Here is a 66,958-nt window from a genome sequence, read left to right on the forward strand (position 1 = left end):
GGAGGCAGATTCCTCTCTTCATTATCAGCCAAGAAAGAAGAAGGAGAAGGAGAAGAGTAATAATGAGGAGGAGGAGGAGGGGAAGGGGAGGAGGGGAAGGGGGAGAAGGAGATGGAGGAGGAGGAAGAGGAAGAAGGAGAAGGAGGAGGAAGAGGGAGAAGGAGAAGGAGAAGGAGAAGGAGAAGGAGAAGGAGATGGAGAAGGAGAAGGAGAAGGAGAAGGAGAAGGAGAAGGAGGAGAAGAGTAATAATGAGGAGGAGGAGGAGGGGAAGGGGAGGAGGGGAAGGGGGAGAAGGAGATGGAGGAGGAGGAAGAGGAAGAAGGAGAAGGAGGAGGAGAAGGAGAAGGAGAAGGAGAAGAAGGAGAAGGAGACTTGTGTCAAGGGGGCAGAGAGGATCAGTTCACACAACAGGGGAAACCCTAAGCCCCAACTAACAAAACGTCTTTCCTACGTTCATGCTTCTTGCCGGGTCAGAACCAAGAAAATACAGGCCAGCTTGATGGGATGAACTGGATTATGCGACATGCAGTGACAGTGCTTATGTTCTCACAACACACTAAATCACAAACTAGCCAGCTCCCCTTTTAGCCTAGTCTGATGAGTTCTGCTTCCCTTGTTCATGGCTTAGCATAATGTGTGAATATTGCCACTGTCGTTTCAATGGCGTATGGTTTTACTGTTGTGCAAACCCAGCCAATAGGGATTAGTCACAAAACCATGGTTTATTGTGGCTTCTGTGGTTTATGGTTTAGCATGTTGTGTGAACAGAGCCAGTGGGTCCATGGGAAGAAGCATGAAGTCAAGTTGGATTCAAGTAGCCCCTACATTTCATGACGTGGCCAAGCACATGAATTCAGAACACATCTTCTGATACTTTGAAATGACGAACATCAGTGTTTATTTGGCTGGGCTATACGATCTCTCGCATTAATTGGATCTTAATTTTTTTCCCCTAAGAAGAACAATTGCAGCATTGACCCTCCACACCATTCCTCAAATCCCAGCTGAGATTTTGCTATCTTTATTTTTGAAAGAGAGGGTTCAGTTCTGTTGGCATTTCAAATGTTCTCCAGAGATCATCCCCATTTTCCATAGTAAATCAAACTCGACCTTCACAGATTGATCAATGCAAGCTTATTCCCTTTTTTTTTTATCCCATTCCACATACTTTCAGAGTTGCAGAGATGGGGGAAGAGAGAGAGAGAGAGATGGAAGAAAAAGTACTTCATAAAACATCATACCACTTGGGCAGGTTTCTATCTGGTGATATTCCAATGGCACAATGCCCAGATATTTTTTCTGATATATCATTCTTGGCTGACTTTTTCCAGACTGTATGCAGGTTGTCCCCTGGCCTTTAGACAGTTGTTCAACAAATTTTATTTAAAAGAAAAAGAATTATGTTACAGAGGGAGATCTGCTATTAAATCATGAGGGCGGGGGGAAGTATGACCCACCAAGTCTGCAATCGAGTAATCCTGTTTAACGTACATTTGGAGCAAAATGTACCATTACTTCTGAGCTTTTGAAAAAATGGGCCAAAACTTTCAAGCACTCTGCTTTTGCTTTCTCTGTCTTTCACGCACACGTGCACACACACACACACACACACTATTATGGGTCTGGTTGGCAAGTCAATTGCACTAAATATTTCTGCAAGATTGGAGAGGCATAAGAAGTTGCCCCCAAAATGTCATGCCCTCTTCTATAGACCTCTCCTCCCCAGCTCCTCTTCCTCTCCACCAGATTTTGCCTTCAAGGGGCTCCCCAGAATATGAATGATTCTAGCTGCATAAAAGAGATGTCTTGACTGGATCCAGGTTCAGGCATCCAGAATTGATCAGCTTTGGGTGAGACGGGGTGGGCAACCAGTGGTTCTCCTACCAGCTCCAGCCAAGGATGGTCAACAAGTATGGGAGCTGAAGTGCAGAAACATTTGGAAAGCTAACAGAGAGTGGGGATCTCTACCTCCATGTTCCAATGAAAAGCTTGCCTGTGAGCAAATGTGCCCACCACAAAAGTTGGAGCCTGAAAAATCATACACAACTTAAGTTCTAACCCAGCCACATTACACTTGAAAGAAGCATGTTTGCCTGAAGCTTTTGCTCTGAATGCCAAGAGAAGATTGTATTGCAAGCTACGTCCAATCACTTGTGCAGTTGTCACTCTGGAGCAGGATTACTCCTTGATGAAGAAAAGTACATAATGTAATGTGTTGATCCTCTGAAGATAGCTAGTTTATCCACCTGAAGGACACAAGGTTGGAAAAGGCTATCATAAGACCATAAGATGAACCCTGCTGGATGAGGTCATTGGCTTGTTTATTTTATCATTCAGTATCCTAGCCAGCTGGAATTTGGGGAGCTCCTAAACCTAGATTGGAAGGCAAGAGTCCTCCTTCAGTATCCCATCTCAGCAACCAGTATTAAGAACATTCTGCCCATGATTCTACCCATGAAAGAAGCAGGATAGGAAGAGTATTGATGCCTTTGAATGTTGGTGTTGGAGAAGACGCCTGAGAATACCGTGGACAGCCAAGAAAACAAACCAATGGATCATCAAACAAATCAACCCGGAGTTCTTACTCAAGGCACAAATGATTAGGCTCAAATTATCCTACTCTGGAAGCATTATGTGAAGACCCAGCTCTCTGGAGAAGGTTCTGATGCTGGGAAAGGTAGAAGGAAAGAGGAAGAAGACAACCAAAAGCAAAGTGGATGGACTCAATTACAGCAGAGATTAGCACACTATTGGAAGATGTGAAAGACCGGGTTGGGGACAGATCGTCATCATCCACATATATCTATGTAGTTGCTAGTTGACACCAACCTAATGGCACATCCTTAATCAATCAGCCAATCAGTCAATGCAAAGACCTATCTCCCTTGACAAGTCCATAACGCTAGGAAAGGTGGAAGGAAAGAGAAAAGGATGACCAGCAGCAAGGTGGATGGACTCAGTTACAGTGGTGATGATGCACTGCTGGAAGACCTGAAAGACCAGGTTAGGGACCGGTCATCATGGAGAAAATCTATCTATGTGGTAGCTATGAGTTGACACCAGCTTGATGGCACAAAATCAATTGATCAATTAAGGTGGGCTGAAACAAACTTCCCAAATAATGCCAATAATGAACTGTTTACAGGCCATAATAGCAACTGTACAAAAGGGATGCTTCAAAGAATTGTAGTGCCGTGTCTGATATCTCCATCTTCCAAGAGGACCCTCATATTAAGCTGTGGTGATTCACCAGGATATTTGCAATTTCACATGTTAACCAAGGACTGCTTGATGGCATATAATCAATCAATCAATCAATCAATCAATCAATCAATCAATCACCCATGATTCAGGAGGTAGGAAACAGTCATCCATTTTTTTATTTATTGCCTCCATGAACTTCCCTGTCCTCTTTCAACACCATCCAAACTGGTTGCCATCACTGCCATCTGAACTGGCAGCAAATTCCACATTCTTATGACAGGGAAGGAAAGCATCCTTGGTGGGAAATGTAATAAGTAGCCCGGCACACAGACTTCTGAAGCCCCAAGCACCTAAAGCACCCTGACTCCTTCTAAATAGGGGGGGGGGGGGAATTGCAGGTCCCAGAATCCTTCCCCCCCCCCCCCCCATTAGTCATGTTAGCTGGCACAGGGATCAAAGTCCAACTCATCGCCCGATTGCCTACACCATGTTACAGCTTTAGGGCATTTTCATCTCTGATGTATGGGGATAGGGTTATAGTCTGGACTTCTTCCTTCCTTCCTTCCTGTTTAAGCCTCCCCTGAACTGCCATCAGTAATCTTGTTTGCTGTGTGAAATGTCAGAGGATTAACTTTTCCCCAGCTAATATCGGGGGCCCACTAAGTGGGTAGAAGTTCCCACCACCAGCCCCTGGCGCTGAGCCTTGATGCTGCAGCCTTGCAATGGGGACCCTCAGCTCTCCGTTCCCCCTCCCGCAAAGCCAAAACAGCGATGCCCTTTGTGAGGACATACACGGCCCCCCACACTTTGATTGAATTCCATTAGCAAACATTCCCTCAACCCCAAACCTTCAAGTGTATTGATGGTTGCACTTTCTCGCATTTGTCCCGTGGATTAGTTACCAAACTGCCCGCGTTCTCATATAGTCAAGGATTTTAATGCATGGGGAAGGGGATTTCTGGATTATTATGATGCTTTTACCCCCTTTCGTTGGGGCCTCCAGATCTTGTTCTTAAATCCCCTTTTTTCATTAGGAAAAGCAACAGGCCTTTGGAAGGGAAAATATCAGGAAAGAAAGGACGAATAGAAGGAGGAAGGGAGGGCAGTGTTGGGGGGAACCAAGTTATTAAGGGTTTGTAATGCTGCATTAGACAGCATAATCCCACATTCCACAGCATGCTTTTTTTAAAAAATTGAAGTAATATAGATAAGGGCAAAGATCACCCTTTGTGCAGAAGGTACACACAGCGAAGGGGAATTAAATCCAAGGATTTGGAGGTGGTGGGCTCGGAAGAAAAGGCTTTCAGAAATGTACTTCCCCTTCCCACCCAGGTCTCTCCAAAAGAGGAAAAGAGAGATGGGTTGGATGTCATTGTAGGACGTGTAAGCTTGGGAAGTTAATGGTGGGCCCAGAAAACACTGCAGGAATGTTTTTGTGAAATATCTGCCCCCTAAAAGATTTATTTCAGGGCTCTGACTCCATTGCAGCTCCGTAATAAAGTGCAAAGGATTGACATTTATTCAAGCCATGTTTCATTATAGCATGTTTCCTTTGAATTTTGGGAATCATTCGACCTGGGTTTGCAAGCCCCCCGCCTTGCCGGACAAAGGGGGTGATCGCCCTCCTCCCGCTCCCAAAGATTGAAACAAAGGAAGTTCATAGCTCCAAACTTCATCACTTGTGAGAGAGGAGAGAAAAACATTTTTGCATGAACTTCCCAAGAGGATAACCCAGAATTTTCTATTATTTTTTTAAAATTTATTATGAAATAAATGTCCTGCTTAATTGTGCACATTAGAGAGCTTATGGCAGTGTTGTCCAAACTTGGCCACTTTAAGATGAGTGGACTTCAACCCATGCTGGCTGGGGAATTCTGGGAGTTGAAGTCCACTCATCTTAAAGTGGCCAAGTTTGGACAACACTGGCTTATGGCAATGGAGCAAGGTGCACAGCTGCCAGATGGATCACAATTATACTCAATATCATACCCTGAAAATCAGTTAGCAGTTAAAACCTTGGGGAAAGAGATTTTTTTCCCCCATTTTCTTAAATTCTGGGAAAGAAGGGGTCAAATGCATTCCCTGGGGAGAACTTTCTATAGCTCAGGAACCTTTCCCAGGTACCGTCTTAGCTTAGCTTTCGGCTCCGGGGCATTTTCAGATAGACCCTTCCTGCCCTAGGCTGCTTAGGGTTTTTGTCAGCCTTTCAAGGTAGGTCAGGAGAGGAAACAGACAAAGCAGGGATTTGAGAAATGCAGTTTTATTTGTTGTAGGGCAGTGGGGAATGCTGGCTGGGGAATTTTAGGAGTTGAAGTCCACCCATCTCCAAGTCTCCAAGGTTGAAAAACACTGTTGCAGGGTATAAGAACAGAATCTCGAAAGCCTGCCAGAGTTTCTCTCTGCCCCCTCTTATACCAAACTGAATCACGGTGGGGTTATTTTGAGTTTCTGTCTCACCATTTCTCCTTTCCTGTGATTGAGTTGATGAGATGAGACCAGCCCTTGAATTGTGCCTAGTCGACAATGAACAGCAATGAGCAACCCAGGCATCATCAAGGGATCTTCATACCATCCATCACTGAGCAATTTGGCCTTCACAATTTCCAGACCTTTTCCAAGGGTTGTTCCTGGTACAACTCCTTGCAGTGGTAAAGTTGAGCCAAGACTAAGGCATGGATAACTGTCACCAAGTCCGGATTGGCTCAAGAAAGGTTGCCGTTGGCATGCTGGTGGCAATGCCAATGAATTCCTTGCCACAGTCACCACAGGCAGATCCAGGGAGAGCTGGGGATCAAGAAGCAGTCCTGAGCTTTGAGTTTCTTCTTTCTAAGAGAGGGTGTTCCCTCTAAAACAGGCTTCATTTCATGCCTCATTTTCTCCTTATCAAGAGCACTTCTATCTTGTCTGGAGTTAATGTCAGCTTGATTGCTAACCAAGCTCCATTGAGATGGATTAAGCAGCACTAATAGGGGGAAGAGAGAAACTAAGGTCCAGGTGATCTCTGCAAACAGTTTTATGTAGATGTTGAATAGCACAGGAGATAAGGTAGATTCCTGTAGATACCATAGGACAGTAACCTTGGGGTCAAACAGTAGTCTTCCAGCCCCACCTTTTGAACATGTCCAACAGGAAGAGCCAGAACCATTGCAAAACACTCTCTCCAATACCCAGATCTTCCAGACAGCCCAGAAGGATATCATGGCTGGTGGTATCAAAAGCCACCAAGAGATTCAGAAGAACTGTCATGATCACATACTCCTCACATTCAGTTTCTGGATAGGTCATCCACCAACTCAACCACTCCTCAGTACCATAGTTCAGAAGAACTCTCAACTGAAATGGGTCCAAATAATCAGTATCATCCAAATGTTTCTGGAGTTATGAGGCCACCACATTTTGAGTCATGAATAGTTACCAAGAATAGAATTTAAGAGTGCCCTATCAATACAGAGATCTTCTGGGTCAAGGGAGAGCTTTATAACTGCTTCTCTTGTTAGCTGAGAATGCAATCAACCTTCAAGATGGAGTTGAACATCTCCTTTTCCCAGGGGCCAGTTCCCAACCTGGCTGATTTAATTAATAAGGGGGTGGGGGGCAATGGTCAAGCAAAGAGGTGACAACCCTCATGTTTCCACATATCTTGTGGAAAGATAATGTAAAGAATCCAGTTGAAGAGATCAAGCAATTTCCATGGTTGGTCCCCTGGAGGCCAGTTCAAGGGAATCCAATCAACTTTGTCTGCAAAGAGCAATGAATATGTTTCACAACAAACCTTTCTGGCTCCCTCCAGCATCTTGATGGAAGAGACACCACAAAGTATGGAAAAACTCAAAAACCTGTTCTATGCAAATACAATAGAGGCAGAGAAATCAGCGCTCTTGGCTACATCTTCTGCCATGGAACAGGATTTCATACATACTGTACATACATACATCATATACATATACATATACATATTATGTATGTATGATCTATGTGTGTGTGTGTGTTTTGAAACACACATGTATATGTTTTAAAGAAAAGATAAAAACTAACAAACAATAATACAGAATAAAGAAAACAAAGAGAGAAAAAGAAAAAGAAAAAAGTGCAGAAAAAAGATAAAAAGAAATAGAAAGAAGAAGCTTCCAATTTCTTCTGCAGCAAATGCAAGTATAATTACAAAATTATCTCTTACTCTATGGTTACAAACAAAGCTCACTTTTTCCTATTATCTGAAAGAGTAACAGGTAGCAAGCAAGACAAAATGCCAAGTAGAGTTCAGATCATGGGAAGTATTGTCCTGGTCAGACCCCAACGCTCAACTTTAGGTTGTTCCCTCTGGTCAGTCAAATGGAAGTCCTACAGCCACAGAATCTCCCTGCCAGATGTAGGTCAACTCAACAAATTACAAAGCTAGAGGTACGACTGAGTTCTCACAAGTCCTCCTCCGAATTGTTGTTGTTCAGTCGTTAAGTCGTGTCCGACTCTTTGTGACCCCATGACCCATATTGCGCCAGGCCTTCCTGTCCTTCACTGCCTCCCTGAGTTGGCTCAGTTCCATGCTCATTGCTTCAGTGATGCTATCCAACCATCTCATCCTCTGCCGCCCCCTTCTCCTTTTGCCTTCAATCTTTCCCAGCATCAGGGTCTTCTCCAAAGAGTCCTCTCTTCGCCTTAGGTGACCAAAGTATCTGAGCTTGAGCTTCATTATCGATCCTTCCAATGAGCAATCAGGGTTGATTTCCTTTAAGATTGACTGGTTTGACCTCCTAGCAGTCCAGGGGACTCTCAAGAGTCTTCTCCAGCACCACAGTTCAAAGGCATCAATTCTTCGGCGCTCGGCCTTTTTTATGATCCAGCTCTCACAGCCATACATTACTACTGGGAAAACCATAGCTTTGACTATGCGGATCTTTGTCGGCAAGGTGACGTCTCTGCTTTTTAATATGCTGTCTAGGCTTGCCATAGCTTTCCTCCCAAGGATACCTCCAAATACCACTTCCCAAGTCTCAGGGTGCCTCAGACCCCCTTCTCCAAAAGGCAACCATTTGTTGCAACCTTCTCTACCCATCCAGTGGTAAGGAGGTGCTCATTCAGTTAAAGAGTCCTCAGAAGGACTCTGAGGCCTAGAAGATCAGACTATGGAATAGATTCTTCCAGGCACCCACCAGTTCCCAACCCTTTCTGAATCCCTCCGTTCTTAACAGACAAATTACAAATCCGCTCCAAGGAAGTCTACGGTTCACAAGAGCATGGGGGAACCACCAACCTTTGACCCACCGTCACTGTATGAAACAGCAAGCGAGGGAGAAGCCCAGCTGATTGAACCAGATTCCAAAAGTGTGCAAGAGTCAATAAAGCTGTTTCCTCTGTGCTAACCACCAGTCAAGAACGTGGAAGGTTTTACAGCTAAAAACAACAGGCCTTATCTTGACCCAAAAATATTATTCCAAAATCTCCCTGGATTGTTTTGCTCATTCTTCTCCCCACCCAAAAAAACAGAAAGAAAAGACGATCAAATGGTGTGCGATCCTTCTTCGGCTGCCAATATTTTTAATAAGCAACTTAGTCAATGTTAGCACAGCTGCTTCTTCGGATCAGCTCTTCGCATGACTCATTTTTGGATGTCGCCGTTTCCCAAGCATTATCTGCTCTTTTGACACGTTGTCGACCGGGTGGGGGTGGGCGGACAGATTGTCTCTCCATGCCCCAGGAGAAAGCAAGGCGCTACTGAATCCAAAGCACGCAGACTGTGGCGCATGGGAATAGGAGGGCCAAAGGAGGAGAAGTTGCGTAATTCCAGCTACATAGAGATTGCATGGCGGCCGCGTGACCTTCACTCACGGGAAGCTGAATCACATGGCATCCCCTTGGAGCTGATATTTCCAAAGATGATCTTGCCTTCCTAAAGATGCACCAAGAAGAATCTCAAAGGCAACAGAAAGGGGGTCTTTAGGTGGGGTAAAAGGAGAGGCCGAGAGGTTCAGAGGAACCGTCTGGCTTTTGGGATGGTCCTTGCTTAACCTTGAGAGGTGGGTCAAGCCGAAAAGAAGGAGACAGCAACCATGCTAGAAAAATGGGTGAATCCAGAGGTGACCCACATGGAAAGAACACACATCGGTGGTTACGAGGCTGCAGAATGGGGCCGGAGTCCCTTCAGCCCTTGATGGAAACCAGGGCTTCAGACCGGCCCCATCAGCAGGCAGAAGGTTGCAGCTGTCCAAGATGGCAGAGGCTGGAGAAGCAGCATAAAAACACCTTTTGCTTCTTTCAGTGACATCCCCTCCTCACATCTCCCTGGCCCCTTCCCCTCTGTTGGAAGAGACCACAACATTGGGAAGAAGGTTTTCCTTATCTCCCAAGGTAATGTGTGCCTTTCAAAGCTGGGGCAGGTGAGGTCCTGCAGACATTGTTGCAGTAGACTTCAGGTGAGCCAGATTTGGTAGGAGAAGGGCTCTCTATGGCTGGCAGCCAGATTTATTGATTGATTTATCCTTTTCCTTTATTAGACTGCCCCAACTCAGAAGTAATGCTGGGCAGCACTCAATTTACTCCCAGTACAACACGTAAGAACAGCAAAATAGCAGAAAGAATGTCCTGCAAGAAGGGAAAACAGATATATCTCAACCCAAACCAACAGTATATATATTCAATGGTACACCACCGGTTTATCCCCAAGGTTGGGGGGAAAACCAGGTTTTTAAAGAACTTCTAAAGCAGTGTTTCTCAACCTTGGCAGCTTGAAGATGTGTGGACTTCAACTCCCAGAATTGAGCTGGCTGGGGAATTCTGGGAGTTGAAGTCCACACATCTTCAAGCTGCCAAGGTTGAGAAACACTGATCTAAAGGCTCATAGGGTTGGGCAATCTGAACCCCCAGGCAGATGCTAGGTGATGTAACAGAGAAGACACACTTCCTAGGTCCCATCAGATGACATTGTTTAAGGGATGGGACACGAGTCTTATGGGTCGGGCAGAAATAAGGGAAGAGAGGCCATCCCTGTTGCACAACAGGCTCCAAAGCGCACTGATGATGTTACCTAGTCGGGTCATGAAACAACCAAGCTCAGAGAGCACCCCGAGCTCCAGAACGTCTCTTCTCCTGGAGTCTTCAGAGCCTGGAATCCGAGTTCCCAACCGCTCTTCAAAATAGGTTGCCTTCCAGACGCTCTGCAGACTACCATTTCCTGCACCAAAAGCGGAGTGGTTGGCTTAATGCATCGGCTGCTTAATACTAATTAAGAGATCTCCTCTACGGAAGAGCAGGGCATGGGTGGGCTCCCCGCTTGCTGATTGCCAATGAAAATAAAATACAGGCGCGAGTTGCTGCTGGAATTCAACCGGGTTAATTAAGAAGCATTTATTATGTGGGCAGAAGAACCTGTTGCTGCTTAAACTGCTTCAGTGACCTGCAAGGGAGCCCATGGTGGATTTTTCCACCCCATGGAAGAACCCAAGCCACTGCAGTACCAGACGGGGGTTGGGGGTTGGGGGGAGGGCAAGGAGCGTACGTTATACTTTCCAGAACTTTGCCAAAGGACAGGCTCTTTCCACCATCCAGGAAGGGAAATGGGTTTACTAAACTGGATGACATAACTTGTTTGCCTAACGGTGAGGCGACGGCTCCTTTTATGACAGGCGCAACCTCTCGGCGTCCAGTCCCTTGAGTCTCTTCAAAGGGCAGCTTGGAAAAAGGAGAACTAGGTGGCAACTCAAACCCTAACCTAAGCTCACCCGCCAGGCCGTGTGTAAACAGCCCCCTCGAGGGAGGGGTGGGTGGGAGACAAAACTGCCACTCTTTTCGTTCAATGCCAGCCAGGACTTGGGCAAAACCTGGACTGACGTAATCCAGGTCCACCTCAAGGGGAGTTGACTTCCCTGAGATGGTTATGAAGTGGGTGGAAAGATGGCATGTCCTTCAATGCTCCTTTGTTGGAGACCAATATTGGCCCAAAAGCATGGGCTCCCACGAACAGGGCAGAAATGTGGTGGGAGAAGAGAAAAAAAGAAAGCCTTTGCTACGGTTCAAACTGGGGAACTTCTACACCTCTGAATCACGCAGGTCCACCTTGGTAGGCCTGCTGTAAAGTCTTCTTCTCAGTTGCAGACTCAGGAACCCCACTGAAGTTTGGTCAGTGGTGTTTCAAATCAAATCAAATCAAATCTTGATTACAGTCATAGACCAGCATAGGTGTTTCACAGGGTTATGATTCCTCAGCGTACTTATGGGATCATTCCTCCCCAATGGTGTCTATCCATTCTGTTAGACCAGGCAGGAGACACGTGCTCTGGGTCCTGTCCATGAGACAGTGTCACCCATTGGGACCCAGGAGGAGAGCTTTTTCTGCTGTGGCACCCGCCCTCTGGAACATCATGCCCGAACCCTGCTGGCTTTTCGCAAGGCACTAAAAACTTGGCTCTGCCATCACGCCGGCAGCCTTGATAACATGGGTGAGTCCCGTTTGTGGTTAGCTGGAGTTCTTATGAGTGTTCTCGGCTATCTGTATGCTATTTCTGTAGATTTTAATTTTGGATGTTTTTATTGTTTTTACTCTGTTTAAATAATGAGCCTCCCAGAGTCACGTATACAAGATGGGTGGCCGGTAAATTAAATCAATCAATCAATCTGGGCTGAAGGTAAGAACAGGATTGTGCAAAACCAGATTGGATCATGATTTCCAGAGCAACCATGAGTCCTTGATGAAGCCAACCTCAGTCTGAGAAACTTTGATGGAATGGACTGAATTTCCCTGCTAATTCACTGCCTAATACAGTGTTGTCCAAACTTGGCCACTTTAAGATGAGTGGACTTCAACTCCCAGAATTCCCCAGCCAACATGGCTGGCTGGGGAATTCTGGGAGTTGAAGTCCACTCATCTTAAAGTGGCCAAGTTTGGACAACACTGGCCTAATATAAGGATGAAAGCAATGTATCATTACCGTAATGGGGGAATTTAAGCAGCACAATCTTTTGGGTCTGGAGTAATATATAAACCCTTGTATAGATTACAATACACATACACATATATGTACATGTGTGCACACACATGCACAAGCATGCTAAAAAAGATAGCACACACCATTTCTGCATTCCATGATATGAGAGGCAGCAAAAGAGGTTCTGTAGACCTGCATGTCAATTTGGGTAGAATTTATTTTCCAGGTTAAATCAGGCCGTGTGATCCTCATTGGCAAATCCTTCAAAAACTGTAACCCATTGGAGAACCAGCATTAGGCAGAATCACTATTCACTGAACTTGGGCTGATCACACGCTTAGCCTGAACTGTTTGTTTTGCATTACACTAGCAAAAGAGACACATCATTCTGAATCAACCCGGAGTCTTTTAACATCTTTTAATGGATCCATGTTGAGACCCAGTGACGGGCCACTTCCAGGGTTGGATGAGAAGGTTCCGAAGTCATCCCAAGCATCACAAGGCTGTTCTGGATCAAGGCGAGGAAGCAATTGCCCAACAGAAGGTCCACATTAATTCTTAGAATTGGTGCAGGATCTGAAGAGCAGAACTTATAGCTGGATCTGACCAAAAGACTATCGAAGTCTACACCATTATTTTATGTGGTCAATCTGTCTGACTGACCACATAGAATAATGGTGTAGACTTAGATACACCATTAATGAGACACAATAATCTTGCATTCTTGTTCTGCAACAGCAGACATTTAAGGCACTCTACCTATGATTCAAGAAGAAACTTACCTAGTAGCCATTCATAGCTGTCTTGATGAATTTGTCATGTCTTCTACAATGATTCACCCTGGTAGCCACCACCAAATCAGATGGCTGCAAACTTCATCTCTTGACTTTGTGTTGTGGGTCCTACAGAAGTTATACAATTTAGCAGACTGCTCCTCTCCATAACCAGACATTGATATCTTGCTCATTTCCATGATGGGTGACCTCTAAAGATCACACAGTCGCCCAACCTTCTACCCAGGGCAGGAACCCACCACTGTAATGAAGTTCTCTTTCTTGAATTGCCTAGAAGCTGTAGATACTCTTTTCCTCCTGGGCAAAATTGCAGCAATTTGTAAAAATTGTCCCAACTTGACAACATATAACTCAGACTCCATGTATAATTTAAAATACATTTATTGTTTCATTTGTTCTCATTTGTTATACCAAGTTGTTAAATAACTTAAATACATTCTCCACAGTCACTCAAGAATCAGATTTATACCTACAAGCTGTACATATGAGGTAGAGAGAAAATAATTTAGGCTCCCTTAAAGCATTAACCACCCCCCAACCTACGGACAATAAAATACTACAAATCCTTCATATGTTTGTTCCTCACAACCCTCCCAGAAGGAACCCCATTCACAAGTGCGTGCAACCAACCTTCAAGTCCACATTCATGCTTCTTTGACAAGACTTGGGGTAAGTGACCAATGGAAGCTAGCTAGCCCCAGATACAATTTTGAAAAAAGAATCAATGCATACCAAAAACAGAAAATGAAGCAACTTTAAATATTCAGAATACAATACAAGCTGGCTTTGGAACAATGGCCTAGAGAACTGGTCTTCTTGCAGGCCCTGGGAAAAATACTAAAACAAGCATTAAATAAGATATACCCAAAATGACCACCTCTCATCAGGAATTGTTAAGAGGGCCTTTCCAACATGGATCAATCTAGATCCAATCTAGATAGTTTGATCTAGAAATTCTGACTGTCCACTGATGATTGGCCACTATAACTGGATGGAGCTACCAAAATAGCAGAGGGAACCAGGCTGGAAAAAGTGGTGGAGCTTTTGACATCACTTAGGAGGTTCTCCAAATCCACGTGGATGGAGGAAGAGTTTTCCTCTTTGGGGCCAGGAGGAATGCATCCAGACCTGGAGCTTTCTGGTCTCTAAATGTGGTGTCTTTGGTCCTCAATGCTATGGGAAATCTAGACAATGTAGGTTCCTTACCAAAAGACACAGGTCTCAAGTCATATTGTGAGTCCATTTCTGTGTGTGTGTGTATGTGTGTGTGTGTGTGTGTGTCAATTTGGTGTAGTGGTTAAAGGTGCTGGTCTAGAAGCCAGGAGACCATGAATTCTAGTGCGGCCTTAGGCACGAAGCCCGCAAGGTGACTTAAGGCCAATCTCTCTCGCTCAACTCTAGGAAGAAGGTAAGTACTGTCAAGTCACATTAGGCTTAGATGGGAGAGAGATGGACCATGGCCTGACCCCTTAATCATGGGACAGAGATTTAGGATTTATCGCACACATTCACACCAGCCTAAACTTTTCATTTTTCTTTAGCTATCTCAGGAAAAGATTAGGACACTACTGTGTACTTCTAATCCAACCTTTGCAAAGCTACCACAAAGTTAGGCATTTACAAAAACACTTCCCCCAACCTTATAATAATATATCAATTATGGCTGTACTCCACTTGAGGGACAAATTGGTGGGAGAAAGTGAAGTGGGCAAGGAGAACTCCCAAGATAATGATCAGACTGAGGAAAAGGAATCAAAGATAATTGACCAAAGTCTCCACTTTGGACACAATGTATTGATGGTTTACTGATCTAAGGCACCTTAGGTCCTATGTACACTATTAAGTGAGAGCTACCACTTTAAATGAAAGCCTTGATTGTATGATTAATGGAATTATGAAAGGCTGGATTGAATCATATATGGCTGTAGAGCTTTAAGGGGTGGTCAGGACTTTTAAGGCATGGTGGCTTCTGGAGGATCACCAATTGTAAAGAAGGCCTTTAGAAATGAGTAAACAACGTGGTTTATTAAGTGTACTCTCTACTTTAAACCAGGGATGGAGGTTCTGTGCCCACATGATTCTGAGACACAATTCCCATCATGGCCCATGTTAGCAGATGTTTCTGGGAGGCAGAACTTCAGAAGTATCTTGAGGTCCCACATTTGTAATCTCCAGTTTAAGAATGAGAAAAGATCACTTTGACCTGATCCAAAATGTGAGCAGTTTTTAGAATGCTATTTGTTGGAATTGGGCAGTTCAGGAGTCCAAGAGTCCTATACTGTGTTCATACATTTCATGAAGGCACGTAATCCCATCAACTCAGATTAAATCATCCCTATTATTGGTCAAAGCTAGCCTGGGAGAAACAGGGATGAAACACAGCCAATACAATCCAACAGGGCATGAATTTCCCAAACATTCCAGGAGGAATCCATTCCACATCAAGTCATCTCACCAGGAATTAGACATTGAAGATTCCAGATGTTTCTTGGTCACACAATGGGAGAAGAACACATCTCCCAATGGCCGAAGAAGGAAACTTAGAATTCAATTTACCTAGAGGCTGCATAACTTGGAAAATGAGACTACTGACAAAATGAATTTCAGGAAAGGTCGTCTGCTATTACTGCTCTCCCATTTAAACTCAATGGGTTACTGCTTTGGAAATAGTTCAGTGACTATTCCTGATTCATCCTAGCTTAGTGCACCTGGAGAGGAAAATCTTCCACTTCTCCTCTCCACCTTGCTAGATCACTCAAGTGAGATCTCACCCAAGTGAGACTGACACATCAAAAGCTTTCTTTTATATTGGCTTGCCCTCACCCAATGTCCTCCAGTTTTCTTGGGACTACGATGCCCGATGTCTCCAATATCCGTCCCTCAACCTTAAACATTTATTTTTCACTGGCACAGCGGTGTAAGTCCACCCCTTTCGACAAGAGCCACTGATTGTCTTAAGGTGAAATATGAACTTTATAAGTTAAATGAATCAAAGCTATGCCAAAATGACGCACTTACAGGCTGCCAATAGACAGCAGCTGTACAAGTCACAGAAGAGAGGACAGGATCCAGCTAGAATTTGGCTGTGAAGTCACTCTCTGTGTTTTATCCCAATACAATTTTTGTACACAGAGTTGGATACTTATTCACTGATTGAGCAGACCCTAAGAATTTAACCACAAGGGTAAATTCAGGTTTGCTGTAACTCTGATGATCTCCAAACACTGCCGTCTTTACCCACGAGGTCATATTGAAAACACACACACACGTAGATATTAATTCTGAAGTTGTCTCAGTAGAATGCAACAGCAAAGGACGCCGTGCGATATGCCTCATTCTGCAAACAGGTCTGGCTTTCAAAAAGAGCCATCCTTCGGTACAAAAGCAGCAAGAAAAAAAACCCAGGAACACAGTAAACCCTCAATTTAAAAGAATAACAACGGTGAAAAGGTATCGGCTAGGGCCGAGCGTCTGTTAAATCAAAATGAAATTTTGCACCGGCATTCAATCGGTGTTATGGACACCATCATATGGGATTTTATGCATGTGTAAAATGATGGATTTTGTCTGCTGCATTCAAAGGCCTCTTTCAAATTCTGGTAAATTGAGGGTTTACTGTATAGGATATAAAATCTCCGCAGATTCTCAGACACTCCCAGATCCGCTTAGTAAAGGCGATGTTGTAATTTCCTTCCTTCCAGGCCAAAAATCCATTACTGCAGGCTGGTTTGACCAAATGCTGAAGGCTAAGTTGTAGGGTAGTTTTCCTGAAACACCAGAATCATCTCATCTCATCTCATCTCATCTCATCTCTCTCTATTTTTATATATATATAAAAATCTCTCTCTCTCTCTTTTATATATATATATAAAAACTTTTTAAAAGAGACCACAGACCGAGTGAGGGGGCTGGTTTCCACTCGGCATCTGCGTGGATTGTAGTCTTCAGTCTTTCCACTTTTAAATCCAGGATACTTTCATCCATCCTGTCCTTTCTGCTAAAACAGTGTTGTCCAAACTTGGCCACTTTAAGATGAGTGGACTTCAACTCCCAGAATTCCCCAGCCAGCATGGCTGGCTGGGGAATTCTGGGAGTTGAAGTCCACTCATCTTAAAGTGGCCAAGTTTGGACAACACTGTACTAAAATCAAGCAAACATTGTCAACAAAAGCTTCTTAAGCAGGGGGAATCTACAGGGTAGGATCTAAAAGGTCAAGAAGATACCCCAACGGTGTGATCAACACCCGGAAAAACCCAGCTTCGATCGCATTGCTGTGCCGGTCCTCTCGATCTTTTTGACCATATTCTGCAGACGCTTTGCAACAAAGTCGTTCTTCCCGATTTCAAAAGGGGGGGAGGAGGAAGAGTTAAGAGCATACATGTTATACCTGCCTATACACTGGATGCATGTGCCTCAATACTATTTATATATATTTAAAAACCACAGGAGAATAAACCTTATTATTTACAATATATAACAAGAAAGCAATACTATTTGCATTAATTATCATAAATACTTTAAAAAAAAAAAACTTACAGAAACACTCTGGCTTCAGTGCGTGCATTACTATACCGAGTCCCCGCCCCACCCCTTTCAGTAGTTCTTCTACACTTTCACGTCCATCCTTGAGACTTGTGAGCAAAACATATGCATTGAATCTGTGAGCAGGGCCAGCATCTGCTCTCTTGCACTGCACACACATCGCCCCACTAAAGCCAAACGCATCCCCAATTTGCATGGGGTTGGGGCCCCTATTCCCAGGGGCCTCAAAAATACCTGTCCCCACTCTCATTTCCCCCCTAAAAAACAGTATTTTACGATTCTTCCACAGCTCAACGTGATCCATCTAAGGAAGCTTGTGATGTTTTAATGCTGAAGCAGAAGGGCCCCCTCGTGCTGCAGCCCCACAGGGAATAAAATATATAGGCTGCAATCCTATGCACACTGGCTAGACAGCAAGCTTCATTTCTGCACTTGAGTTGCATTTTTAGAAAGTGATAGCAGCTCGGTTCACACAACATGCTCAACCGGGTCAGTTAAAAGATCCAGGACCTATGTTGGCATAAGGGGCCACGCAGAGTTGATTTTCATGGCGGTTCATTTCTTCGTGGCTTAGCTGCTGGTGTGAACTCAGCCCGTCTGGTTAATTTAGGCACTGCGCACACCAGAAATATTGTATGTTCAGTGTTCCAAGTGTCGTGTGTTGTGTGAATCTAGCCAATAGATTGTCGAAAACCTATCGCCCGAGGAAAGATTTGTCCCAAACCTGGGAAAATAAAAATCTGTTAAAAAATGAATTGTTCAACCCATTTGTTTTTGGGTACAATTGCTCCAGGATTGCAAGCCTATATGTCATTGCTTAGAGCAGTGTTTCTCAACCTTGGCCACTTTAAGATGTGTGGACTTCAACTCCCAGAATTCCCCAGCCAGCCATGCTGTATAGATTGCTGGCTGGGGAATTCTGGGAGTTGAAGTCCACGCATCTTAAAGTGGCCAAGGTTGAGAAACACTGTCTTAGAGAAAGAAAATTACACCAAGCCATGTTATTCATTGCCATGGTTCAACTTCCTGTAATCCAGTTTCCGCAAGTTAACTCTGATAATGACCAAAAGGAAATGATGGTCTGTTTGCCTTTTAAAGCAAACAAGCCCATGTGGGGGGCCTAAACTGATTCCATTTCTGCTGGAAGGAGAAACTTAAATGCAAAGTCAATCCATACAGCATATGCCAGTATATCCAGGGTTGGAAGATGCTTCTCCAAAACTGATTAAACGATGCTCCCAGTTGTGTAGGATTTGAGCATTCTCCAATGACACTTGGTAGATATTTCAGGCCAGACCTTCCAAATCAAGCCAGGTCAGCCCCCATCTGAGGTGAGATGGCTAAAACCTCATGAGCCTTAAAGTTCTCCCAATATTGCAAGTTCATTTTAAAGCCATCTTTAGACCAGGTATCTAAGACAGTGGCCAACCTTGGCTTTTCAAGAGAAAAATGACCCTCCCCAATCTCAAGCAGAAAAACGGCATCATTCGTTCACACCGTTGAAAAGCAGCAGTGGATTATTAAGTCACCACCACCCCATAATTTTCAATAACCAACAGGAGGATCTGGTGTATTGAAGGGTTGTCCCAATTTTGGAAACCTCCAGTTGGCCAACTATGCAAGGATGCTCACACTAATGGGGAAAGGGGAATTTGGTTACTTCTTCACCTCAGCTATCCAGAGATGAGGCTTATGGCCAGGAGCGACTTTTATCTCCCCAAATTTTCCCATTTCTCCCCCAATCTGCACACATCAAGATGACCTCTTCCCACTACAACAAGAGCATCAACTGTGCTTCTCCAATACAAGACCTAGGACTGGGGTTAACTAAATGAAAAGCAGATTTCCAGACATCTTCTTCCAAGCCAAGGAGTTCAGAAACCCTCCCCTTCAAAATATTTTTTTTTTTTTTTTTTAAAAAGGAAGAATGAGGCTGCAGCTTGCTCAAATGTCAGGCCTTACGCTGTTGGAAAAGCTGAAGAGACCCTTCGGGAATCAAGGCTCCACACCAGCGTGCAAACAGGAATGAGTGCCCACACGTTCCAAAGAGGCCCAGTTCATAATACCACATTGAAACCATACAAGGTCCTTCTGAAAAGCTTAATAAATAAACGTTCAATATTTATATCTAGGCATAAGACTATATATATATATATTCCACACTTGAAGAAGAGTCCTCTACAGTCTTCATTTGGTTTGGTTGTCAATCACTGGCACGCAGATTCAGGACTGGCTTTTGGGCACGGACGTTAACCCAGTTAAGAGTTTTGGATGTGTATGGCCACGCGGGGACCAGAAACAAACTCTTGGGTATTTAATGTCAGTTAAAAGTGAGGCACCAGAACTAGAAGCTATCTTCCACTTCTAATCACTCCACTTTCCAATCAATAAAAAGGGCCATGTCATCCTGGGGCCACTCAGCCCCCTTCCAATTCTAATACCAAGCCACAATCTAGTTGTTCATCCCCCGTTCTTACAACGCCGTCCGGATCCATCCCCTCCCCAATAATTACAGCTCTGAAAGAGGTGGCTACAGTTTTATTTTTTTCAACGCGCCCATAAAGCAAGGTGGGAAGGCGGGGATAATTTCCCAGAAGAGCACATGAAAGATTTCTGCTCCACTTCTCAAAAGAAAACAAGTCCAAATGCAATTCCCAAGGGCAAAAATGCAACGGTGGGCAAATCTGAAGAATTGCTGTCCACCACGCGTGGATGCTCGGCCGGGGAGTTCATCGGCTGCTTCCAACCCAAACAGTCTTTTTGAAGAAAAAAAAAAGTTGCATATTTGTAATATCCTCAAATTCGATGATTGAAGGATGGTCTGTAGTCCATCACGCTGCTACGACTGATCCAGTTTGCCATTTAAATATTTCTCCACATTCTTCCCGCTGATCAACAGGCTCTTGGAATCCAGTATCTGTGTGGCTGGTCATCATTTTATTTCTAATGCGCATGTTTCTAGTGGTTTATTTATTTTTTTTTCCTTTTTAAAGCAACAGGCCTTCATAGAAATTTGCCCCAGATAATATCACTGTCACTGATAGTGGAATGGTATCCTGAAGGGACACACGTTCTTGGAAGCCACGATCCCATTCCAGATGTGGAAAGTCTCAAAGCAGCATCATAGTCTAAAAGACTATGCGTTTTCTCCATCTTCTGAAGACGAACTGCCAAACTGCATTCGCACTCAGGGTGTCACGCCAGCCTCGAAGCAGCCTCACATGCCAACTGAAGTCACAAGAGAAATCAGGGGGGAAAAAATCATAGTAAAGCTTGAAAGGGGGCAAAATGCCGGTTGAAAAAATAGCAGGTTTGTCTGGTCTCTAGTGGTTTTCCAAATTTAGCAAGTGGATTGCAAAAAGGGTCAGGGAGGCAAGGGGGAATGCAACAGGGGTTGAGAGTATGCAAGGGGGAAATTAAAATAAAAACCAGCTTCTTCGCCATCTGCTACAAGGCGCTGGTAGAAGTCACAATGGAGCAGCCTTATGGAGTGACATCTCCAGCTGATGGATGTGGCTTCTGATTTTGGGCCTCGAGTCTCAGAAGCTCCCTATTAGCCGACTTTTCTTGCTCCTTCTGGGGCCACCTTCTTCCTGGAACTTCTTCTGCGGTTCCATATTGCAGGTCTCCACGAGCTTGGGCTACTCCCAGATGACGTGGGACCATCCGGGTCCAAGAGAATCCTCGTTCTGCTCAGGAGGGCGATGCGAAAGGACTAAGGTAGACAGCTGGGCCCTCAAATTCCCGTCAAGAAGGGAAGGTGTTCAGTGGCTGGGCAAGATTTCCTCCCTCTCTCTCTCTCTGTCTCTCTCATTCCAGGGCACCATCTTGGGCATCGCTGGGGCTCTTCCATCTCTGTGGGCCTCCAAAATCTGTTCGCAGAGAAAGACGCAGGGTCAGCAAGACGTGGTAGCCCTCAAAGTGCTTCCATCGCGTTAGGGTACCTCTGCGCCACCATCTCTGCTCTGTCTCCAAGGGGCAGGGAGGTACCGTCCCAAAGTTGGGGCTTGTCGGACACCTCCTCAGTCCTTGCACGTGTAGACCTCCTCCCTCTGCGTACACTGCTTGCATTCCACGTAACAGCACCAGCGGACCTGGCATTGGCACGGACGGGTGACCACCCGGCTTTGGATGTTATGGCCTCGCCCGCAGCAGATGCTGTCACAGTTCTTGTCTTTGTAGCATTTCCGGCCGGACGTGCCCGAAGAAAACCGGCTCATCAGGCAAAAGCTCGGGGAATCGTCGAGGTAAACCAAGTCGGTAGTCCTGGGGATCTGGTCGCCGTGGCCCGGAATGGATTTCTTCGGCGGGGAGATGTCCCCTTCTCCCGTGGCCTCATTGGTAGTGCTCACCACCTTGAGGGCCATCTCGTACTTCTGCTTCAGCTGCTTGCCGATCTCATGGAACGGAGAGAGCTGACGCCAACACGTCCGGACGGTGCAAGAGCCTGAAACCCCATGGCATTTACAGGTGGTCTCCACTCCTGCTTTGATGACCTGCAGATAAGGAGCCCAAATGAACCATTGAAAGACAAGCAGATCATATAACAAAATGTTACTACGCCCAGGTTTAGCATTCCAGACGATCAGCCGTCCCCTTCTCCCGCTGGCTTTCTATTCCCCACCGTCTGTAAAAATCAAAAGTCTATGCCCGCTCACTGGCTTACTTTTTCTAAATCTTTCTTTTCCTCTATGGTGCCAAACCTCAGCTGCAGGCATGGAGTTTGACCCTGAGTTGGGAGTGGACTAGACCTCTCTAAGGTCTCTCCCAATTTTAGGATTCTCCAAGCTTTCCAGTCTGTTGGCTACCAAAGGCTGAGACAGATATCGTGTGGATCAGCACCGACATGCCTACAAAATCCAAAGGATCACATGGTCTGCCTGGACTTTTCAGCATCTCATACAAAATTCTTCCTAGCTACCCCTTTCCTGCTCTGTGCAAGCCCCCCCCACTCTCATTTTCTCTTGTTAAAAGGGGGTAATTTCCTCCCACTTGCTGGCAGAGTGAGAAATTACGAAAACAAGAGTGAGTAAGGCCTCCATTTGCATACTAATTTGTGTCTAATCAATCGGGCGATTGAATTAACTCCTTTTCTAAATTAATGCCAGCAGCAAGGGCGACAGACTCAGTGACAGAGGCGATGGGGTCAGCGTTGGGAGACCTGAAAGAACAGGTTAGGGATAGATCATCATGGAGAAAATCTGTTTATGTGGTCGCTGGAGTTGAAAACGACTTGATGGGACATCATCAAAACATAACCTAACCCAAGAGGGTTAATCCGTGCCACACACTAAATGCGACAGCAAATTAACCAAGCTTTGCACGGGTAGAAAGCCAACTGCTGGTTTGTCCCTGACCTGGGTTAAGCATGTTGTATGAACCCAGCCAGAGACAAGCCGTCTCCAAACATTGGTGGCTGTCGACATCTTAAAACAGCAAAGCGGATTTGAATCACGTGACGATGAATATAAGCTGACTTAAGATCATGGGTTTGTGAAAAAAAAAGAAAGCCATAATGCAGACTGGTTTTGGACCTGGATGAGCCGATCCACTGGTTCTGCGCAAGCTGGGGCCAAGAATTGTGCAGGTGGAAAAGGTCCCAGGACCTGCCGAAACAGCTGTTGCGTCTTGCAAGCTTCTTGGAGTTTCAGACAGGCATTTTTGCCTCTCTGTGAGAGACCGGGGGAGGCTGCGTGGGCCTGACCCCTGCCCGTATTTCCAGATCTGCAGCAAAGAACAGAACTGTCCTCGCTTACCAGGACTTCCCCCCTATTTAATAATGGATCGCTGGCATTCAGACCAAGATCCCCTTCATCGGAAACCAACCAGCAAGGAACTGAGAATGGACAGTCTGGAGATCTTAATTTGTGCTCAAGAACAGCATCCTTTCGCAGAAGCGCCTAGACTTTTACGACAGGCCTCCTCCAGCGGGGACCCGGCTCTTCTAGGGATTAAGGAACTTAGCAACACTCCTGAGCGATGCAGTTGGAAAGTCGGGTTTAGTGAGGCTTACGAGAAACCCGGCAGGGAGGCAACGCTCCTTCTTAATTAAAACTTTTCTTAAACTCAGGCCTGGCAGAACAAATCAAGTGACCTGATGCACCTGACTTTTCATCCATGGGACACAAACGGAGAGTGCAAATCGAGAAGGGAGGAACTGAGAAATAAAGGGAAGCATACGCAGAGAACAAGGAACAGAATGGAAGACAGTCACTGTGTTTCATATCCACCAAGACTCTAGAGGAAAAGGTCTCTCGTTTCTCATTTTTCCTGCCCCCTAATCTCCTTTTCTCCCTCCACCAGGAGCCTACCCCAAACAGCTCAGATGGAAAGGGAAGGAGACAAAATTGCTTTTTTAATCAGACCCATATTCCAAGGCTCCCCCCCACAGCCCTGCCGGGGAACCCATAAAGCAAAAATGGGTTTGGAGAAGCCCCCTAACTAATGACCTCACTTTCCATGCCAGACCATAAACAGATGGGGGTCAATACCCTGGCTGCCAGCTTGCCACCTTGAGACCACGAATGTGCAAAAAGGAGAGTGCAGGAATCCATCAAGAAGTTTCTCGCAGCATTTTGTTAATAGGTACAGGGAAAAGTTGGCATTAGAAAAGCTGCATCGTCCAAGGAGGATTTATCATCGCAGAGCTCAGAGAGCAGAAACAGATCTTGTCCAGGGGAAGCAAAGCAATGTTGTTTCTTGCTAGTTAATTCAAAAGCCTGGGGATAGAAACCTATCTATCAAGAGGCTTACCAAACTGGTCAGTATCAAGGGACTTACCAGACTGGCAGCATTTGCACAAATAATATTCCATATTGCTGAGAAATCCCCAAGCTGGTGCTTGGGGAAAAAAGATCTGAACAGCCCAATGGCAAGCAATCTCTAGTTTTTAAGTAATGCAGTGAATAGAAAACAGAACAGTACTGCTATGCAGGTAGTCCTCACTTAACAACCATTCATTTAGTGACCGTTTGAAGTTGCAACAGTGCTGAACAAAGGCACTTACAACCGGTCCTCACACTTACAACCATCGCAGCACTCCCACGGTCATGTGGCAACCAGCTCGCACTTACAACAGTTGCAGCATCCCAGGGTCACGTGATCACCATTTGCAACCTTCCCAGCCAGTTTCTGGCAAGCAAAAACAATAGGGAACTGCATGATTCGCTTAACGACAGCGTGATTCGCTTAACGGCATGGTGATTTGCTTAATGACCGCTGCAAAAAAGGTTGTAAAATTGGGCGCAACTCACTTAACAACCACCCTGCTTAACAATGAATTTTCTGGTCCCTATTGTGGTCATTAAGTGAGGACTACTTGTAATAAGATTTACTCATTCCATTGCAATGGAAGATGCCACCTCAAAGGTGAGAACAATGGAACGAAAGTGGTAGAATGCAATGGCCTAATTCTGAAGATGGGCAAAGCAAACACAAAATGAAAAGGCTTCTGCCCTGGTGCCCTCAACTGTGTTTCAATCCCACAGTTATACCCAACTCACCACAGGAAATCTCTCTCTAGAAACTCAAGCCACACTCAAGCTGTGGTTGGAAAGCCAAGGGACAAGCAATGTCCAATGGACAAGCCAATGGACAAGCAATTTTTATTGCAGATATTTTGTTGCAATAATATTTATTGCAGTAATGACGAAGATTTCTCACTCTAGGCACAAATGACCAGACTCAAATGATCCTACTTCAGACTCATCATGAAAAGACCCAACTCTCTGGAGAAAGCTCTGATGCTGGGAAAGGTGGAAGGAAAGAGAAGAAGAGGACCAGCAGAAGGTGGATGGACTTGATTACAGTAGCCATGGTTGTACCATTAGAAGACTTGAAGGACCAGGTTGTGGACAGATTGTCCTGGAGAAGGTCTACCTATGTAGTTATTAAGAGTCAACATTGACTTGATGGCACATAATTAATCCATAAATGATGAAGATTAGCTGTATAAAGAATCTAGCCATGCATGTTTTACAACATTTCTTTCTCCTGCTCTTTCATCATAGTGGGGGGTTGGCCACCTTTTTCTCAGACTGGATTTTTGGTGGCCCCAGCAATATTTACCTAACAGCCTTCTCCAATCCCAGGGTCCTTGTCCCCAAACCTCGGCAGTTCCAACTCCCACACCTGATGCCTTCCAAATGTTCCAGATTGTACAATTCCCAGCTGAGAATATTGGGAATTGGTCATTCCGTCTCTCTCTGGTGCTCCACTCTGCTCTTTCCTACAGGACCTGTCCTCCACAGCTACGTTCTACCACCGCCGTGAGCCCTTACCTTCATTCCAACCAGGTTGTTGTGGAAGTCCACCCGAGCTCGCAGATCCTTGTTCGACTTCTTTCCGAGGAACTCTTTGACAAACTTGTTGCTGTACTTGAGATTGTCCCCACATCCACCCCATTGCCAAGCTTCGCGGTTCTCCAGGTCGGGGGCTTCATCGCAAGTGCAGCGTTCCATGCGCCCGGCGCTGCAGGCCTTGGCCATAGCGTGGGTCAGCCCCGCCGAAGAGATGGCGTAAAGGAAGGCGGTTTCCTTAAACCCTGTGGAGAAAGACAGCCACGCCATTAGCGCTACGGGGAGGTGAACCCCGTTGAAATCCCAAGAGATGCCCACATAGGACAATTTTTAGCTGCGACAAAAGGAGGAAGGTGCATCTGACTCATGGTTCAGAGGATGAGGCCTCTCCGCCTGGTTTTAAAACTAGGTTCAGGTTTCTAGCCTTTCCTGGTGGAAGAATGGGCTTGAAAGCAGGAAGCTGAAAGAAGGTTTGCTGAAACAGGGGCTGAAATTTGCTGATTCACCCAGTGGTTAGCAGACAGGAATCAGGCAAACATGTATTTCCTTGGGTTGCATTATTTTTATAAGAATCATTCACACCTCTGGTGTGTATATCTCTCATCACGTGCCCCCTCGTCCACCTGAAGCTACAGAAACGGGATTCCCAGGATTGTCCCATCCTTCCCCAAACACCAGATGTGTCCCGACTGCAATGTCAAGAATTTCCAGCGAGCGCAGCCAAAAGTTACCCTCCCTCTTTGGTGGGATCATTCTGCTCTATAAATCTGTCATCCTCACCATCTCCTGAGACAAAGGTGGCGCAAACCTGTCTATCCACCAAAAAGGGCAAAGAAGGAGCCAAGCAGAGAGATCAGCAGCAGCTGCCCACCAACGCCAAGGGAGGGGTGCTCCCCGACAGTATTGAAAGGTTAATGGACCCAACTGAGTTTTTGGCCTTCTGCCCCCATCTGGCCCAGAAAAGCGCCATGCTCATAGTCGTCGTTTTCCCCAATCTGACATCTCCCAAATATGCTGAGCTAGGACTCCTAGTTTAGGAGGTAGGAATCCTGGGGATTGTAGTCCTGGGCACATCTAGAAGACCCTACCTTGAAGAAGATGAATGCTAAGATATTTGGGTAAACCTCTAGGCTCCAGGTTGGCATTTACCCTTCTGTAAGGGGCTGTGAGAATGACCTTGGGAGACAGGAGGAAGAGCCACAGCTTAGACAGTGGTCTGATAAGAGACATCTCAGCCCACAGAAGGAATGGAGGTGAAGAAAGCACCTCAGAAGGGACCCTCCCTAGTTCTCTGGAGAGTAAAGGCAAGGGAGGGGAGAAGTGCTTTCAGACTTGCAAGAGTCGGTGACTGTAACCTTACAATAAAGGTACTAATACTACAATAAAAGTATTAGTACTCATGGTTTGGGTGTCCTGTCTGGACTACCTCGCAGGACTGACACCTTCTCGGAAGCTTCAGAACCTTCTTGGGTCCCCTAATCAGTCCCCCTCCTCAATGGATGCATTCAGAGAGTTCAGTGTCCAATGTGCCCCCACCTCCTCCTGGCCGAGGCCTGCTGCCAGCCCTTCAAGGTAGACCAGACTAGGAAACCCAAGTCATGCAGGCCAATATTACTGTTATTATAAAGACAGAGTAACAGAATCTTGCAAGTCTGAATCTGTTTCCCCACTCCCTCCCTTTATCTTCAAGAGAACTACAGAGGGTCAAGTCTGAGACACTTTCTCAGGTTACAGTTCTGGCCTGGACTCAGATTTCTTTTATCTGACCATTGTCTTGGTAGCAGCTCTTCCTCCTGTCCCTCAAGGCCATTCCCTTGACCCACGACAACTGCTGACGTCAATGGGGTTACCTTACTCTGCATGATTATGGTCCATCTCCAAATCCCAACCAGCTCCATAGCAATGAATGCTCAAATTCTGCATGTTACTGTGGAATCTTCCAACTCTCCCTGTAGGCGCTTGGCTACTCCTTCTCCACTCACCCCTCTTCAGCAGGCTGGCTCTGTAGCGGCCCTCGAGGGTGCAATTCCACCTCTCAAAGCGGAACTGATACTGGCATTCCAGGGCACTCATGCTAATGGCCTCCATGAGGGTCTCAGCCACGCCCGGGTCTCTCCGGCACATCCTACGCTGCTTCTTTTCCAGCTTCAGGCGGTCACACACTTTGTAGTGGGCTTTGATAGCGGCTTCCTCCATTTCTGAGGTGAGAGGGAGGATGGTCAGAGGTTCAGTCCCCGTCAACCTGGGGAGGGAAAGAAGGTGGGACGGGTCATCAGAAGAGCATTGCTAGATGAGATGGGCCCAAAATGTCCTAGCTCTACTTTTCAAAGAATGGTATGTGACGACAGCATGGCTGTTCCTGTAGGAGTGTCACAGAAAGGGTAGATTAGACCAGTGGTGTCCAAAATGGGGTGCACAAACCCCAGGAGTACACAAGACAATCTACTGGGTGCAGAAAGAAACTATTAGAATATTACTGATTTCACCTTCATCTCATCCTTTTCTGTTTTGTGGGGTATGTTCTGTAATGTACAGAATGTATTAATACTGCCATATAGGTATATAATTTATAAATAAATCAACCCACATAGATTGGAGGGACATGCTCAAAAAATATTTCCTGATCAGGGTGCGCAGTCAAAAGGGTCAGACTGCTGGATTACAGAACTGCTGCAAAACACTTTAGCATGATCTACTACACTTTTGTTCAGACAACACATTTAACTGGGTTAATGACACAAGCATGTTATGCACACGCCGTCACATAATCAGCAAAGTGTAGGGTTAGTTTTAACTCAAGGTAGCTCTGTTTTCATCCTGGAGAAAGTCTACGCAGTAGCTAAGGGTTGACATTGATTTGATGGCATTTTATCTATCAATCAGTCTTGACTGGCTGTGAGTTAAATCACCCTCCCACCCATGTTGTGTGAATATCATCTTCAGGTCTCCAGCTGCTTAGTCAGACCTCCAAGAAAAAGAGTTGGATGGCTAGAGTGGCTGGGGGGGGGGAAAGGACTTGTTTCTCCATTATGGAACTCTTTTGCCAAGGGGTGGAAAACCACTCCCAAACAGTGATTGGCTGCAGTGCCCAAGCCACACCCACTACCCCCTTCTTAGCCAATAGGGAAGGTGATTGTGATATCAGGCGCTTCTTGGAATCAGCGGGTGGAGATGATGGACTTCCAAAGAGAGGAGCAATGACCCAGTTAGTGTTAATGTGTGTTGCTGGCAGCAACCAGGTTAAATGGTTTGTGCAAATAATCCATGTCAGCAATGACGATATTAAAATAAAATTATTTTCTGCCGTTACGGGTCAGACGTCCTCCTGGCAAGGCAGCTTTCAAGGCAAACAAGTGAAAACCCAACAGGAGAACTTTCGCTCACACTCCTGCCCTGCCTCGGCCACAGGACTCGCGCTTCTCTCCTGCGCAGGCGTGCAAGGAAGCCAGGGTCTTGCACACAACTCCACGCCCCACGGGGCTGCACGGAGGTCAAGCGGTAACGCTGGAGAGGTTCCCACTGGGAAGACTAACCCGTTTTTCTGGCTTGGCTGCCTGGAGCTTCCAGATCGTCTTCCAGTCAGGGGCTGGGTGGGCAGAGAGTCAGTAAAAATATAACTGTATCAGAACTTGGGTAGGTTTCCTTGGGGGAAACCCAGAAACGGCCCTTTGTGCCAAAACAAGAAAAATCCAACCCTTAAAAAGCCAGAAACTTCGATGGAAAAAAGACACATCATCACGAAGTCCCCCCCGCCCAACCAGCCTTCCTTCGCTGCAAGATAGTCTTGGGCTAAATATATCACAAGGAGATCAGGCCAGTGAAGGGCATACAAACAGAATGGAACAGCCTCCGATTCAGATGGGCTGCCACCCGCTGACCCACACCGAACCCTGGAGTCTGAAGGGATCCCAGAGGTCATCTGGTCCAACCCCCGGCCAGGGCAGGATCCCTAAGACACGAGGCTCTCTGTTCCCCAAAAAGAAGTCGATTCCTGCAAAGAGCAGGCTTGCTGTTCTGCAGGCCACAGCTTGGTGGGGGTCAACACACCAGGCCCCACGGCTTTACGGAAAAAGGGTGTCCCTGAGTCGCCGTGTCTCTTTTTCAGAAAGTGGAACCAGAGACGGGAAGGCGATCTGTCTGTTTCACGGCTTATTGGCCATGGTCACCGCAGCTAATTCTGAGCAGCTTACATGTCTCTGATGCAGAACTGCGATAAAAAAAAAATGAGATCAACAGACTCCACCGTAATGACATCCCCGTGCACCAAGGAACCCTCAAAGCCAATTGGACAAACCTTCACCCTGTGGATGGACTGTGCCATATCAGCCCCCAACGCCTGTTGGAAGAGCCAACCTTAATGGCTTTTCTAAAACCCAACAGGATTGGGGTCAATCTGATCTTAGGGGAATGCTGTTCTGAAGAAGGGGGCCGCCGTTGTGGTCCCTGCTGAAGGCACTCCTAGGGGGACAGACCTGGAAGGACCCCACCCTTTGTGATGGGCAGACAAGCAAGGGATCTTGAAGACACCCAGATCCCATGCCACCCGTTGAAGCGATGCAACCAATTTAGATGTTTTCAAGAAGGGGACCGGAACAGGTTCCTGGAGGAGCAAGCTAATCCTGATCCTTGTTTTGACCTCTCGAATTCTTAGCCACGTGTCTTAAATACCTTTGCTCCAAAGAGACAATAGAAAGAGGCAATTATCCTCCAGCCCACATTCATGAGCTTCCCAAACACATCCTGTTGGCCCCTGGGGGCCAGCCTGCTGGATTAGCCGAGCAGATGACCTGATCCTGCAGGACAGTTCCGAGGCTCTTAACCCAAGGCTTTGTCCATGGTTTGAGACTCTGGGGTGGCTTTGGGCTTTCATGCAACTGGAAGCAGGAATGAGAAAGGAAGAACAAGGGATCATCCGAGGTCACGGGGTGTTAGAGATCCACCGGAGGTTGCCGGCCACAGAGCTCTTCTCCCCAGCCTTGGCACGATGGCGGTCGGGAGTCTCCAGCCAAAGTGCCAGCCAAGGACGATCGTTTTCCCCTGAACCTCCGGGTGCAATCCAGCCAGAGGTTCCCACCCAAGGATTCCTGCAGATAACAGCTGTGTCTGAGGGCAAGACCCACACTAGACCAGCAGCATATCTTGGCTTGAGGGAGGGACACGTTTCTCAAGTCGGGATTGTGGGTTTTTCATCCTTAGCCACCACCCTGTCTTAAATGCATTCCACCCTGTTTCAACACCGGCTTGCAGCTTTAGCAAAACAAACCGATCGGCAACGAGGAAGCCTGCACGGATTTTCTGAATGTCATCTGCAAGGATTGCCTTCTGAGCCCACCTTGGAAAGATCTGTACGTTTTGCCTCTCATACGCCTGCTTTCCTGTGCTTTGACCCAGAGAACTGTGTCATTCATAAAACAGGGACTCTACTCACTCTGAAGCTCTGTGAATTAGCAATAATCTTTACGCTAGTGATTGATAGAGACAGGGGGAGGAGAGAGAGAGAGATGATTGATTGATTGATTGATAGATAAGACAGACAGACAGACAGATAGATAGATAGATAGATAGATAGATAGATAGATAGATAGATAGATAGATAGATAGATACTGACAGACAGATGTGTAGACAAGTAGACAGATAAAAGTAAGACCCAGTTTAGTGTAGTGGGAAAAAGGTGCTGGATTAGAAGCTGGAAGACCCTGAGTTCGAGTCCTGCTTTAGGCATGGATCCAGCTGGGTGACTTTGGGCCAGTCCCTCTTGCTGAGCCCTGGGAAGAAGAAGGCCAGGCCCAACCACATCTGAAAATATCGCCAAGGGATTGCAGCAACATCATTATTGTTGATATTATTGAGAGCCATTTTGGTACAGAGCAGTGTTTCTCAACCTTGACCACTTTAAGATGGGTGGACTTCAACTCCCAGAATTCCCCAGCCAGCCATGCTGGCTGGGGAATTCTGGGAGTTGAAGTCCACCCATCTTAAAGTGGTCAAGGTTGAGAAACACTGGTATGGAGGTTAAGGCACCAGGCTAGAAACCAGGAGGCCCTGAGTTCAAGTCCTAATTTAGGCATGGCAGCCAGCTGGGTGACTCTGGACCAGTTCCTCTCACCCAGCCCTAGGAAGAAGGCGGCCAGGGTCGACCACTTCCAAAAATCTTGCCAAGAAAACTGCTGGGACTTTGTCCAGAGTCAAGACTGGCTCAAAGGTGCACACAAACACACAGCCCCCGGCTCGATAGATAACAGCCCTTTAGTAATCTCAAAAAAGCCAAGCAGGGTCTAATTACTATTCGGATGGAAGGCCACAAGGAAAGCTCTAACAGACTTGACCATTAAAAAACACACACACACACACACACACACACACACACAGCAAACGACAGTCATAATAAGCAGTGTGAGTCAATAAGAGTCACTTTTCCTTGTTTTGGCTTACAATGGGAAATAGCCCCATACCTCATCAGTCTCAGGGGTGTCTCTAGAAGGGGGTCAAAAAAGTCAAGATGGTGGCCACAACAGCACGATGAAAGCCCTCTTCCTTTTTTTAACATACAACATAAAATTTAAAAAAGGGCAGGACTTGCAATCGCAGCCACCATCTTGGCTTTCTTGACCCCCTTCTGCAGACCCCGTTGATCAAGCTTAGAGTCTCCGTAAAGAAAACCCGCAGCTATAACCCAACGGAGACCTGTTTCTTGGATCTCCTTCTTCCTCCAAACACCTGATCTTCCTCCTTCAGCCCCTCCAGAAAAGAAAAAGACAATATAACCGCTTGCTTTGAACCACGTGTGAGCCAGCAGCAGCTTCTCGCTGAGGCCATGTTCTTCTGAGCACGCTGGATCAGGGCACATCACACAATTGCCTACCCAATGCCTTTCTTCCTTTTCTGACACCCTGAACGTTACAGCTTGAGGCAACTTTTCAAGGGCTGTGGTGGGAGAAGGGGGGATCAGGCAAACCCACCCAGCTTCATTCAACCCCTGCTTTAAGAGAACCTCCAGTTCGCAGCTTTGGACAAGTCTCAGATTTATTTTTTGAAAATGTTTACACCACCAGATAGCCAAAGCTCGCTAGCCCAGTGTTTCTCAGCCTTGGCAACTTGAAGATGGGTGGACTTCAACTCCCAGAATTCTTCAAACCTTCAAGTTGCCAAGGCTGAGAAACACTGGGGGAATTCTGGGAGTTGAAGTCCACCCACCTTCAAGTTGCCACGGTTGAGAAACACTGGGGGAATTCTGGGAGTTGAAGTCCACCCTTCTTCAAGTTGCCAAGGTTGAGAAACACTGCTCTAGCCACTTCACAGCCATTCCACTCACACATCCACACATCCATATACACACATCTCCAAGTGACTACAGCCAACAGGGGAAGCTTCACGGCATCAAAGCCAACATGACCGCATTAATGCAACGTTGGCTATTCCACCTGCAAACGCGGATCTACCTACCAGCACCTTCTCAAAGCATCTTTGCTAATAAGATCTAGTTCAACGTTGCCCATGGATCATTCATTCCCTCCTAGCCAAGATGGTCTTCATAATCTCTCTAAGATGCTCTCAGTAACACCAACTCCTCCTATCCGGGCACCTTCCAGATGTGCGGACTTCCATTCCCAGAATTCTCAACTGTGGCCACACGAGCTGGGGAATTCTGGGAATGGAAGTCCACACCCCAGAGGGCATCCAAGTTGGGAAAGCAGCAGGAGAAGATGGGGAGAACGAGGAAATTAACATGACAACTTCATTAGCTCTGGAATTTCTTCCCGCCCTGCTCTCTTAAAGGAGATTTGATCAAGCCGTAGCACACATATTCCAAGCAATGATCTCAGCCCCATCTGCCCCCCACCCCCAGTCGTTCCATCAAGGCTGAAAATGTGAGGGGGAGGCCAAAGAGGAAAGAAGATTTCCCCAGCCTACAAAAAAGTAATTGCGGTATTAGTGGAATGTGTGTGGATCAGAGGAAGAGGAATTTGGTACCCTTCATCTTCATGTTTGCAGAGATTTATTCCTTTCCTCCCACAACTCGCTGCACACTCACCCACCCACCCCAAAATTCTTTGCAGCACAGCTCACTGGCCCAGCCCTATCAGCTGTCCATCACAGCATTTGGCTTACGCTGGGTTGCCTTCGGCCTGGGAGAATTAACACGGAGAACCATCACTCATAAGTAGCAGAGTCTTCAAATAGGGGTCCCGTAGAGAGGGGGTGGACTTATTCGCTGTTCCCCAGAGGGCAGGGCAAGAACCGATGGGTTGAAACACCAAAGGAGCAGGTTCAGGCTGGACATCAGGAGGCACCTCCTGACGGTATGACCTGTCAGCTGGTGGAACAGGCTGCCAGATAAAGCGGTGAGGTCTCCATCGCTAGAGGCCTTCAGATACAGGCTGGATAATCATCTGCCAGAGGTGCTGGAGGAAATCCCTAGGTCCTTTCCTGGATTCCCTGATTCCAATATTAGACCCAAAGTACAAGTCATCTTATATTCATGGCCTCCAGCTACCCCTTAGCAGTGTTGGGTAGCCATCAGTCAACGAGGTTTTCACCGAGTAGCATCTTCTGTAACGTACCAACTGCTGCCGTACAACCTCCCCTGAGCATCCGGTTGTCCGTGATGCCCCGACCCCACCGTGCCCCCTCCGCCTCCAAACCCCATCTGCCAATCTTGGAATTGCAGCAAGCCGCTTTCCACCCCTTGCCATTCGCAAAAGCTTCCGGAGAATTGGCCAGAAAGAAGAGCAGAGAGAGAGGGATCAAGTTTACCAGCCTTCCAGACCCAGGGCCAGACTCCCCCATGTGTGCCTGTCAGTCTTGGCTAGCTCCCGCCTGCGCAAAAGCGCACACACAACTGACTTTTGTAATCCGTCACCCATTTGTCTCCCTAACACCCCAGACAGCCTTAAGTCTCACCTCCTAATTTTAAACAGCTCCGTGATGAATGGGGCGTCTTGCTACTGGCTGGGGTTCCCCTACAACGGCTATCGTTTACACCTCTCCGATGTAACAAGGCTTTGCAGCTTAAGGCGACCACATTTTAACCAGGTCATGCAGGAGGCCAAGCCTGCTAGAAAGAGGGGGCATACTCCCCCTCCCCAGTTTGGGCACAGCCCAAAGACAAAAATCAGTTCTAGACAGGGACAGAAGTGATTTGATGTGCCTTCGAATACGGTCTTGCCAGCTTGGCTGGACCTGCCAGCATCTGGTTTGTAGCCTCCAAAGAGGAAGGGGCCAAAATAACTGCCCTTTTTGGGGACAAGTTTTTGGGATGGCATTTAAGGATAGAAAGGAACGTTTTAAGTCATGGAAAACTGACCAGCGAATTATTCAGAAAGATCAACCAGAAGCTGAAAATGGTGGCTGTGCCTGTAGGTGTCATACAACTGCACCCATCTTGCATTGCAGCTTGCCCACTGTGGTCCTTGGCACCTCCTAAAACGCGGCCATCAAGTTGTAGGGAACGACACGTGGCAGCCGCAGAGACGGACTTTCACTCCCAATTTGCAAGACTGGGAAGAAGGAATCAATCTGAATGGATGCTTTATCATTTTTGAGCGTCAGACCATCTCTTAGAGAGATACTGAATTCAATTTGTGCTTGTTTGGAAAAAAAAATAATAATTCTGGGTCAAATTCAGTCTCATTTGTCAAGGAACAAAGCCAAACCAAAGTGGAACAAATTTGGGGCAATTTGGAAACTTTTTTTTTTTTTTTTAACACAGAGATGAAAATTTCCTGAGCTTTTACAGCTCCAATTTGGCTCTGAATTAGTATTCATATGTTCCTATTTCTTCCATTAAATCTGACTTTGCAGAGTACCTTTTCAAGGCAGACACTGCTTTGGGGAACAAGTGACAAAGCCCCATCAAGTTTGATGTGGAAGCTCGACATGGCTGCAGTTGATTCAAGCAGTGTGGAGCTTCTCTGATTTCCAACTTAATTTCCTGTAATTTCGCTCAAAAGAACGTAGATTCACTGCAGATGCGTCACAACATACTTCTAATGATGTTGACCTTCCCAGGCTCTCCTGCTGGTTTATCACCCTGTGGAACTCGCTTCATCTTCTGCTCCGACCCTTTGAAACCAAACAAAACAAAATATACATCTACTTGGGGTGTGTAACTCGTCCAGTGTGCCACACACTTGGACAGTAATCGTCTTGAGATGCTACAGAAGGCATGGAGAATCTCTGGGCTGCAGACCTAATTCTGGGGCAGGAACGGGGTGGCTGAAACTACCCCGTGCTGGCCAAAGTGAGGACCATCTCTCCATCTCCTGTCTGGAGCCAAAGCAAGGATGGACCTTCTGCCCTGAAGGTCCACCCACTGTAGCTCTCCAGCCCACCCAGCTTGCTGAGGAGCTGAATCCGGCCAGAGATCAGCTCCAGTTCCTCCACACCAAATTTAAGGCATGGCCAAAATCAAACATGTCAATATACTACCAAAGGAAATAGGGAGGAATTTGAAAGAGGGTCTTCCTTGTCTTTATTTCCATCCTACCGTGCATGGGTGGGACAGGAGAGTCATTATTCCTGCTGGAGGACATACTATATATGCATCCTTGCAAATTTGGTTGGAGAATCCTGGGTCCTAAGATCATGGATAAAGGTTTCTCCCCACCCTCCCGGTTTCTCCTTACCATGCAGCATTGTATACAGCTCGGTCTCATTTCATCGCCTTCCCCCACCCCAAATTAAGCAAACCCAACTGGGCTGTAAGCTTGCAGAAGAGTTATCCACTTCTTATTCAGGCTGGCTACCTTTTCCACACCACTTCTACCTCTGGCGCATCCTTTCTGAACGGTAGGAAGGAAAAATCCCCCAACACTCTGAGCCCATTCACATTAGGGTGCCTAGATGGCTGGGTTCACTCACACAACCTGCTATGTAAGATGTAATGGGACACTGCAGTTTGTGGAACCCCACCATCGTCATAGCCTTCTGCGTGAATCAGACCATTGCATGAAACTAAAATATCGTTGATTTGGGTGGGTGGAACACGCAACGAGGGCAGAAAAACTGTGTCTGTAAACCAGGGTTTGAGAGAACCAGTTTGGCGTAGTGGTTAAAGCACCAGACTAGAAACCAGGAGACGTTAGGCCTGGAAGCCACTGGATGACCTTGGGCCAGTCCCTCTCTCTCAGCCCTAGGAAGCAGATAATGGCAAACCCCTTCTGAAATCTTGCCAAGAAAACTGCAGGGCCTCGTCCAGACAGCCGCCAGGAGTCAAGACAAAGAATCAACGGCACCAAAACACGAAACAAAACAGGGCTTAGAGTTTAGCAAGTTGGGCCAGCCCAGTCATTAGGTTACAGGCTGATTTCTTTTCAACTCGTGATCCCCAGTTGGAATTTAGCTTTTTTTTTTTTTTTTGCAAAAGTCGCTCATCCAGGCAAAACTTTGCCAGTTGTTCTCTGCTGCAATCGCCCACCCAACCTCAGTCAAGCAGAAAGATTTAAAACACAACAAGGAAACCTCCATCAGCCAACCTGACTTGAAATGTCATTGACTGTTGACTCAACAGAGATTTAAACAGCCAAGTCGGAAAGTTAACTGTTCACTCCAACCCCAACAGGCCAGAAAGCTATTACCGGGGACAAGTTCACAACCCTGTTGCTCTCCCTGTCCGAATAAACCAAACAGAGCCGTTCTCGGGCGGCGAGATTCTTTTCTTCGCCAGGTGCCTTTAGGAGAGTTTTCCGCAGCCGGGTGTCCAGCTGGAGCGCTGAGCTCCATGCCAGGGTGGGGTGGGCTTTGGAGACAGTGGCGTCCGTGGGGTTCTCTGAGCTGGGTTCTTTTCTTGCAAACGTTTCGTTACCCGGCTAGGGAACCTCTTCAGTGCTGGAATGGGATGAGGTTTGCTCTCTGATTATATACTGTGGCCTGCTCTGCCAGTGCTGGTGGGGGTGGGAGTTTTGTTTTATTTTATTTTTTCCTCTGGTAGTTCCTTGATTGGGGTATTGTTTACTGCTGAGTGTATGTCTGGTGTAGTGTTAATCTCGGCTTATCTGGGTGATGCTTGCTGGTGAGGAGATGTTCTGGCCTTTTGTTTTCCTTCCTATTGTCTCTTTTGAACAGTGTATAGATGTTGTCTATCTCTATGTGCCTGGTGATGGCTGCCTTGTCTGAATGCCAGGCTTCCAGGAATTCCCTAGTATTTTTGGAGTTAGCTTGGTCTAAGATGCTGAGAGTTTCCCAGTTAAAACTATGGTTGAGTCTGTCCATGTGCTGTAGGATTAAGGAGTTTCCATCGTGTCTCCTGACTGCTGGTTGGTGCTCATGGACACGCTCTGCCAGCCTTCTGCCTGTCTGTCCCACATGGTGGCTGTTACAGTCCTGACACTGTCTGTTGCAGAGGACTCCTGTTTTCTCTCCTTGGGCTACTGGGTCTTTTGGTTTGCTTAAGATGTTTTGGAGGGCTTTAGTTAGCTTGTGTGCTATGGAGACAGTGTTGCTCATGCCTACTGATGACCTTCGGCAGAGCCAGGATGGGCATGATGCATCCATGATTGGATGCATCCAAGATGCATCCAGGATGGGCGTGATTGCATCCAAGATCTCTCAGCGGTTTTGATGCCATCAACCACAGTATCCTTCTGGGCCAGTTCTGGGGTTTGGAGGTGTATGGCACTGTTTTACGGTGGTTCTCCTCCTTCCACCATGGGCAGTTCCAGGGGGTGTGGACAGGGGGAAGAGGTTGCATCCCCAACTGCTCATCTGTGGGATGTTTCAGAGCTGAATGCCCTTGCTCCTCCTGCTGAACCTCTACATGAAGGGTGCGTTAGTCTGGGTCTGGTATCACCAGTACGCTGATGATACCCAGTTACATATCTCAATCCCAGGCCATCCAGCAATGCTTTCCATGTCCTGACCCAAGCTCTGGAGGCTCTTCAGGTCTGGATGGGGAGGAACAAGCCTGTGTTCAACCCTAACAAGACTGAACCGCTGTGGGTGTTTGGACTGACCAGATCTGGGAATATTCCAGCTTTGACCTTGGATGGGGAGACACTTCCCCATTCAAGAGCGATGGGCAGTCTGCGGGGGTCTTCCTCGACTCACAGCTCTGCTTGGGGAGCAGGCGGCAGCCGTTACCAAGGGGGTCTTTGCCCAGGTCTATCTTGTGTGCCTATTCCTAGAACGGGAGGCCCTTCAGAGGGTCCCTCAGGCCCCAGTCACCTTGCGACAGGACCATTGCAACACTCTCTACATGGGGCTGCCCGTGAAGGCCACCCAGAAGCTACAGCTGGTCCAAAATGCAGCGGCATGGGCAGTAATGGGTGCATCTCATAAGCTCATGTGTCATCACTGCTCTGCGAGCTGCATTGGTTGCCAGCTGACTTCCGGGTGGAATTCAAGCTGCTGGTTGTCACCTATAAAATGTGGGGCCTGATGATCTGAGGGACCGCCTGTCTTTAGTGGTTTCTGCCCATCCAGTAAGATTGGGCACAGTGGGGGCACTCTGGGTCCCCTGAATTAAACAGTGTCATCTAGTGGGACCCTGGAAGCGCTCTTTCTCTGCTGCAGCACCTGCCCGCTGAAACACCGTCCTCCAGAGATTCTCACAGCTCCCACCTTTTCAACACTGGGTGGGTTTTCTAAAGCAATGGGTGATTCTGCACACGTCCTTTTCTTTTTTAATTGTTTCTTTTCCTCCTTTTAACTATGTCATTTGTGGGTCAGATGGCCTTTTAAATCTAAATAGATAAAGAAATAAATAAAATACCCTACCACTGCCAGCCAGTAAATTTGGGCTCAGGTGGTGGGAAATATCATGCCAACATGTCTTGGAGCCCCTCACCAAGAAATATAAATCAGCATAAGAAGGCATACAAATTTTCAAGGCAGCGAAGAGTTTCTGCTTTGCTAGAAATACAGGTACTCCTTGTTTAGCAACTGCCTTGTTTAGCGCCCATTCACAGTTACGACGGTGATGAAAAAGTCACTTTGTGACCCATCCTTGCATTGACAACCTTTGCAGGTCTATCAAGCAAAGGAAAGCTGAAGGAAGATCATAAACACAGCCGTGGTTTCACTTAACCGCTTTGCTTAATGACCGAGTTGCCGGTCCCAATCGGGGTCGCTAAATGAGAATTGCCTGTATATCCAGGTGCCTGAGCAGTGTCAGCTTAAATGACCATTCACACATTACACCAAGGCTTTGGGTGGATTGCATGGATTTTGATGGGAATCCAGATTTTACGATTTGTAAATCAGAAGTGATGCCTCGACACTCTATGGGAACCAGGTCAGTGGCACCCGCAGGTGGTGGTCAAAAAAAGTGAGATGTCAGAAGTGACGTCATGAGGCCAGAGCCACCCCATGTAGAGACATGCACAGAAGAGGCAGGGCTTCCATTCCCATCTCCTTGCCTGCTCCAGATGCCCTGGAACTAGGCTGGGACGGGTGTTTAACAAGCCACGATTCAGTCTGGGTGTGAAGACGGCCAACGAAAAGGGTCCAGTGGCCACAGAGGAGGGAGCAGAAAGTCTGTTAACAGTGGAAAGAGTTGGAGAAGGATCAGAAGAAGATCGTTCTGGAATTCCACCAGTAAACTCTGAGGCCCTAATAAAGATAATCCAGACATAACATTAAACTTTTTTCAAAGAGGAATTCTTCCCTTCAACATACTTGTTATAAATTATTATTGCCTCTGCATATGTACGTATGTGCAAAGTTTCTTTTGAATTAAGCTGGACTCAGGAGATGGTCAAATGGAGGTCCGTAGAGTTTTCTTGGCAAGACTACAGAAGTGATAGCCCATGGCCTTCTTCCAAGATGGTGGTGGTGGTGGCGGCGGTTGTTATTGTTATTGCTGTTGTTACTATTATTGTTTCTTAGGCTAGCCTTCAGCTCTAATCTAGCCAGTCAGCCATCCCTTTCCCATAAGAGGAAAAATATTTCAATGGTACGATCGATGCTTTAGCTAGACAATTGGAGGCTCAGCCCCTGAAACCTCAAGGGGGTCTCAAGAAAAATCCACGATATCTCCTCCCTAACTGACTGTGGGCCAGAAGGGACGGTCTGGGACTGGATGATCCAGTGGCTTCTATACATCAAATAGCAGTTGCATCAATACTTGCTGCCCGGGGATGATGCAACGCTCTGCATTACGACCAATTTCCATGCAACAGGAAGCCAGGTCTAAGCACTTCTGCAACCCAACCACCAACACCGTTTTCTAGCGTTCTGCAGATTTATACAATCCCACCTGACTAAAAACAGACAAGGTCTGATCCCCACAGTTGGATAAAGATGAGATGAGCCAATCCTGGTCACCAGTAAGGAATGCTTTGCTTACAAGATAAGGGGAAACCTCTTAGTGTACCCCAGGAGAACCATCACTCATTGGAATCCACATGCTGTCCACGTCCTACAGAAGGTCCCAACAGGTCTTGACACAGAATGGGGGAGGGGAGGGGAGGGACCACCCTGGAGAAGTAGAAGTTAGAGGTCATACAATATGGCTTAAAGTTCTACCAACACACATTCTAGGTCAGTGTTTCTCAACCTTGGCAGCTTGAAGATGTGTGGACGTCAACTCCCAGAATTCCCCAGCCAGCCATGCTTTCTTAGATACTTTCTTTCTTAGGTACGTTTAAGCAGGTTGGGCAGTCGTCTTTTGGCCAAGCTTTCACTGCACAAGCCCCTCCTTTACATGCCTGCCCTGTGACCATGCTGTGGGTTGGCTTTGCACAGTGGTACCACAAGACACCACAAAGATACATCTTGTTCTTGCTTGACTGCAAAAACAGGCCAGCTTGTTTTCTGCCAGCAATTGCTAATTACCAGCTGAGAGCAAACTGACTGAAGCCTCTGTTATTGTTGTTGATGAAGATGATGATGGAGGAGGAGGAGGAGGAGGAGGAGGAGGAGGAGGAGGAGGAGGAGGAGGAGGAGGAGGCGAAGGCGAAGGCGAAGGAGAAGGAAACTATGACAGGCAAGGAGTAATTAAAACTCTTCTTTTCCCACCATTCTCTGCTTGGATGTTTTAATTATCTGACAATCAAGTTCTATCAATTGACTTCACTGGATTTCACACAAAGAGTCCTGGTAGGACTCCATGGTCTATATAATCCGTTCCAATCTATAGTACTAAGAGTAGTTCCATAGCAGAATTAAGAAAGGGGGGACCCCTTCATGGGATGAGTTCAAGTGGAAGTAGAAATGAGGTAACCCAGCAATATCACGGGGTACTTCAGTTTGGAATTGCAGATTGAGCACGGGGTTAGCATAGATGATCTCTTTTGGTGCTACGAGTCAATTGACTTTTCCCAGGATCTTCTGTTACAAATCAATCCAACCAAAAGTCAACAGGGAGCTGGTTCATACTCAATCACTCGGCTACTAAATCAGGCTTTCTTTAACCGCCAGTGGCTTCACCTTCAAGGAGAGAGATACATCACAAGAATGGAAAACCCAGCCAAGTCTTTCAAATCTATGTACAGCCTCTGGCAGCCACTGGAAATAAACTAGTTATTTCAAGGGTTCTTCTGCTCAGGTTTTGAAAAGAGATCATAGAGAATGGATTGAGGCAATCTGACTAGCCTGAATTATCCAAATACAGGCAACAAAAAATTCAGACATGGTACAGCAAACTGGAAGAGGAAGATGACATAAAAGAAAAATTCAATTTCATGCCCATGGCTGGTTTGGGCCAAATCATCTTAAATTAAAAAGGACCTTTGCAAATTCCAGCCAAATAAATAAATAAATAAGTGGAAAGCCCCACTGTGGTTTCAGAACACGACCGTCTCTAACTGCACTTTGGACGGAGACCACTAATTCCAAAAATGATGGGAAAATCTAGCCAATTCTTCATATGAGTAAATTTGGAAGAGACCTACCAGTGAATGTGACCGAGCACATCTGAATGGGGATTTGAACCCATGCCTGTCCACTGTTCAACCCCTGCACGGTTCTGGTTCTCCAGACACATTGTTGAGACAAGTGTACAAATTGCAATTTAAAAAAAAAATAGCAAAGCTGTGCCATTTTTAAGGGTGGCCCAACCATTCCCTGGGTGCCATTTCAGAGTTCATGGAGGTTATCTATCTATCTATCTATCTATCTATCTATCTATCTATCTATCTATCTATCTATCTATCTAGTTTATATAGCCAGTTAAGGACTTGCATCATGCTAAGCTATAATGTGGGGTTGCTTTTTTTTAACTTAGCACAGTATATGGCAGTGTTTCTCAACCTTGGCCACTTTAAGATGCGTGGACTTCAATTCCCAGAATTCCCCAGCCAGCATGGCTGGCTGGGGAATTCTGGGAGTTGAAGTCCACGCATCTTAAAGTGGCCAAGGTTGAGAAACACTGCCACATGGGAAACAGCCAGTGTGGTGTCTGGTTTATGCTGGCTGGGGATGATGGGGTTAGAGTCCAACTGATCAGCAGGTTAGCCGCAAGAGAAGGCTTCTTTTGGCCTATGGCTTGCCCTGCCAAGCCACACGTTCAACTTTTAGCAAGTCGACACTTCTGATTCACAGCAAACAAACATGTTCTTCCTAAAGGAGAATGCATGTGAGAATCCAGGGGAGCCAAGCAGACGAAGGTAGCTCTGCTTTAACGCCGATGCTTTAACCTTTCCAGAAAAGTCACACCACTACAGAAGAGTGCTTTGCTTTAAACTGGATTACAAGCAATGCTTGTAATGAGCCTTTCCAAGCCTAATACAGTTAGCAAGAAAGGGGAGAGGCTGCCAATTTTCACATCTTGGCAAGCAAGAATTCTCAAGATGCTTGCAAAATACAATTTGAGACCAGGCCATCCCAGTTCCCCCCACCCCACCCCTTTCCTTTGCATTTTGGAGAATTTTGTATTTAACCCTTGATTTCTTTCCTTGCCGTATAAATCTAGATGGATCTTTTTCCAATGCTTAAAAGGTGCGTCATTAGTCAAAACAGGCACGGTTTGACATAAGGCCCCCATTCTAGGTAGCATCTTCACTTTTACCACCACAGAAATCTTTCCCAACAACGATCGTTGTAACTTTCCCCATCTTAACCTATCTTCCTTAATTTCATTTGTTGTAAAAGGAAAGTTCTGCTCTCCATGGGTTCCACTGAAGAGTGATATGGGTCAGGTCTTACAGATGGAGCATGAAACACCCTTCCTTCCAAAGGCAGGAGGACCTAGCGTGGTTGGTGGGACATTTCCAAGTGGGCTACAAGGAAGAAGAGTGATCCGCTACCTCACCAACTAATGGAAAATAAGTGATTTGGGTGTTGGGTAAGGAAAGAGGAGACACCAATAAACCCCAATTCTTGTTTCTACAATCAAAAGCTAAGCCCCCTACTTCCGTGTCACTCTCTTTCCTTGTTGGGTGGCCTGTTTAGACTGAAAGATGGTCTCTTGCAGCCCTCCGTCACTGCAAGATCCAGAGATGTCCTTAGCTCACCAAAAGACCTGGAACCTCTTGACGGCCGAATGACAACAAGGAGTGGTGATCTGTGGTGCCCTGTTTCTTCCCCCCACCCCTTCAGCAATTCAGACTTGGAGTCTTCCAGCTTTTGTCACCACTCACCAGCTGTCATGCCCAGAATGGGAATCGACCCAACCTCGCTTGCCAAATGTTTCTGCGCCCAGAGCCAAGTTCTCACTTGTCTCCATCCATCCTTGAGAAGTCAACAACTTCAGAGAGAGATAGTTCCTCCCCCCCCCCCGACCCCGAAACGGGAGAGGATCTGCCCGGGTTTCACACGGCTTGTTCCAATGGAATTGCTGTTTGCCAGATTAGAATGTGCCAGAGTGGGAAAACAAGTTTATGAAGCATTACACCCCTAAAAGCTGGCAAAGTAACATTTTTTAAAAATAATAATAATAATAATGAGAGTCTCAGCCCTGTTTCAAAGCTATAGAATTCACATGCTTCCAGCTAGGAAAATCTCAGTGCAAACAGTGAACCTATGCTGGATGGGTCACTAAGGATTCGTCCATGTGAGCCTCCCACTTGAGGAGCAGGAAGGAGATGTGCAAAATTCAGTGACTTGGAAACACAACATTGCAGAAAGTTGCAGGATGTTTTGTTCCCCTTCTGGACCATCCAGCAACCCAACAGTTTTCCAAGGTTTTCCAATTAGGATTCAGTATGGTGAGTTCACTTCTCAAAACCACTGAATCGTCTCCAAAATGGCATGGAGGGGAACCATGTTCCCAAATTGCACATCTCTACAAGGGACTGGACAGACTCTTACCCTTCTGTAATTATTTCTACTGTTTTCTGGGGTGGGGGGGTAGGGAAATGGGGTCCTATTAGTCCCTAGCTTGAAGCTTGAGGTTTATTGAATTTTTCAGGACATATTCCAATGTAATCCTCTACAACAACGTTTCTGCTGGCTGGGGGATTCTGGGAGTTGAAGTTTGCCAGATTAGAATGTGTCAGAGTGGGTTGAGAAATAATGAGTTAGGCTGATTGGCAAGAAGACATTCAAACCATGTATGTCCATGCACGGCAGCTTTTTGAAGACTTTGCAGAACCTAAGTAGACTAACTAGGACAAGGACAAGTTAATGCATTTTTGAAATAAGAGCTTATCTCTCTATCCATGATCCTTCAGAATTATTTAACTGACCCCTGCTAGAGAAGATCATCCTTGGTCCACAAGGCCTGTTTTGAAACATGAGGGGCTATCTTCACAATCACTGGCCAGTGAGTAAGATCCATGACAGCTACACCTGGAGTACGATATACGATTCTGGCCACCAGATCTCCAGAAGAATCTTGACAGGTGAGAATGCCCTCAGAGGAGAGCAGTAAAGATGCTGTGGTAGCTACGTAGAACATGCTTATGAGAACAGGCTGAAGGAACTTGAGATGTTCTGTCTGGAAAAAAGAAGACTTGGGGAGACCTGAAAACCGTGTTGAGATACATCAAAGAGTGCAATAGGGAAGATGGTGAGGAATTCTTCCCCATTTCTTAGAGAGAGAGAGAGAGACACAGACAGACAGACAGACAGACAGACAGATATAGATGATAGACGATAGATACTTAAACCAGAAACAATGGGCATAAATTGCGGCTAACTAGATTCTTTCAATATAAGGAACCCCTTCCTGAGGGTAAGCTCTGTTACAGCATGGGATGGTCCACCTAGGGAAGTTATGGGTTCTCCATCTCTAGTGGCTTTTAAGAAGAGGCAGGACAGTCACCTCTCACCGATGATGTAATTAGATTCCCTGCATGTTGCAGAGGGCTGGACTAGAAAATCCTCCTGCTTCCTTTTAATGCCACAGTTCTACGGTTTCACGTTCTGGTATCTCCAGCTCTTTGAGGTTCCCAGACATTCCCAGACCTCCAAGAACCTGATGCTTGCAGAGACCGGGAGCTGAACCCAGCCCTGCCTGCCTGCCAGGCATGCATCTGACTCCAGAGTTGTAGACCCTCCCCGCCCAGAAGCAGAGAACGCATCCAAATCGTTCGCTCTGGTCGCGCCCCCAGCTCCAGTTTCAAGCTCCACGTCTCAAGTTCTGCGGCACGAGGAGTCTTTTTCTTGGCCGGGCCACCGCTCCCTTTGCATCCCCACAGTTGCTATTTTGATTTATTCCTTGCCATCTGCATACGCAATGTTTTTTATCGGGTAGATTATACGGGGGAAAGAACCGGCTCTGTGTGTGTTCTCCCAAGTTAATGTTTCCTGTGCAGTTCAAGCCGTTCTACCTCCAGGTATGTTTATTTCCTTACTCTAGCAAAACCAGCAGACTTTTTAATGGAACTGTTGATATTTTCTCTGGCTGAACTTCCTGGAGAGAAGAGAGCCCATGCAGCCGAGGTCCTCTCCCAAACCAAGGTCTGAAAGCTGCAGGTCTCCCTCGTGGAGCTGAACCTTTCCACTGCGAGAGGCAAATTTCTCCCCTTGTTAGATAAACACAAGATTTGGGGTGGGGATGGAGAAGAAGAGGGAGTCAGTGATGGCTGCCCTGGATCTCGGCTCTAAGAGCAGATCCCTTCAGCATCCTGAAGACAAATTGCTGCTCTGACAGTAGAAATGGATGTCTATTTGGAGCGCTGAAGTCCTAAGGGGGATGAACCTTCAAGAAGATCAGGATGGGCAACCATCTTCAGATGTTCGCCGGACACCTAATCTGGCTAATGGTGAAGAAAGCCAGCTCAAGGCCCATCATTGCTGTAATGGAGGGCTAGTTGATGAGAAGAAGAAAAGGGGCTTTCTCAGGGCACCCGATCCTGTTGAACTCACTGTCCCAAGAAGCTACGTTGGAAGTCTCTTTACTAGACGTTTTGCCATCATGTAAAGCAGGGTTTCCCAACCTTGGCAACTCTAAGATGGGTGGACCTCAACTCCCAGCATTCCCCAGCCAGCATGCATCTTATGATCTTAAGATGATCCACACATCTTAAAGCCTGCTGGCTGGGGAATTCTGGGAGATGAACTCCACCCATCCGAAAGTTGCTGGTGGAAGAACCCCTTTCCTGGTGTAAAGAACCCCTTTAGGAGAGCATTTCTGTGACGGGGTATGCAGACTTTATTGGATGCCCCGACTGTGGCAACGGAATTTGCCTGTTACTCTTCCCCATTGTCTGGAATAGTCCTCCCATTGGAATTGCTGCCCTCGCTTGGAGGGGACGTGTAGAGTTTTGCAGAAATAAATATACAAGGAGGCCCCGGTCACCTCAGTCCCATGCACCAAGGTTCTCCTCCACCCACCTTGCAACTGATTTGCTTCTCACCGAATGACAGTGACGCAAAATTAAGCTGAAGGGGCTTTCTCCATGCCAAGTCATGAACGGCCATTCCATAAGCCCCACGTTTCACCACAGTTCCCACAGCTTCCATGGCACCAAAATAAATTTATTTTCCCACCTTTTCTCCATGATGGGACTTAAGGGTGCACGGTTCCACCTCAGCCTCCCATCCAGAAACTGACCAGGCCTGGACCAGCTTAGTTTGTGCATCATAAACCTCCATCCTAACTTGAGGCACACACACAGTGCATCTAAGGCAGACTACAGTTTGTACTAATCAAAATCAGAGCAGCCATGAAACAGGCAGCCCTAATTAACCAACCCAGTGTTTCCTAAACTGAGCCCTCCCCATGTGCGAACTTCAACTCCCAGAATTCCCCAGCCAGCTTGCCCATGGCTTGGAATTCTGGGAGTTGAAGTCCTACATATGTGGACGTTATTCCGATGGGGTCATCTCATCCATAACACAAGCCACCCAGCAAACCACCTTCTCTTGTCATCCCCTGCTCCAGAGATTGTTGAACCCAATCAAGGTATTTGCCAAATGGTTATTGATCGTGACCTTACTTAGCATCTATTTGGGACAGGGAACCCCATTTGCTTGGGCGGCAGCAGGTGACTGATTAACTGTTGGAAACACAGCCAGCACAAGTGTTTCTGCACCCTGAGACCATAAAGCCCTTCTCAATGGCACTCTTATCAGAAAACAGTACAAAAAGCCCGGCCAACGCAATTATTGGTAGAATAGTGGGGTGAGCGTGCACACCAGAGAAACACTGGACCTTCATCCAAGCAGGATCTTGAATTTCCCCGAGGCTCAAGCCGTGCTGCTCTCCAGCCTTCAGCATTAAGTTCCACTCTTGCATCTCGCTCCTTTGCTTGGCCTGAGATCTGGTGGGATCGGAGATCTACCCCCTGAAAAGACGGGCTGTTTTCCAATGAGCTTTAACCCACCTTCCTGAAGGCCTTTCTTAGGGTTTTTGACCAGGACAGGCTCTTTTGATCCTCTCCCCTCTGGATCCCTCTAGGCAAGACTGATCCTTAGAGGGAGGATCTTTCTTGAGATAATGGATGGGTGGGTGGATTCCTGCTCTTCCATGTGAAGCGGTGGGGAGGACAAGCCACATCAATTCCACGTTCAACCATCTTCCTTGCCAAGACCACCAAATGACTCCTGACAAATCCTGGGCAGATTTCTCTCCCAAGCAACAGAGCCAGACCTGCAGTTGTGCAAATCCCTGGTGCACACACACCAAAGGTGATCGGCCATTCCTCCCACCAAGAGAAGACAAGGCAGACGTTTGCTGGCCTGCCTGCCGCTGGGGGCTCTCAGGGGGCCCCCAAGGACTCACAAAACGAGATTCTTGCTGGACCACTCTGCCTGATCTGGCTTTTATAGCATCGTACAGCCAAGCCACCTTCAGGTTCTTTGCCACCTATCTTTCCCAGGCCTGCTTTTCCTACCCTAGGAGGACCACCTGAAGAAGACAACCCACTTCTTCCTAGCCAGGCCTCTTACAGATGCAGAGAACAGGCCTGGCAGATGTTTCCTGCAGTCCCAAGGGTGCAGGTACACCCTTCGTCCTGATATAGTTGGCTTTGAGGCAGCTTAGCAAGTTGTAAAAGCTCCAGTAGCAGTAGCTGTTGATTCAACAAGCTCTGGTTAAATGAATAGTGGTTTAGAAGAATAGTAAATAGCAATGTGTCTAGGCATTAAAAAGTTATATAGCTTGTTCCTTGTCCTCTTCCACCTATTTATATTTCATCAAAAAGAAGAAATTACTAGCCCAGTATTTCTCAACCTTGGCAACTTGAAGATGTGTGGACTTCAACTCCCAGAATTCCCCAGCCAGCCATGCTGGCTGGGGAATTCTGGGAGTTGAAGTCCACACATCTTCAAGCTCCCAAGGTTGAGAAACACTGAAGTAGAGTGTTGGGTGGAAATTTGGACAGCTGTCAAAGGGGATTTCCTGGCAGGAAGATACTTCAAATGCCAACTAGTGAAGACTTTAGAAACCTGTTGGTAAACTTTACAAATCGACCAGTTTGGCCACTGGGTGGGCCAAAATTCTGAACAAAGTGGCCCTTGGCCCAAGGCTGTTCGTGTACTAATTGTTTTGAAGACTGTGGAACTGCAGAATAAAAGAGTTGGAAAATATCTTAGAGATCATCCATCCGGCCCCCCTGCCCAGCGCCGGTCTCTATTCCTACAGCATCTCCAATACAGCCAACAGATTCCCACGTATTCCCACGATCTCTGCCTTAGATCATTCAAATTCCTTTTCCAGAAGCCAGGTGGCCGTGCCTACCTGACCTTGGCGGACTTCAAGAACCGAAGCAGGGTTGGGCTCCGTTAATACTTGGAAAGGAGACCACCAGGAGCTGCACCGTAGACTGGAAAGTTGAAAGATCATTCTCCCAAGATGTCAAGGACAGAAAATGTCCATTCCTTGAATCGTGAAATGACGAGGATTATGTTCCTGGAGGAACCTGTTCACCGATCATTGATGGCTGGTATTTTGGGGGGGGGGAGTTGGAAACTTCAAAGGGCAATCTATGGGGAGGGGGGTGCTCGCCAGCAACGGGTACCTGCATGGTCTTCGAGGGTGCCAGGAAAGAACCCGGTTTGTGCCTGAGCGAAGGGGGGGCCCCAGCAAGGTCACTGATTAACGTGTCCCTTGCAAAACCAGAAGAGGGGGAGGGGGCCAACCCCGTTTCTTCCATTCTGCTCCCCCTCCCTTGGGACAGGATGCCTTTCCTGTTTAATCATTACAAAACAGTGTGCTTTATCTCACATTTTGAGGTTTCTCGTTAGAGGAGCAAGTAATTGAATTTGCAGGGAGCCGATGGGGGATGAGAAGCAGGCATTGGATGTGCAAACCGGGATTTAGAGGAGCCACAGGGGCCTGTCTGATGTTGAACTGGGGGGGGGGGTTAGAAATGCTGCCAACACCCTTGTGCTTGTGGCAGAAACGGCGTTAGTCCTCAGTATCCCCCCCATTGATTGGGACAGGATGCGGTCCACAAGCCTATTGTGCTTAGCTCTCTCCCATTGTGGTTTGTTTAGCAAACCATGGTTTAGCCCAGGGAGGAGAGTTTCCATGTTGCTGGGAGCCCTACTTTTCATTTATTTGCCTGTGCAGTTTTTCGGGGTTCAGCTTTCAAGAGTGAAATAGATTTAAGGCATCTGTTTTGCCCCTTCGTTGTCCCTGGAAATAGGAAATCAGGCTGCGGTTCGGTGGGGAGGAGAATTGGGGATTTTAAGAGTAAAAACTGATTTTTTTTTTCCTTTTCTCCCTTTCAAAGCCTATTTCTGTACCAAGTTAACTACACACCTGTCTTTCCCTGGTCCACCCCAGTTCTAGTATGGATTCTGGAACCTAATGGACTTTTTTTCTTTTCTCATTTTTGAACAACCCGTGTGTCTTATTATGGAAGGAACAGCCGCCCACCTGATTTTTAAGTCTCGTGCCTTTATTTTCCCTTGTAAAAACGCAGCACAAAACAGTCCCTTGTGGAACGAATCCTGTGAAAAATGCGACAAGAAGCTCCTGATCTCAGGATGGGAAAAAATTTTCTGTTGCGGCTCTGGAAAGTTGGAAAACTTTTGTGAGTTTTCCCGTATTAAATCCCTCATTTCCAACAAGAGTTTGGGGGGGGGGGTAAATCCATGGATTGGGATTCCCCCCTCCCTTTTCATTTTTGGTATAAATAAAACTTTGGGAGGGGCAGGGCAGGGACGGGGATTTCTGGTTCTCATTTGATGGGTGGCTGGCTGGCTGGGGAATTCTGGGAGTTGGAGTCCACCGTCTTAAAGTTGCCAAAGGTTGAGAAACACTGCTTTAGAGAGAGAGGTTAAAACATCATTGTACTTATAACTGCTGCAAAGAATATCAGAAGCTACCTCTTTATATCGTTATATTTCTCTCTTTTCTTTGTTTTCTATTTTCTTTTCTTATTGCACTTTGAGCTTTCTCGGTTATTTTTCTTTATTTTTTCTGTTCTAATTTAGTTTGTATTAGTTCTTATTATTGCTCTTAAACCTTTTAATAAAAATTATATATAAACAAAGAACATCATGGATCATCAAGACAATAAATTAATCAAGGAACAAATCCACCCAGAGTTCTCTCTCGAGCCACAAAGGACCAGGCTCAAAGGAGCCTACTTCTGACACATGATGCGAAGACCACGCTCTCCAGAGGAGGCTCTGATGCTGGGAAAGGTGGAAGGAGAGAGGAGAAGAGGAGGACGACTAGCAGCAAGGCTGCTATTTTATGTTATTTACAGTTTTAGCTTACTGTTTTTATTTCATTTTTAATTGTTAGCTGCCCGGAGTCGTGCATTTGAGATGGGCAGCAAGGAAGGAAGGAAGGAAGGAAGGAAGGAAGGAAGGAAGGAAGGAAGGAAGGAAGGAAGGAAGGAAGGAAGGAAGGAAGGAAGGAAGGAAGGAAGGAAGGAAATGGATGGAGAAGGAGGGAGGGAGGGAGGGAGGGAGGGAGGGAGGAAGGAAGGAAGGAAGGAAGGAAGGAAGGAAGGAGGGAGGGAGGGAGGGAGGGAGGGAGGGAGGGAGGGATTAGGGATAAAGCATTCAAGAAACAAATCTAAGAGTCAGTGGCAACCTGAGGGCAGATGTTCAAGTTCAAAGACTCACCACGATGCATTTTAAGGGAAAAGTAAAAAAACCCCAAAAACTGTTAAGCAGCCTTTCCCACGATGGTGTGTTTTCAGAGGTGCTGGGACCTCAACTTCCACAATTCTCCTAGCAAACCAACAACGTTCATTTCACGCTGCAGGAGCCTTTTAACATGCGCTAACAGCCCAACCAGTTTGGCTGGCTGGGGAATTCTGGGAGTTGAAGTCCACACACCTTAAAGTTGCTAAGGCAGAGAAACCCTGCTCTAAAGCTTTGCATCTCCTTCCTCTGGGAAGTACCATGTTAGGTTCCCACATCACACTCAGCCTTCGTGTGACTTGGGAGACTACCAAGTAGCACTACCTGGAGGGGAGACCACAGGAAAGTCCAATGTTACACAACAGACTGGAAATCCAAAAAATAAAACCCATCCTAGGGGAAAAAAGGCCCACCCCTTCTGCACTGTAACTAAGACAACTCCATAAATGGGTCCCTGAAGTCCACCAGAAGTCAAGCTCACCTCAGAACTATTTCTAGCCCCCTACAGGGCAACATCTGGCTGATTGTGAAAAGCTTAGCAGGGTCAGGCTTAGGTAGGAATTGGATGGGAGGCCACCAGGAGATCCTAGGACAATCTGCCAAGACATTACATTTTATCACGGCAGGTGGAAGCATCTAGTTGACCTTGGCTGATCGTGAAAAGTGTAAAAAGTGAGACATGGCTAGTGCTTGGATCACAGCTGAGGAAAAAAAAACTAGACTGAGAAACTGAAAACACTGACGGGAAGTGGGCAAGCCATTTCTGTACTGATGCTAAGAAAACGGCAGAGGTTTCCCCAGAGCTGAGCTTGACTGCCTGGAATCTCAACCATCGGTAGGTTAGGCAACTACTTCTTAAGGGGGGGGCAAACAGGAATTTGGGGGCCTCTTGCTATGCCGCCGTCCCCACGGCTGAGTTTGCACAACGTCCTTCCGACCGGTTCAATTGCTAGAATTCGACGATGCGAGCGAACCCTAACCTAACCAAAAGATTGCACATTCGCCCATCGCGGGGACCTGCCCGCCAGAACGGGGCAAGCACAGGGCGCTGCCAGTAGGGCCGCTGCCTCTCTGACCAAGCCAGTCGGGCGAGGACAGCCTGCAACCTGCCGGGCGGGGGGGTTACCTGTCAACTTCATCCGCAAGGTCTCCTGCATCGCTTTCTAGTGGTGGGGGCTGCCCTTCAAACAACTTGCCATCTGCTCCCCACAAGAAAACACACATCTGAGTGAGTCTGGTGCCAACGGTGGCATTTCAGCCCTCCCGAGATCACTGCCAGTTGACGTGGCACGTCGATCTCTCCTTACAGGTGCAACCAGGGGGGGTTCCTTTCCAGAGGCCCAAAGGGATCCACGATCAGTTCCTAACCGACCTCGCTTAAACCCTGTTTTGCAAAACCGGGGTTTAAGCAGAGCGGAGGCCCTGCGTTGAAGCCAGCCAGCAAGAGGGAAACCGATTCTGGCCAATCCCCTGCTTTTTTTTTGCAAAACTTCATCTCGTTCTTCACCTCTCAATCCAGACTACCTCTGTAGGGATCCTCCCAGGGAGAAAGAAAATAAATAGAAATGAACCGCGGTGGGGGGAAGGGGGGAGAAAGAGGGCAAAATAACTTTCCCATGAAAATATTTTATTTTCTCAAAGGACAGGATACACCTGCAAGCCTGAATACCAAGTTTGGAAGGTTTTTTTTTTAATTAATGGTTTAATGGATCTCTCTGCTGGCCAGAGTGGGAACTGCAATTTCTTTTCACGCACACCCTTCCCCCAAGCTCCAATCATGGATTTAGCAAGTGACAAGAAATCGGGCACTTTTTAGACACTGTTTTTCAAACTTGGCCCCTTGAAGAAGGGTGGACTTCAACTCCCAGAATTCCCCAGCCAGCATGGCTGGCTGGGGAATTCTGGGAGTTGAATTCCACCCTTCTTCAAGGGGCCAAGTTTGAAAAACAGTGTTTTAGACAGTTGAATTGTCATCCAATTTAATTAGAAGAAGGGAGAACTGAAAAGCAAGGGGAAAAAAGCACATCCTATTTATTTCTGCATTTAGAAAAATGCAGAATCCTTTCAAAGACACCCACGGCAAGTTTGCTGATCTTCCCCTCCAGAAGAAAGGGGAAAAAAAGGTCCACACCCATTTTGGATTTCCAGAAAGGAAGCAAGACAAACTGATCGGGGCACAGATCAGAACAGAGGAGGGGACAACCAACTTCCAAATCAGCCCAGCTAGGTTTCAAAGGGGGGGGGGCACTTTCCCAGACCCGGAGAGGGAAGGAAAGAAGAGGAAAGGCTGTTTATCCTCTCTGTTCGTTTGGATTTCCTGCCCGCGGAACGCGAAAGCTTGCACCAAAAACTTCACTTCGTCTTGGAGGGGGTAGGATGAAAACAGCTGCACGCTGCTGGAGCACCAAAGCCACGCTTTTTGCAGCTCCCGAGCTCGGCATCTCTGCAAAACGTGGAGCCTAACCAGAGTTCTCAACTCCAGCCTGAACTCATTACCAGCTGGATGCCAGTCTGGGGGGGGGCAACTGCCAGGGGATGCCCTCAATCAGAGCCACAACCTTGCCACACACCTGTCCTTGTAGAATGCCACTCACCTGCTATAACCCAGAGCTTACAGAAGATAAAAACACATATCTTAGACAAGCAGGGATTAAAGTTTATTTGCACCTCTTGGGTCTCAGTTCCCTCCTTGCACACGCATGCACACCCACCCACCCATCCCCAAACACAACAGAGACTTCACCCTTATAATACCATCGCATTCTCTCCAGCTGGCTTCATCATTTGCATCTCTTGAGTCTCAGTTCCCTCCTTGCACAAGCATGCATGCACGCACACCCACCCCCCAAACACAACAGAGACTTCACCCTTATAATACCATCGCATTCTCTCCAACTAGCTTCATTATTTGCACCTCTTGGGTCTCAGTTCCCTCCATGCACACGCATGCACACACCCCCACACAACACAGGCTTCACCCTTATACCATCACATTCTCCCAGCTGGTTTCAAACTACAGCTGCTGGAATTCTCAGCGAATAACGGTGGCTGTGAAGGTGCTGTTGAAACATATCTGAAGGAGACCAGGGAACCTGAGGACACCAATAGCTGACTCTCCCCGTGCTAAACCCGCCAGCTGCCCACTCCCCCCTTTCCACACGTGGCATGAACAAAATTGCATTGCCAGAAAAGAGAGACTGAAAGGAAGGGAGACCTACCAGTGTTAAAAGCTAACATCAGCCTGGAATTCCCAGGCAGACTAGACCAGGGTTTCTCAACCTTGGCAACTTTAAGACGGGTGGACTTCAACTCCCAGAATTCCAATTCTGGGAGTTGAAGTCCACCCGTCTTACAGTTGCCAAGGTTGAGAAACCCTGCTCTAGAGAACTGCAAAGTTTGAAAGCAGCAGAAGTTTTGCAGGGGGGAGACACTCTCTTCAAGCAATTCCAGGCATCCTGCCCAGTGACATATCCCCCCCCCCAAATTTAGGCTCATTATCCAAAATCATTTGATTGCCAGTCTAAAACTGCCCCTCTGCCATTGAGACAGGGCGCCACTGTTTGGTTTTGACCTCACAACCAACACGCACAGCAAGCCCACGTGCCACAGCAAGAAAGCAAAAGGAGACGTGGCCGAACATCTCAATTCTTATGAATTGAGAAGTTAAACCATGTTTGAAGAATGGGATCAATCTATCTTATTGAAAAGCAAAGGGCCCTTCCAAAATCGTAGCTTTCTTGAATTCCAAGAAAACGTCAGATCCAAACTTGATCGGGCAATTTGGAACTTTTTAGGGTAGCATTAAACCCCTTTAAAATCTAGCCGTTGGTCCCCAAGCATCAAATGTGATCGTTCACAAACGTCCTGGATCTTTTTAAAATATCATTGATATTAACCGATGTTTTTAGATTTTGTTAAGGGGGCCGCAATCAAGCCGGGACACAGTTTCTCAGCACATTGTCTCTTCAATGGCTCAGTTCCCCAAAATGCCTAAAATGGCCCAATTCAAGGCAATTAATCCAACATTGGCTGTTACACCCTGAATTTCTTACAACAAAATAGTGGGAAAACATGCATTTTTCTTTGAATCAGCAGAAATGGCACAGACTGAAGAATTAACACAACCCTAAAGAATCTCCAAGGAGCATTTAATAAAAATGTTCTTAACTCCCATATTGTCTCAACCAGGTACATATTTCCCATCAGCTGAGCTCCATATATCCAAACAAAGTAGAAACCTTGAATAGGAATCTGTTTAAAGTGCGTATTTCTCCTTAAGCTCAGATGCGCAAAGCAATCCGAGACAACTCTGAAATAGCCCAACTGCTTCGCCAGCCCTCTGGGCTTCCGTTTTCATCCTCTGCCACCAGCCTAGGAACGATCCCCCTGGACATCCAACCAGGTTAGGGAAGGACAAGCTCACAGAATACAAAACATTTATTTTTAAAGATTTTAAGGGGCAGCACAAGACAGTCCTCCACTTTTGCCTTTTGGCAGGGCTTAACTCTCTTCTCAAGAAGAGTCTGGCCATATCCAGGGGCCGGCGTAGTTCTGCTCTTCCCTTCCTTCTTCTCCAATACCCCCCCCCGTTCCAAATACGCAGCCAGATTGCTAGCGGGGGTTTACTCCGTAGGCAGGATTGGGCCACAACCAACCTGTTGGCAGCCCCCGTTTGACCGCGCAGGTGGCTCAAAACGCAACCCGCCACCAAGCCCCCACAACTTCCCCAGCTGACACCCCGCAGCCAGCAGGATGCCACGCGATGGGCGCTGCAGTCCCACAGGTCAGCCTACACCTCCCCGGGGGGAGGGTTACAAAGTTTGCCAAACTTAGCGGAGGCGGAAAGCGGGGCGGCTGGCTGCGGCCCCGGTCGGGAGCCGGCGAAGGACGCCCGGCAGCGCGATCCGCGCGCAGAAGGTCCCCGGCGCTGGCAGGAAGCCGGGGCGGGGGCAACCTGTTGGGCGCTCCGGAGGTGGCAGGTGAAGCGGGACGAGCAGTCCCCGCGCGCGGGGCTCCGGCTGGCAGCGGGGCAGGGCAGGGCACAGCAGGGCAGACGGGTCACTGGGCAGCGGCCGCCGCCGCCGCCCAGCCCGCCGGCGGGGCTGCTCTCCTGGGGAAGCGCGGCTCCCAAGCCCGCGGCTCCCAAGCCCGCGGCTCCCAAGCCCGCGGCTCCCACGCGCGCAGCCCCGCGCAAGCCGGCGCGCAGCCTCCCGCCCCGCGCAGCGCGATCCCGAGGCGGCAGGCGGGGGCTCCAGGCGCGCGGGGCCACGTCCCTCCGGCCGGCGCTTACCCGAAGTAGGCGGCGGAGAGCTCCGGGGCGCAGGCGAGCAGCACTAGCAGCGCGCAGCAGGAGGACGAGGAGAAGAAGAAGAGCCATCGCCGCGGGCGGCGTCCATCCAGCATCTTGCTGCGCCGCTCGCGCTGACCATCGCGCTCCTTCCCCGCGGAGCCGGATCAGCGGCGGGCCGGCCGGAGGCGCCCCCTTTATAGGCGGCGGCGGGCGGCGGGGGGGCCGGGGGAGGGAGGGAGGGAGGCCGGCGGCGCGAGCCCAGCTGGGGGGCGGGGCCGCGAGCCCGGGAGCCCGGCGGGCGGGGCGGGGCGCGGGGAAGGCCCGCCCCCGGGGGAGGCCCGAGCGGCGGGGGGAGCGGCGCGGCGCGGGGCGGGGCGGGAGGCAGGACGGAGCCGGGAGGGGGAAAGGGAAAGCGAGCGTGTGAAGGAAGGAAGGAAGGAAGGAAGGAAGGAAGGAAGGAGAGAAGAGCAGAAACGTAATAGGGGAGAATAAGGAAAGGAAGGGACGAGAAAGGAGAAAAGGGAAAAAGAATGGAAAAAGAAGGAGAGAAGGAAGGGGGGCGAGAGAGTGAAAAGAAGGGGGAGGGAGGGAAAAGAAGAAATATAATAGGAGAGAATAAGAGAAGGTAGGAAGGGAAAGAGAAAGAAGAAAAGGGAAAGTAAATGGAAAAAAGAAAGGGAAGGAAGGAGATAGTGAATAGAAGAAATATAAAGGAAGAAGGGAGGGAAGGAAAGAAAATATCAAGGAAGGAAGAGAGAATAGAAGAGAGAGGAAGGAAGAAGAGAGGGAGAAAGAAGGACAAAGAAAGGGAGGAAAAGAGGAATGTAGTGAAAAAGTGAGAGAGAAAGGAAGACAGGAAGAAGGGCGAGAAGGAAAAAGAGAGGATCCCCAGAAGGCTTCCAGCTCTGTCCAGGGCACCTGCCAGGGTCGCTGCTCCACCGCCCGGCTGGAGGGACCCCGAGGCGTCAGCCCAGCCCGGCTGGCTGGCCAGCCCTGCATGGCGGCTGACTGGGCTCTGCAAATCCCACCATTGTGGTTTATTCATAAGACCACAGCTAAACCTCGGTTTAAAACCATACAAGGATTCTCTCGCACACCGGCCCAGGCCCCTCTAGCAACCTGCCGGAGATGCCAGGCAAGGCAAAGGGGACCCCATTAGCATCATCACCCTAATATTGGAGGCAAACGCCCGATCAGGCTCAACTCCCGCTGACTTCAGGACTCCCCTTTTCCTCTTCCAATCTCTCAGCTGCAAAGTGGTTTGCTGCTCTGGTCTCTAGGAGGGTGTTTTGACTTTCCAGTCTGGCCTACACCTCCGATCTCCTAGTGGCCTCCCATCCAAGTATTCACCCAGTCTGCTTTGCTTTAGGACAGCGTTCCTCAACCTTGGCAACTTTAAGATGGGTGGACTTCAACTCCCAGAATTCCTGGCTGGCCAGGAACTAAACTTTCTGAATCAGTTCAATGCAACTGTCCAGTTAGAATCTTCAGTTTAATTTGGATCCCTGAATTAATTCAATTCGGATTATTTCAGTAGTCTATTAAGATGACCTTTTGAATCATTCTGAGTTGCATATTCCTACGTTTTTTGAACTCAACAAGGATGGTATTACAACATCACTGGAATGAGGCAGGATTCGTATTCAGCTCCTAAGGTGCAATTTTTCTTTTGACTTGTGTTAAGGATTTTTATTAGGACAGGAAGGCCTGGCGCGATATGGTTCAGGGGGTCACGAAGAGTCGGACACGACTTAACGACTGAACAACAACAACAAAGGATTTTTATGATTGATTGATTGATTGATTGATTGATTGATTGATTGATTGATTTTTGCTTGTTGTCAGTTTTTGTCGTGGCTTCCCTTTTGGAAAATCTTTGCAAGGTTAAGACATTTGGGTAGACGTGCAGTGCAACAGGATCCTGTTTAAATTCCTCCTTTTGATTTATTGTGGTTTATACAAACCCACATAACACAGCTTGTTCAATAGTTTGTGATTCCAAACAAACAACCCAGGTTTGGGCTAATCTTTCAGGACAATAGGGCTGTGATTAAAATGGACGGATTGTTTATAATCAGAGAGCTGCATTAACCCCATCTTTTCTGGGCACAATAGAAACGGGTTGGATTCACACCACCCAGCAGTGTTTCTCAACCTTGGCAGCTTTAAGATAGGTGGACTTCAATTCCCAGAATTCCCCAGCCAGCAAAGCTCAAGTTCACAGCAAATTCCATCTTCTTTGGTTGGAGGTTTTCTGACCAGCAGGGGAAAGAATCCACTTCATAAGCTTTTCCTTAAAGATTGGGAATAATCCCTTCAGATCTTGAACATAGGAAATAGCAAGAAATATATAGGCCGTCCGAAACTTTGATTTGGAGATTTGATTCAAAAGCAATTGATCAACTTTCCCAACTAACTCAACTCGATTCAAATGCCTCTTTATCAGCCTGAATAGTTAGGAAATTCCTGGCCGCATTTAAACAAGATTTTTCCATCCCACGAAAACGGCCTTTAATGGAGCCCCTTCAACGGTTCACTTCTTAGATCTGATTTTCTCAACGGAATCAAGATTTTCTCGAATCAAGAGAAATCTGAATAAGATGTTGCAGCTCTCTGATTATAAACAACCCATCCATTTTAATCACAGCCCTATTGTCCTGAAAGATTAGCCCAAACCTGGGTTGTTTGTTTGGAACCATGAACTATTGAACAAGCCGTGTTACGTGGGATTGTATAAACCACAATAAATCAAAAACAAACCACATTACGGCTTAGCAAAGCATACAACTCAGGCCAGGGAGCTTGTTGGATCAACAGCTGGTTACGTGCAGCAGGAAAAAAAAGACACCAGCAAGTAACTAGGTTTAATTTCAATGTTAACTAGGGTTAATTGCACTCTGCCCAGGCTAGAGTTTTATGTCACTGAGGACCGCCTCCTTTAATGGGCTAAATGTGAGTTGGGAATTGGGTGTGCCTTGTCTTTTTATCCTACTTATGAATCTCAAGCAAATGTTGATTTCTGTACAGGTCTTAGAGTTGCACTGCCTTGACTGGGAGCATACAAACATTTTAAATCAATCAATAAAGCTGAAAAAGAGGATTTAAGCCAGTGTTTCTCAACCTTGGCAACTTTAAGATGGGTGGGCTTCAATTCCCAGAATTCCCCAGCCAGCTTTGCTTTGGGGAATTCTGGGAATTGAAGCCCACCCATCTTAAAGCTGCCAAGGTTGAGAAACACTGCTGTGTGGTGTGAATCCAACTGTTTCTACTGTGCCCAGAAAAGATGGGATTAATCCAAAAAAACTGGTTAAGCATGTTCCCTGTAAGCAAAAGGGAGAACTATAGTCATCGTCCTCCTCCTCCTCCAGGAAATAAAATGGGCTTTTATTTCGGCAACACATTCTCTTTAATGCTCAGCGGGATCCTTATAATCCTTTTTTGCATGGGGTCATCTATGTAAGAAGAGCACGCCATGGGCTGAATTTTCACATCACAGGCTATCCCTAAAGAAAAGGGTCCCCCTTGATATCGAAACCCAATTAATTATGACAGCTTTCTTCAAAAAAGCCCTCCTATTAGCTTTCCTCCACGGGGTCTCCCTCAAGTCGTAACTGGGTTTCAGCTCCCCTTCTCTGCGGCTGGCTGGGGATGATGGGGGTTAATGCAGCCTGATTTTCCGCAGCCTGATTTTCCATCTTCTTGGATTTTCCTTTTTTAGTATTGTTCTAATGCTGGATGCATTTGTGTTTTAGATATATTTATAGTTGTTAATGTGTTTTGTAAGTCGCCCAGAGTCCCCTATTGTGGGGGAGATGGGCAGGGGAGAAATCCAACAAATAAATAAATAAATAATGCCATGATACGAGCTTTCTAACAGGCTGCATTCAAAGCGAAGGGTTCTCGCTTGGCTCTTGCGCGCGGACGGCCTTTCTGCATAATTCTGTTTGGAAGTATGAATTTGACTTCGCTCCAGGATCGCTTTTGGTAGTCAATGATTAACAAGGTTTGGCTGGGCACGTCCCCTTGTTGCAGTCCCATTTCTCCAGGACCGTCTCAACGGACCTGCTCGGGCCAGTTCCCTTTGCGTGAACTGAATCCGATCGAGCCAGACCTTGGCGCGGTCCAGTTCCACATGCCGCCACGGGTTACACCTGTCATTGTCCATTTGGGCTCCCCCCCAGCCAACCTTAGCAATACCAACCCAGTAGCAGGAGCATGACGCTTTCAGATCCAACCCAGGCCAGGCCAGCCAGTGAAATGCCCTGATTTGGTTTCCGTGAGTCGCAAGTCTTGCTGTTTCTGCCGGCCTGTGGTATGCCAGGAATCCGTCGGCTTCAGCTGAGGGGGCACGGCGCGGCATGTGCTAGATTTGCAGCGGCCGCCCGGGGAAGGAGAAGCAACACGGTCTTCTAAGCCATACGTGACGCTGACATGCAATTTGCAAAAGATACGGAGGGTGCTGCTTGTAAAGATGCGCAGGGCGAAGCCACTTGGGAGCCCAGGCGGCTGGCACGCCCACTGTTGGGCATTCTGAGCGGTGCGCCAGTGCGCAGATCCCAGGAAGGCCTCACAGAACTGGGCTTTGCAAAAGCTCAGATGAGAATACTTTACAATGATTTGAAACCTAAAGATTAAAAAAAAACTGGGTGGAAGCCAATGATCAGCTGGAGGCCAGATGTCAAAGATAAAATTCAAGCGCTCCTAAATTACCTCTTCTGGAGCCACAGAATCCCAGTGTTCAAGGGGTTCCCTTGAGGTCATCTAGTCCAGCCCCTGCTTAGTGGGGAAAATAGACTAAAGACTCCTACACAGATGGCTCCATGGCCTGTCCTTGAACCTGTCCAGTGACGGGAACCCACCACCTCACTTGGTCATTGGCTCTTCTGGTGAGCTGTTTTTAGAAGTTTTCCTAATACTCAATTGGATTCGATCTTCTTGTCCACCAAAAGCCATTTTCCTGGATCCTGCACCCTGGGATGAGAGGGGAGGTTCTTCTGGGGGGGCAACCTTTCAAGAAAAGGGAAGAGGACTTTCTTATCTCACCTCCGTTTTCTCAAAGCTAAACTTTCCCCTGTCCTTCCCTCTCACTGGACCTCGTATCCAATTCCTCGATCCTCTTCCTTGCTCTTCTTTGAACCGGTTCCAAGTTCTCCGACTCCTCCATCAAGTACAGCATCCAGAACTGGAGAGAATCCTGCAGGGTGGGGCGGGGGGGACCTGGTCAAATAAAATGAACTTCTCCTTCTCCTTCTTGGGACTTGGAGACTTGGTTTCAGTTGATGCAGCCCCCGTGACGTTTCCCATCCAGGCAGGGCGGTGCATTCTTCTGCTTAGCTGTTTGTGTGCAAATTTAGGGCCAAGCTTGGTGTGCGAGACACCCCCGTGGAGCTGGTGCTTATAAAAACACAATCAACTCGGTTGCAAGAGGGGAATCGAATCTAAGGCTGATTTGATCGAGGGGAAAGAGAGGGACGGGATCTCAACCTACTTGAGCTCCACCTCCCCAAAGCATCATCAGTGGACCAGGCAAACAGCTGGTTTAAGGTTTCTTCCTTCACCACAGCTGGCCAAGCTCCGGTAAGGAAGAACAGTTGTCTACACTGCAGGGTTGTTGTAGTTAGTCTTTCAGCCTAGGCTACACCATGAGATTAATTGCAACGGATAATGCTGCCGGTCGTGACCTACTGACTGATTCAAACAGCCCTCAAACTGCAGGACGTTTGGTGCTTTCTGCAGAATAATTCTGACATTTTTGGTTGTGGGGGGGGAAAGAACAGCCAAAAGGAAACCGATTACTTTCATGTTTCCTGCCATTTTTTTTTCTTCCAAAAAAAGCAGCAAATGCATTTGCAGTCGCAAAAATGAGAAGCCAAATACTTCTTCCAAGCTTTTAAAGAAGAGGATCTTCCCCTGCTCGGTGCGTTTATTTCCCCACCTGTATTCCTTGCTGACAACAGAACAAGGCAGAAATAAGGGCGGTTCTTGCAGCAAACATCCCGAGGAAGGAAGACCGGCCGTCTCTGGCTGTAGAACTCACCACAGCCACAGGGGCCAGCAGAGCTAGACTCTCCTGCCTCTCGGGGCTCTTGCCTGCATTTCTGCAAGCCAGATCCAGTGGCCTAGGCTCCCCCCTTTTAAAAATGCTGCAGGCAGGCAGGCAGGCAGGCAGGCAGGCGGGAGGAAGGAGGGAGGGAGGGAGGGAGGGAGGGAGGGAAGGAAGGAAGGAAGGAAGGAAGGAAGGAAGGAAGGAAGGAAGGAAGGAAGGAAGGAAGGAAGGAAGGAAGGAAGGAAGGAAGGAAGGAAGGAAGGAAGGAAGGAAGGAAGGAAGGAAGGGCAAAAATATTTTCCCAGGTAGAAGGTCCGACCCACCACTTGAATGACAGAAGGGATTTTCCAGGGTCTGCTGGAGACAAGGAAGAAGGACTTCTCCTTCTGTTCTCTCTCTGCACTCCAGCAAAAGGGCAGACGGCCGTCTTTTGCAGGGTTTCCTTGCTAAGATTTGCTAGAGCAGTATTTCTCAAGCTCAGCAATTTTAAGATGCGGGGACTTCAACTCCCAGAATTCTCCTGACATCAACTCCCAGAATTCCCTAGCTAGCATGTGTGGACTTCAGCTCCCACAATTCCCCAACCAGCATGCATGCTGAGGAATTCTGGGAGTTGGAGTCCACACAGCTGAAAGTTGCTAAGGTTGAGAAGCACTGCAGTAGGGAATCCACCCACACCTCGAAAGGAAAATCTTAGGGCAGAAGTGTTTCTTCCATCTTTATCGTGACCGAGACCCAGAGTAGATCTATTTTCGGAGCGGTTCTATGGAATGATCCCTTCTTTTCCAGGACTGAATTCCTCCAGGGATGAAGCGGGGAGCAGGGAGAAGTTGACTCTCCGCCTTGACTTGCACGTAGACCTCTAGCATCTCACGAAGAAAGGTGCCTGCCTACCTTTTGTAAAAAAAAAATCTTTATTACACTTTTTCAAGACAATAAAAGTATAAAAAAGCAAGGGAAAGATAAAGAAAAGAAGAAGATAGAAGAGGAAAAAGCAAAGAAGCGAAAACAAGAAAGAAAAACATAAAGGGATGACTTCCGCCCTCCTTTCTGTTATTTGCCATCCTATTCTTTATTCTTCCTCTTTGACCCTTTTTCATCCCCTTATCCATAAATCATCAGTTCAGCCTTTTCTTCTTTCAACAAAAAGTCCACATAAGGTTTCCCATCTTTTAAAAATGACTCTAACGGTATTTTCCCTGACCATGTGCCTGCTTATCCAACAGGCTAGTTTTTCAAAGCAGCCATTGAAAATGATCCCCTACCCCAGTATTTCTCAACCTTGGCCACTTTAAGACGAGTGGACTTCAACTCCCAGAATTCCCCAGCCAGCTTTGCTGGCTGGGGAATTCTGGGAGTTGAAGTGCACCCATCTTAAAGCGGCCAAGGTTGAGAAACACTGCCCTACCCTTAAAACATCCTGTGTGAGTCTGTAAATTAAACCCCATCCTTAAACAAAATAAGACCCCTTCTTCCCCGCTCCCCAAAAACATAAGTTCTTGATTTTGCTTCCTAGAACGGCCAAGGAGAAGCACAGGAGCCAGACACAAGGGCCAGAAACTTTTTGTCACTGTTCTTCATTCGGGGCAGGCTGCTCCTGAATGTGGAGGCTCTACCTAGGCCCGGGCTTCTGAGCCATTTTGTGCCATGGACCCCTTTGATGGTCCAATGAGACCCACGGATGCTTTCTCATGAGAAACGAATTAAAATGCGTAAGGGCACATACAGGGATAAAGATTAGGTTATGGAGGCAACCCACTAGGCTCAAACAGAATGAACAGATTGTTTAAAAATAATTGAAATGATTGTAGATAGTGAAGTTAACAAACATTTTGGGGGGTCTTATGGCCATACATGATTTTGTTGCCTACGTGCGTTATTGAAGGAAAAATTAAATTTCTGTTCCAAGTTAAGGAAAATAAAGTTGTATTTTTCCCCCCCATCCAAGGTCACGGACCCCCTGGAATCTATACACAGACACCCCCCCGAGCAGACCCCAAATTAAGAACTCTTGATTTACACCTTCCTTTTCTGTTCCTGTGGCTCCTGAGGGAGTTTCTATCCAGCATGGGCTGGCCCTGAACATGGAGGCTCCATTTAAGCCTTCCCTTTCTATTCCTGAACATCAGAAGGCATTTGCTATTGAGTGGCATACTGCTCCTGAACATGGAAGCTCTATTCCCTTTCTGTTCCGGGGGGTCATAAGGCAGTTTGTGGCAATGCAATGAGACACATCTGGCCAGCCGGCGGCTGCTGGATTCCACCTTTCATAAACCGTCACGAGCTCTGGTTCTTTGTGGCAATGGTGAAAAAGCCCCGCTTGTGTATAAAGGGCCGAACGGGTGGATCAGGGGGTCCGTTTCAGATTGGTCTACAAGGATATCCCCATTCCCTCCCTGCTGCAGCCTTCCAGATGTGCATGGACGATAATATCTAGAATTTGGCCGCATCGGCTAAGGATCCTGGGTGGGGTGGTCCCAAAGCCGCTGGAGGCCCCCGGTTTGCCAAAAACTACTCTACCCACAGCTTCCAGCATTTGCACGAAGATGCCAAAGGTTGCAAAGCGTGTCGAGCCAAACCCTCGTGAGATGAACCTGGCAAAGATTTCAGACCCTTTCAGAAAAATTATAAAGCCTTTCTAAGCAGACAGGTGTTCTACAGAAAAGATCCCTGTCGACCGTTCTTGGGTTTCGCTTTCTTCTTCCCCAGTGCACTGCTGTTTATCACTGCTGATTTTTATTATTACTATTTTGTGTGGGTGTGGGTGCGTTTCTTACCTTAATCCTGTTATGTAAGCTACCTGACATCAGAATCCTTCAGACAAGGCTTTCAGTGTGACCCTCTACAAAAGGGAAAGTTGGACTTTGAAGAAGCAGGAGAGGAAGAGGATTGATGCTTTTGGACTTTGGGGTTGGAGAAGATTCCTCAGAATACCATGGGCAACCGTGAAAACAAATATATTGAATATTGAATCATTCAACCCAGGGTTCTCACTCAAGACACAGATGACCAGGCTCAATTTGTCACATTTTGGACACATTATCCCAAGACCCAACTCCCTTGAGAAGTCCATAATGTTGGGGAAGGTGGAAGGAGAAAGAAGAGGATGACCAGCAGCAAGGCGGTTGGACTCAGTTACAGCAGTGAATGGGTGCACTGTTGGAGGACCTAAAGCACCTAGTTGGGGACAGATCATCCTGGAGAAGGTCTATCTACGTGGTCACTAAGAGTTGACAGCACATAATCAATCAGTGGAAAGACCCAGCTCCCTTGAGAAATCCAGAACCCTAGGAAAGGTGGAAGGAAAGAGAAGAAGAGGATGACCAGCTGTAAGGCAGAGGGACTCAATTACAATGGTGAGGGGTGCACCATTGGAAGACCTGAAGGACCAGGTTGGGGATGGACCCTCCTGGAGAAAGTCTATCTATGTGGTCACTAAGAGTTGACACCAACTTGATGGCACAAATAATTCAGTGCAAAGACTTAGCTCTCTGGAGA

General features: G+C 47.2%; 1 protein-coding gene and 1 long non-coding RNA gene across 3 annotated transcripts; both read right to left on the reverse strand.

Moving 5' to 3' along the window:
- Window positions 1-13,280: 13,280 nt before the first annotated feature.
- LOC148214551 (uncharacterized) lies at window positions 13,281-18,334 on the reverse strand. The gene is made up of 2 exons (XR_015797791.1): window positions 17,074-18,334; window positions 13,281-16,934 (listed from the first exon to the last, which is right to left on the reverse strand). It is a non-coding gene; the product is annotated as an uncharacterized LOC148214551 (long non-coding RNA).
- A 37-nt stretch (window positions 18,335-18,371) lies between these two features.
- Window positions 18,372-57,565, reverse strand: WNT9A (Wnt family member 9A). Of its 2 annotated transcripts, none has more exons than XM_088150396.1 (4): window positions 57,415-57,565; window positions 27,739-27,998; window positions 25,739-26,001; window positions 18,372-21,955 (listed from the first exon to the last, which is right to left on the reverse strand). In XM_088150396.1, the coding sequence occupies exons 1-4, from the start codon at window positions 57,525-57,527 to the stop codon at window positions 21,482-21,484; spliced, it is 1,110 nt and encodes a 369-aa protein (XP_088006522.1). In that variant the 5' UTR covers window positions 57,528-57,565; the 3' UTR covers window positions 18,372-21,481. The 2 variants fall into 2 exon arrangements, with proteins under 2 accessions (XP_088006522.1, XP_088006523.1); XM_088150397.1 differs by having other exon boundaries at window positions 27,739-27,954; window positions 57,415-57,550.
- Window positions 57,566-66,958: the final 9,393 nt, after the last annotated feature.

This window comes from Python bivittatus, unplaced genomic scaffold, assembly GCF_059951505.1.
Source record: "Python bivittatus isolate LINGU-HERP-01145 unplaced genomic scaffold, Pbiv_v1 ctg000610_np1212, whole genome shotgun sequence".
NCBI classification, from domain to species: Eukaryota; Metazoa; Chordata; class Lepidosauria; order Squamata; family Pythonidae; genus Python; species Python bivittatus.

What these genes read in the sequence shown, in the direction of transcription:
- WNT9A (XM_088150396.1), bottom strand. Translation starts at nt 57,527, where the DNA reads ATGCTGGATGGACGCCGCCCGCGGCGATGGCTCTTCTTCTTCTCCTCG. An exon ending in CTCTCCGCCGCCTACTTCGG is followed by an intron (nt 27,999 to 57,414) that starts GTAAGCGCCGGC and finishes TTCCCTCCCCAG; the next exon opens with GTTGACGGGGACTGAACCTC. An exon ending in ACAACCTGGTTGGAATGAAG is followed by an intron (nt 21,956 to 25,738) that starts GTAAGGGCTCAC and finishes CCTTATCTGCAG; the next exon opens with GTCATCAAAGCAGGAGTGGA.